At 42.4% G+C, this 51994-nt stretch overlaps 4 protein-coding genes and 1 pseudogene across 5 annotated transcripts in view; 3 read left to right on the top strand and 2 right to left on the bottom strand.

Moving 5' to 3' along the window:
• Window positions 1–4331: 4331 nt before the first annotated feature.
• LOC308410469 (olfactory receptor 6N2-like) lies at window positions 4332–5291 on the top strand (the record flags this gene model as incomplete). Its single annotated transcript, XM_080903805.1, has 1 exon — window positions 4332–5291. One exon carries the CDS (start codon window positions 4332–4334, stop codon window positions 5289–5291), a length of 960 nt encoding a protein of 319 aa, XP_080759931.1.
• An 18561-nt stretch (window positions 5292–23852) lies between these two features.
• On the bottom strand, window positions 23853–24803 carry LOC308410468 (olfactory receptor 13C2-like; the record flags this gene model as incomplete). The annotated part of the gene is made up of 1 exon (XM_080903804.1): window positions 23853–24803. The coding sequence occupies one exon, from the start codon at window positions 24801–24803 to the stop codon at window positions 23853–23855; it is 951 nt and encodes a 316-aa protein (XP_080759930.1).
• Window positions 24804–39492: 14689 nt separating this feature from the next.
• On the top strand, window positions 39493–40392 carry LOC308409690 (olfactory receptor 6N2-like; the record flags this gene model as incomplete). Its single annotated transcript, XM_080902613.1, has 1 exon — window positions 39493–40392. One exon carries the CDS (start codon window positions 39493–39495, stop codon window positions 40390–40392), a length of 900 nt encoding a protein of 299 aa, XP_080758739.1.
• Window positions 40393–48093: 7701 nt separating this feature from the next.
• LOC308410467 (olfactory receptor 5AN1-like) lies at window positions 48094–48624 on the bottom strand (annotated as a pseudogene). The gene has a single exon. The product of its transcript is annotated as an olfactory receptor 5AN1-like (transcript).
• A 3268-nt stretch (window positions 48625–51892) lies between these two features.
• LOC308410466 (olfactory receptor 13C2-like) overlaps window positions 51893–51994 on the top strand; it is a gene marked incomplete at both ends in the record, with an annotated part of 933 nt that continues 831 nt past the window's right edge. Inside the window, one exon of the mRNA XM_080903803.1 lies at window positions 51893–51994. This exon is cut by the window's right edge and continues 831 nt beyond it. Coding sequence (XP_080759929.1) covers window positions 51893–51994 — 102 coding nt within the window.

Genomic DNA, 51994 nt, shown 5'->3' with positions numbered 1-51994 from the left:
ACCTGGTAAAGCAGCAATGCTGATCGAAAGAATTTAGACAGTTTTTAACTGTCAGTGATGCTGCAGTGATCGTTTAACTTTGGGACCTGAAAGGACGGGGTTTAGAACCCCGATTACACCCAGATTAACGAGCACCTTAGTCCGACAAATACGGCAATAACGATGCATGTTCTACAAAAAAATTTACTTTTCTGTGTATCTGACGGACAAACACCACACAAGTGAAGTTGCATCATTTTTAAAAAATAGTTCTGGTTCATCCGTTTCACTCAAAAATCCACTTTCCCCCTTCTCATTCTCCGTTGCCTCTTTTGGCTTTTTCGGCCATGTGCATATGAAAACTAAGGGACTGCGCATGCGCGTTTTTGTCATGGCTGGGTCTGTGACCCAGCATTTTGAGTTCATTATATATTGTGTATTGTCATTTATTATTTGGGTTAAGCTCATCCACCTCTCTTAAACCCCTAAGTTGTTCAGCCTTAGTTCTGTTTAGTGGATCTCCTCATTTCCCCTTCCCCTGGATCTTAGTCTCATTTGCCCTTTGTGTTCCACGTCTCGTGTTGTCAAGCCCATGTTGTCTGGTCTGTCTCATCATGTTTCCTGTTTTATTTTGAAAGAGTCCTCTGTTCTTTGTTCATTGCATTTAGTTTTCACTTCCCCTGTCCTGTCATTAGGTTATGTGTGTCAGCTGTGTCCTCATATGTCTCCACTTCCTCTGATCACCTCATTTAGTCCTCAGTCTTGCTGTGTTCAGTGTCGCGTCGTCTGTGTTATCTCCCCTACCCCTTGTCACAGTTTCCCAACGATAGTAAGTCATAGATTTTATGTTGTTTAGTCATAGTCTAAATCTCAGTAGAGTCATAGTTTCCCAGTTTATGTTCAGGTTTTCCCTCAGTTACTTTGTTGTTGTTGTTTTTTCCATGAGTTTTCGGCCCTAAATAAAGGCTCGCTTTTTGTTAAGTCCAGTTTTGTGTCCTCGCCTCTGTCTCCTCTTGGGTCCTCTACTCACTCCACATGGTCTACCCCGGCAGTCCGTGAAAGTTTTACCCATATCCTATCGCGATATTTCATTTTCTTATTGTTGCCTAACATTGTATCGGTATTACTGTGAACGGTATAATATGGCCTAGCCCTAAGTACAAGCTAAGTACAGGCTATGAACAGGATATAAATATGAAAAAACTATACACAAATATGAAATTTAAAAAAAAACTATACAGAAATATGAGATATACAGCTATACAGAAATGTGAACTGTGCAAGTTATAAGCAGTTGTAGAATTAAAAATTATCGTATTATACAGAATGATTATTTATACAGAATTATACAGTAGTGCAGTTAAGATGAGTGAGATATGTGGATAATTTCTACAAAGGCTATATAAAGTGCTAGTGGTTGAGAGTGGTGGTTCAGTCCATGTTATTATTGTGTGTATGAGGGTACAGTTGTCCATTGTGTGTGTAGGTGGTTGTGGGTGTGTGTATGTCCAGTCCATGTGTTTAATGTGGGCCTGATGTCAGGAGGCAGAGTTCAGGAGTCTGACAGCTGTGGGGAAGAAGCTGTTTCGGTACCTGGTGGTCTTAGTCCGGAGGCTCCTGTAGCGCCTCCCAGAGGGCAGGAGGGTGAAGAGTCCTTGTGATGGGTGACTGGGGTCTCTGATGATTTTCCCAGCCCTTTTCAGACACCACTTCCTGTAGATGTCCTTTATGGCAGGAAGTGGTGCTCTGGCGATGCGCTGGGCAGTTTTCACTACCCTCTCCAACGCCTTCCGGTCCGAGGCAGAGCAGTTCCTGTACCAGACTGTTATACAGTTGGTCAGGATGCTTTCGATGGTGCAGCGATAGAAGTTCTCCAGGATGTCTGAGGACAGGTGGTTCTTCCTCAGAGTCCTCAAGAAGAAGAGGCGCTGGTGAGCCTTCTTGACCAGCTTGGAGCAGTTAGTCGTCCAGATGAGATCCTCGGTGATGTGGACTCCCAGGAACTTGAAGCTGCTCACACGCTCCACAGCCATCCCCTTAATGTAGATGGGTGGATGTGGGTCAGCATTCCTCCTGTAGTCCACGATGAGCTCCTTGGTCTTCTCAGTGTTAAGCAGCAGGTTGCTTGTGTCGCATCATTCAGCCAGATGATCCACCTCCTCCCTGTAGGCGGCTTCATCGTTGTCACTGATGAGGCCAATCACCGTGGTGTCATCTGCAAACTTAATGATGGTGTTAGAACCATCGGCAGGTCTCCAGTCATGGGTGAAGAGGGAGTAGAGGAAAAGGCTCATCACACAGCCTTGTGGTACACCGGTGTTCATTGTGATTGTAGATGAGCAGTGGTTATCCAGCTGGACATGTTGGGGGTGGTTGGTCAGGAAGTCCAGTAACCATTTGCACATGAGGAAACTGATGCCCATATATGTTAACAATAACATATATTCCTATATGACAACATGCATAAATTAACTGCCAACATTAATTCATTGTAAACATACCTTCTGACTGGGACTCCCCTGCTGCCAGAAACCCCATGACCACAAAGAACTTCCATCTCATCCCGATCCTGCTGCAGACCCGCTCCTCTTCTTCTTCTCCATCCTCTTCTACTTGGAGTATGTGTCCCTGAGGCTCTTCCACTTTCTCCTGCAGATGTCCTCTGAATAAGTACATAATCTCGTTAGCAGAAAGGTATTTGTACATCAGTAGGAAAATAGCAGGACAGTAGGCGGCTTGCTAGCTTTTGTGCGGCTTCCACGGGTCAGTTAAAAATTTCAAAAGAGAAATGAATGAACTTACCAGGTTGCCCGATCTCTTCACACATCTTCCTCCAAGCTAGGCCTTTTTTATTCCTGTCTCGGTAGAGAAAACAGCTGGTGTCGTACAGCTCCGGGTGGTTTGCTACGGCGTTGATGAGCCTTTCCTCCATATTGAATGAAGAATAAATGGCTTTGGCTGGACCTGCCCCTTTGAACTACGGTCAGAGCATCATGTCACCAGGCTCCTAATTGGTTGTCGTGGCACGGCTTGAAGCTGGATACGCGCAAATGCACAAAATGCAGCACACAAACTGCCGCATGTATTTTTATTCGTGCTTCAAACGTGTCAGTCACGCTACTCGCGCGACTCATGCGTTTTCACGATGCAAATCTGCTTCTGAATTTTCGCGGGACCCCCAGTCACGCTTCATGGCGTTCCTCCATTGACTTTACATGTAAACCTGATGCTCTGGTCGCGTCTATTGCGTTCGGTGTGAACACACCGTAAGAGAAATATGCACTCTATTTCTAGTCCATGTCAGTACTCAGATTGGATAAGTGTAGTCGGATTATAACAACAGGAGGGAAGGTAGTCAGAACTGAGGGGATCGAACTACCAAAAGCCAACATTGCAAGCATCAAGGACAGCCACAAGTACCTGGGGATCACGCAAACAAATGGGAACCACAAAGAGGTCACTCGGAAAGCTGCAACCACTAAGTACCTGCAGAGGTTCAGGCACATCCTGAGAAGTCATATGAATGATAAGAACAAGATCTGGGCTATAAACACCTACACCCTGCCTGTGATCAGGTATCCTGCTGGCATAAAAGGCTGGCAAAAGCCAGTGACATCAAGACAAGAAGGCTCCTGACCATGCATTATCATAGTCCAGGATGAGACAACATACATTCACGAATACATCAGGGAAATGCCCCGACAGACTGTGTGCTTAGTGAATACCTCAGGCAGCAGAAACCCAAGTGTTAGAATGAAGTTACCTGAAGTGCCTAAATTCTATGCTTTATATTAACTAAAGTGTTATATAGTCATATAACTTGATAAAATGTAGAGGGTCACGGCAACAGTGGTTTCTATGTTAATCGGGGCACTCGGGGAAATGATCTGATACCAATACAACATCCGAGATCTCTGTCCGGAAACCCAGAGAGATATGTCCATTCACATATGGAAAACAGAAAAAGAAAATGTTTCCTTTTCAAGAGGTTTCTTTAGCCTTTTTTCATACACTCGAACTTTTTGCGTATATAGTAAGCCTATACTAGTTCAATGATTTAAAAACAATGCATGGGCAAATTCAATGAATTGCACAGTGATATAAACATCAGATCAGATGTTTATAGGTCAGATTTCCTGAAGTTGTTTACATGTTAGTGGAGAACCTAATGAGTCCCATAGAGGATGGAAGATTTCTAATAAAACAAAGCCATATAGTCAGTCACTTACCTTCTTAGTGTAGTGCTGAAAATATATTATTCCAATACAGTAACAGTTGCATTTTCATTTGTTATTCTTGAATACCATTTATGTAATATAGTTCCATACTCAGTAACGTTTTTGTTTTTGTCAATGGATGTTGAATTAAATCTAACATTGGTAACTTTTGGTGGGTTTGCAGAATTGCACAAATACAGGTATCTTTATTTTGTAGTTATATCCACGTTATATATTCTGATTCTCTGCTTTAATTCCACTATAGTGTGCCTTATTTGGACTCACAAAAACCTTCACGAGCCAATGTACATTTTTATTGCAGCTTTGTTAATCAACTCTGTTCTTTACAGCATGATTATCTATCCAAAGCTCTTATCTGATGTTTTGTCTGAAAAACAGATGATATCATATCCACTCTGTCTTTTCCAAGGATTTTTATATTACACCTCAGCTGGGTCAGAGTTTTTACTGTTGGCAGCAATGGCATATGACAGGTATGTGTCTATATGTAAACCCCTGCAATATCCAGTTATTATGAATAGAATAACTATTTATGTATGTCTGATTTTAGCTTGGCTTATACCTGCTTTTGAAACCTCAGTGCTGGGTGTGTTGTATTCGAATGTCAAACTCTGTAGCTTTACCCTGACAGGAATTTTTTGTAACAATTCACTTTACAAGCTTCAGTGTGTGCCCTCGGTCGCAATATCTATATATGGTATGGTCACGTTGATAAACATTGCCCTTCTACCTTTGCTTTTCATACTTTTTACATACATCAGGATTATTAGAATATCATATCATTGTTGTAGAGAAGTGAGGAAAAAAGCTGTAAAGACATGTTTACCCCACCTGCTGGTGTTAATCAACTTTTCCTGTTTTATTTTCCTTGATATAATTATAGTTCGACTGGATTCTGATCTATCAAAAACTCTTCGTTTGACATTGACGTTTCAGTCAATTTTATTCCATCCTCTTTTAAATCCAATCATATATGGACTCAAAATGAATGAAATTTTCAAACATATCAAAATATTGTTGTCAAGTTTAATAACACTGGTATTACTGCCCTATTATCAAATGTATGGCATATAATTTTAAATTGTAATGCAAACTAGATAATGGAGTACCTTTTCTCTGATTTTACATACTAGACAGAGGAAAAGAGATCAAATTTATAGAAATGTCATGACATTTATGTAAATGTTCATTTCTGTTCTTCTATTAATGACAACAAAATGGTCATAAAAAACAAGACGAACAATTTCTTAAACTGTTTCTGGTAATGTTTAAATTCTAAACATCTCATATGCCTGCATTTCACATTTTCCCTTCTTTATTGTCATAGATTAGTATTTACTATTGTATATTCACATAAAAATAATTTAGTAGAATGAATCAATTAGTAGAAGTCTCTCTTTGATGCTGACAAGCATATGAATATTCATCACAGTGTCTTCTGTTTTAATAATAATAATAATGGATTGGATTTATATAGCGCTTTTCAAGGCACCCAAAGCGTATTACAATTCCACTATTCATTCACTCTCACATTCACACACTGGTGGAGGCAGCTACAGTTGTAGCCACAGCTGCCCTGGGGCAGACTGACAGAAGCGAGGCTGCCATATCGCGCCACCGGCCCCTCTGGCCAACACCAGTAGGGTAAAGTGTCTTGCCCAAGGACACAACGACCAGGACAGAGAGCCCAGGGATCGAACCGGCAACCTATCCTTACAGTTGCGCTTCCCAACCCCCTGAGCCACGGTCACCCTTAAATATTTTTTACTGTTTTCTCAGTTATATATATTTAAGGGCGACCATATATATATATATACACTCAACAAAAATATAAACGCAACACCTTTGTTACTGCTCCCATTCCCCATGGGATGGACGTAGAGACCTAAAATTCATTCCAGATACACAATATAACCATCCCTCCCAAACAGTGGTCACAAATCAGTCCAAATGTGTGGTAGTGGGCACATCTGCTATATTGAGATAATCCATCCCACCTCACAGGTGTGCCACATCAGGATGCTGATCTGACATCATGAGTAGTGCACAGGTGTACCTCAGACTGCCCACAACAAAAGGCCACCCTGGAATGTGCAGTTTTGTCTCACAGCAAAATGCCACAGATGCCACAAGCAATGAGGGAGCGTGCAATTGGCATGCTGACAGCAGGAATGTCAACCAGATCTGTCGCCCGTGCATTGAATGTTCATTTCTCAACCATAAGCCGTCTCCACAGGCGTTTCAGAGAATATGGCAGCACATCCAACCGGCCTCACAACCGCAGACCTCGTGTAACCACACCAGCCCAGGACCTCCACATCCAGCAGGTTCACCTCCAAGATCGTCTGAGACCAGCCACCCAGACAGCTGCTGGAACAATTGGTTTGCACAACCAAACAATTTCTGCACAAACTGTCAGAAACCGTCTCAGGGACGCTCAACCGCATGCCCGTCGTCCTCATATATATAACTGTTTTCTCAGTTATATATATTTATGCAGCTAAATAAGGTAATTAAAATTAGCATGACCAATTGTAAAATCACCTCCATCAACTACATGAAGTTTACAATACTTAAAAAAAATAGGTTTTTTTAAATGAAAATTCTTTTGAACTTTCCATAACTCATTATTTATAAACGTAATATAGTTAAAAACCTTAACAAAGCATAAATGGACTAGTACTTTTATAGCACCCTTCTATGCAGTCAAAGCACTTTCCACAAGAAGTCTTATTCACAAAATAACATATTGTGAATATATAACATATTCATACAGCACTTTTACCATGACGAAGTGCTTTTTAAAAAATTTCTTATGGTTAAAATCTATTGTCAACAAGCATGTTACTGCTAGGAATTTTTTACCCATACCTTAAAAAAATTTCACTTGATGACTGCAAATCTGCAAAACCATTTTCATCTGAGCATGTCCTGTTTTTTGATTGTGATGTTCAAATTATTGGACAAGTATGACTGGACAGAAATTGTCATGCATTTTCAGCAATTAAGAAATTAAGTTTGTGACGTGACCCTTCGCCAGCATAGTTTCTAGCTCTGCTCACATAGTCACAGTTTTTCACGCATCCTGTCATACAAGTTAGTTATTTTGAGGCCTATCCTACTATGGACACTTCATTAACCAGAGACTCATGGAAAAAGGAGATTGTTCATTCTCCCTTAAAGAAGTTTAAAGAATCCTCCGTTACTAAGGATGACCTCAACAAGGTTATTGCTAATGGCTTAAAGCTAGCACTTCAATAACAACAAAAGTCCCTCAATGCAATAGTTGCCTCGGCAGTCAGAGAAGCTATGGACTCTGTCTCAGTCCCTGCTTTACACGACTTATGCACAGAGCTTCAAAAGACCAATGAAGTGGTAAATGATGTTAGCGGCAAACTCGAGAGAGTGGCTACAGTGGCTAAGTGTACTCAAGACCGAGTGGATTCAGTGCAAGCAGCTGCACGAGAGGACAGACGATTGACTATCAATCTAAAGAAACAACTTGACCAACTCGCTACAAAGCTCACAGATCTGGAGCACAGGGGTCGCAGGAATAACGTCGGACTTGTTGGCTTACCAGAAATGACAGAGGGCTGTTGGCTACATCAAGGCTAATCTCCCTAAAGCTGGGCATACACTGTGCGATTTTTGGCTCATTTTGAGACGATTTTTCAGTCGTGCAACCATTTTGGTGATCGGCCCGAGTTTCGCCTTCATCATGTGTTGTGCATCGTATAGTATACGTGGGGTAACGAGAAGCGATTAACACCTCACGACCAGCTCCCGATCATCAGTCGTTTGGTCGTAAGAAAATCAAACCTGTTTGAAATCCTGTTGGCCGTTGTGAGGGTGTCAACGCAGCCTCTCACACTGCGCACGTGCAAACACAGTAATGAAAGTGAAAAGATGGGGCAGCACAGCAGTGCAGCGTGTGATCTGGACACAAGTGATGGAGGCACAACTTGTAGAACTTTGGCAAGCTCATCCGAGCCTTTTCAGTGTGGCCTCACAATATCATCATGACCACAACAACCGTGAATATAGTTGGATGGACATTGCTACTCAATCACAGCTGCCTGATCAACGTTTTTCATTAGCAATTTAGCAAAGTTGATGGTGGTGGTGTGCGTGTCTATTGAGTGAAAGACAGAGAGGGAGGGACAGCACAAGAGCCAAAACAGTTCAGGGGGCCGGCCGTGCGGACAGCAACGTCGGCGACGGGCAAACAGTTCTTGGGGCCGACCGTGCACACGGCAATGGGGGCGGCGCAGACAAAACAAATCAGGAAGCCGGCCACGCGGAAGGCAGTGGTGGAAACAGAGCAGGTCTGGAGGTCAGCTGCGATGCCAGCGGCGGCAACGAACTGTCTCAGGAGGCTGGCCACGATACCAGTGACGGCAACAAACTGTCTCAGGAGGCTGGCCTCGACGGCCATGATGCTCAGCTAGAGACCGGGAAAGCGGCCGGCAGAGGTGAAGCGGAACAGGACGAGCTGGAACTGATGACGGTGTGGCATCCGCAGGACCAGACGAGGCAGGACCAGACGCTGAAGCTGGATCAGGCAAAGGCGAGGCTGTAGCTGGACCAGGCAAAGGTGAGGCTGAAGCTGGACCAGGCGAAGGCGAGGCTGAAGCTGGACCAGGAAAGGCGAGGCTGGATGAAGACACAGAGGCTGGACCTGACGGCAGCGGGACGGCTGCGGAACCTGACGGCAGCGGGATGGCTGCGGAATCTGACGATGGTGATGCTGCAGACGGTGATGCTGCACTTGACGGTAATGTTGCAGTTGACGGTGATGCTGCAGTTGACGGTGATGCTGCAGGCGGAGATGTGGATGCTGCCGGTGACGGTGTAGAAGTCGCAGGGGATGATTCAGCAGGTGACGGCTGAACAAACTTCCCCGGACCCTCCAGCTGACGCGAGGATGTGCTTGCTGGGTCCTCCAGGACCCCCAGCAGACAAGGCATGAGGCTGGACGGGCTTCTCGGGTCCTCCAGCAGACGTGGCATGAGGCTAGACAGACTCCTCGGGCCCTCCAGCAGACGACACTTGAGGCTGGACGGGCTCCTCTGGCCCCCCAGCAGACAAGGCATGAAGCTGGACGGGCTTCTCGGGCCCCCCAGCAGACGTGGCATGAGGCTGGACGGGCTCCTCGGGCCCTCCAGCAGACGACACTTGAGGCTGGAAGGGCTTCTCAGGCCCTCCAGTGGAGACAGACACTGAAGCAGCAGGTACGGAAACCTCTGGCAGTGCGGACACTGGCTGGGACTGAGCAGCACAGTGGTTAGACTCAGGCAGCAACAGTGGGTTGCAGTCCTTGAAGAGCTGAAAGTGTTCCCCAACATACTCAGCAGAGGACGGAGGCGGATGGGTGAACTCACTTGAATTCTCAGGGGTGCTGAGAGCCGAGACTATTTAGGTGAGTTGTCCGGTGGAGCTGCTGGCACTGGCGTCTTGACCTCTAGGGGTCCAGAGTTGGCTGGTGACTGACACCCAGCCTCTGGTGAGACCCTAGAGGGAGTAACTGTCTCTGTAAAAGAAACTGTAAAAGAACCAGCAGATGTAATGATGAAGTGTGTTCCCTGCTCGTAATGAGATGGTGAGGATGGTGACTGGATGAACGAGTGGGTGGGCTGCTGAACTAGTGGCAACTGAACTACAGGTAGCGAAGATGATGGTAGCGGAGGTGTAACAGGTGATGGAGTGGCTGACTGAACTGAGGGCAGCTGGGCTGCTGACTGAACTGAGGGTAGCTGGGCTGCTGACTGAACTGAGGGCAGCTGGGCTGCATACTGAACTGAGGGCAGCTGGGCTGCTGACTGAACTAATAACTGTACTGCTAACTGTGTTACAGACCCCACATTGAATTGTGGTGAAGGTGTGGATGGGGGGATATGGTCAGGAAAAACTGTTTCAGGGAAGTTTATTGCTTTACCGTAAGGAACCGATGCAGACGAAAAGGCTCCCCTAACATAGTCATTCCCTAAACTCGTAGTGCTAAACTCAGTAACTCCAGGTTTAGAAACAATAGCGTGAACACAGTCATTAACCCTGAATGCGGGCTCAGCAAAGGCAGTCTTTGGAACAGTGGCGATGGGTGCGACGGAAAAATCATTGTTATCTTCAGAAGACACACAAAAAATAGCTCCAGAAAACACAGTCACAGAACCTGACGCAGCAAAAAAAGTGTCCCTTTCACTCACCACAGCCGGCTGCTTATATGTCCCATGTAACGCGGTTAAAGGACCAGGGCACCTGACTGCAGCTTCATAGACAATGAGCTATCAGAATTAGTTTCGACTATGGAGCCTGAGTGTGTGAATAAAGCACAGGAAACCAAAGTAGAGCTCAAAATATATATATTTTTGAGAAATGTATAGACAGATGTACAAAAAGCTAAAAAAATATGCATATATATCACAAACAAAAATAATGTTGACAATACAAAACAGCTTATTAGGTTCCAAAAGGAGGTGGGATGAGGTGTGATCCAGTATGAGATTTAGTTTAGTTCCATGGACCTGTGATAGGTCATGTGTCAACAGTTTAATTCAGTCCATAGGTTTACGATTCCTACTGCAACGTAGCGGTGGTCGGGTGGCTCGCCATCCCGCGCTGATCAGGGCTGATCGCGGGAGAAAAAAAAAACCTGACCTAAACAAGGTCAAAAACATAAATTATCACAGAAGAAAATGAAACAGCATTCTACTGCCGTGACAAAATACATAAATCCATAAATAACAAAGACAAGTAATTAATGCCATGTTTCATACAACAATCAATAAACAATCATCTCTTATAATGAATTTCATTCAAAATACTATTATAGAAAAACATTCTCATGGGTCCCATCAAAGTATATCAGCAATAAAGCTAATAAACATTATCCAAAGTTAATCAAATATATTTACAAAACTCATTTAATCACAGGTGTTGCGCAACAGATTCAATAATCTCAGTGGAATTTAACTCAATGCAAAATCTCATAGGCCGTTTTGGCATTTCATCAGAAAAGTAACAAAAAACATCCAAAACGGACAAAACTACAAAATTCAAATCACTCGTTCAACTCTAGATACGTTAAGTCAACATTCGGCCATAATGGAATAAACAAAAGCAACAATATTCAATAAATAAAACTAGTAATTGCACATCCTTTTCAACACACGTGGAAATCGGCTACTCGACCACTGTTACACCTCTTTCCGGGATGCGTACAAAGCCCTCCCCCGCGCCCCATTCGGCCAATCAGATCACTGCTCCATCCTGCTCCTGCCCGCCTACAGGCAGAAGCTGAAACAGGAAGCTCCAACCCGGAGGGCGGTGCACTGTTGGACGGACCAATCGGAGTCTGCGCTGCGGGACTGTTTTGATCACGCGGACTGGGAAATGTTTCACGTGGCCGCCAGAGACATTGATGAATACACAGACTCAGTCTGTGGATTTATCAGGAAATGCGTGGAAGATGTCGTCCCATCCAGAACAGTCAAATCCTTCCCAAATCAAAAACCCTGGATTAACGGAGATGTTCGCGCGGCACGGAACACCGCCTTTGCCTCCGCGAACACATCGGACTACAAACACGCACATTACCAACTCCGGAAGACGATCAAAGCAGCCAAACGTGAGTACAGGGACAGGGTGGAGCAACAGTTTGACAACCCTCGGAGTATGTGGCAGGGACTAAACACGATCACAGACTTTAGAGGGAAAACCAGCACACCGCAGACCACGGCCTCTCTATGTGAGGATCTAAACGTATTCTACGCTAGATTCGACACAGCGAACACCATGAGACCGGACAGTGTGCGCACCGCGGATGACGTCAGTGCGCACACTGTGTCTGAGGAGGATGTGTGGAAGTGCTTCAGGAAGGTGAACGCACGCAAAGCTACTGGTCCGGACGGGATTCCCGGCCGCGTCCTCAGGTCATGCGCGGCTCAGCTGGCTGGAGTGTTCACACACATCTTCAACCTTTCCCTCTCTCTGTCTGTAGTCCCAGCCTGCTTCAAAATGGCCACCATCGTCCCTGTACCCAAATCCTCCACCATCTCCTCATTGAACGACTGGCGACCTGTAGCCCTGACCCCCATCGTAAGCAAATGCTTCGAGAAGCTGGTCAGGGACTTCATCTGCTCTGCACTACCCGACTCACTGGACCCTCTACAGTTTGCATACCGCCACAACAGGTCCACTGATGATGCCATAGCCCTGACACTACACACTGCCCTGTCACACCTGGAGAAGAGAGACACGTATGTGAGGATGCTGTTTGTAGATTACAGCTCAGCATTCAATACCATCGTTCCCTCGAAGCTGGACAGGAAACTGCAGGATCTAGGACTGAGCAGCTCCCTCTGCAGCTGGATCCTTAGCTTCCTGTCTGACAGACGCCAAGTGGTCAGACTGGGCAGCATCACCTCATCCCCCATCACACTGAACACTGGTGCTCCACAGGGGTGTGTACTGAGCCCTCTCCTGTACTCACTCTACACCTACGACTGCACAGCCACTAACAGCTCCAACATCATTGTGAAGTTTGCGGACGACACTACAGTGGTGGGTCTTATCACCAACAGTGATGAGACAGCTTACAGGGAGGAGGTCAGCGCCCTGACCCACTGGTGTCAAGACAACCATCTCACCCTCAACGTCGCAAAGACAAAGGAGTTGATAGTGGACTTCCGGAGGTGCAGAGAAGTACACACCCCCATCACCATCAACGGCGCTGCTGTGGAGAGAGTGAGCAGCTTCCGGTTCCTTGGAGTACATCTGGCTGAGGATCTTACGTGGTCAGTACACACAAACAAAACAGTGAAGAAGGCGCAGCAGCGCCTCTTCTTTCTCAGGAGACTGAAAAGATTCGGCATGAGCCCCCGCATCCTCAGGACCTTCTATCACTGTGCCATTGAGAGCATCCTCACTGGATGCATCACCACCTGGTATGGCAACAGCACCGCCTACAACCGCAAAGCTCTCCAGCGAGTAGTGCGGTGCTCTGAACGGATAATTGGAGGTGAGCTTCCCTCCCTCCAAGACATCTACAGGAAGCGCTGCCTGAGGAAAGCGGGGAGGATCATCAAGGACTCCAGTCACCCCAGCCATAAACTGTTCAGACTACTTCCATCAGGAAGGAGGTTCTGCAGCATCCGGTCCCGTACCAGCAGACTGAGAGACAGCTTTTTCCATCAGGCCATCAGACTGCTGAACACGTCATAGACACCTCAGCTTCACTACTGGAACTTTAACATTATGCACTCCACACTGTATATAAATGCCACTTGTTTTGCACATATTCAACTCTGTATATTTTATATATTTTATTATTATTATTATTATTATTATTATTATTATTATTATTATTATTATTTATTTATTTTTTAAATTTTTTTTTTAACTATTTAATTTGTAAAAATGTGCATACACACACACACCACACACACACACACACACGTAGGAAAATATTTAGTATACACATCCAGAAATGCATACACTATTATATATTGTACATATATTTATTAGTTTCAGGTTGGCCATTCTTGTATTTTGCTCGTTTGTGTTGTTGTGTTTGCACATCTCTGTTGCTTGTGGGGCTCGCACACAAGAATTTCACTCGCATGTGCTGTGCCAGTGTGCCTGCACATGTGATGTGACAATAAAAGTGATTTGATTTGATTTGATTTGATTTACTGTCGCTAGCCTAGCATTAGCTTACCGGCGTTTTAGGATGTGCGATCGCGGCTCTGCATTTTCATTAATTGTGACAAAGCAAAACAAACAAATAACTCACCGTTGAGTCGATTGTGAGGTAGTGTAAAGATGAATGAATCGGCCGGGTTATTGCACGCTGTCAACTGGTCTGTAGTGTAAAATTTGTCGATATCTGACAAGTACGCCAACCACAGGGACAACAGCAGCTAGAAGAGCAGGGAACATGCAGCTGATTTACCCGGAACTTATACAGGGTTTATTCCCGCCACAATAAAGGGACTGGCAGAAGTGGGGTCAGAAGTTACCGTGGTTACACTCTCCCCCCCCTAATCTCATGGACGTCCTCGTACATGGACTAGGCTGGCAGCGAATGACTGGTTGCTGAGGTGTGAAGGCATCGTCTCCTCTTCTTCATCGTCTTGAAGAGCGAGGAGAAGACAGAACTTAACCCATGCAGAAAGGTCTGAACGCTCTTTAACAGAGGCTTACCAGGCTTGATGTACTGCAGCCGATCAGGAGGATTCCTGGGGCGGGTTGAATGCCTCAAGGGTGGTTCTGCCTCAGGAATCAGAGGCTCTGATTCAGTAGGTGAGTGTTGTGACAAGTTATTTCTGGATGCTTCTGAATCAGAAGACAGACTTTCTTCATCATGAGAAGTTTCTGCAAGATCAACTGGCTCAAAGCCAGCTTCCAAAGTTCCGTTAGCAATAACTTGTTCCTCTTCAACAGGTACAGGTTCCTCTGAGAGAATAGCGTTCTCTACCTCTGTAGCCAATACTACAGGGACATCGGGCTGGTTGATAAGTGGAACAGGTTGCAGAGTATTGGGTAAGTCAATGGTTGTTGTGAAGGTGACAGGTTCAGCAGAGAAAGGAACAGGTAGGTATGAGATGAGTTCCTCTTCGTCATTGCCATTAGCATCAGCACGTACAGGAGACAGGGGTAAGACAGGCATTTTTCTCTTCTGCTTAGTAACCATTTCCTTTTCAGAAGGTGGTAAATACCCACAGGGCAGTAGGAGGTCTCGATGTAAAGTTCTCAGGGGCTTGTCTTGGCCTTCGGGTCGAACTGTATACACAGGAAGAGTGCCGGCTTTCTTCACTACAATGTACACAGATGACTCCCATTTATCTGCAAGCTTGTGTTTGCCTCTTAGCCGCACTTTCCTCACAAGAACTCTGTCTCCAACATTCAGCTGTGACGCAGTGACATTTTTATCAAATCTGTTTTTGTTACGTTTCATCACCTTTTCTGAGTTTTCGATGGCCAGCTTGTAACTTTCTTCTAGGTGGGACTTTAGTTTTTCCGCATATTGTGTGTGGGATGTTGATCCTTCTTTGGCAAGGGGTAGTCCAAAGGCCAAGTCCACCGGTAAGCGAGGTTGGCGGCCAAACATAAGCTCATATGGTGAGAAACCTGTAACATCATTTCTTGTGCAATTGCATGCATGCACCAGGGGTTTTACGAAATCTTTCCAATGAGATTTCTGTTGAGCTGTGAGTGTTCCTATCATATCCAGTAATGTTCGGTTAAACCGTTCAACAGGATTGCTTCTTGGATGGTATGGAGTGGTTCTTATTTTGTGGATCCCAGCCATTTCACAAAGCTCTCGGATGATTCTGGATTCAAAGTCAGGGCCTTGGTCACTGTGCAAGCGTTCTGGGATACCATAATGCACAAGAAAGTTGTCCCATAAACATTTGGCAACAGTCCTGGCTTTCTGGTTTGGTGTTGGCACAGCAATGGCATATTTTGTGAAATGTTCAGTTATGACAAGTATGTCTTTGACTCCACGATCTGGTTCCACAGAGAGAAAATCCATACACACCAGTTCCATGGGTTGAGAGGTTCTGATATTGACCAGAGGTGCGGCTCGTTCAGATGGAGATTTGCGTCTCACGCATCTTTCGCAGTGTCTTATTTTATTGACCACATCACTCGTCATCTTAGGCCAATAAAACCGGGAACGGACCAAGTCTAGTGTTCTGTCAATTCCCATGTGACCCATTTGATCATGTAGGTGGTGTAGTACAACTGGTCGATATTCCTCGGGTAGCACTAGCTGGTATGTGAAGTCACTTCCCACTTGTCTATTCCTGACGAGAAGGGTGTTATAGAGCTCCAGTTTATTTACTTCTCGCAGTAATAGAGGTAAATCAGGAAGTTCTTCCCTCAGGAATGGCGGTGGTGACTCTCCTCGCTCAACCTGAGCTATGACATGCCGAATGACAGGGTTGAGGCGTTGTTTGGCTGCAAGGTCAGCTGTTGAGATTCGGGGGAGTACCATGGAGGTGAACTGGATGTCGTCCGTGAAACTGTCAGGCAGACTGTTGACATTGACAGACATGGATAACACCAGAGCAAGATCAGGATCAGTGCTTGAACTGTACACCAGATGACGGTCACAAACTGCTTTGACGGTATGGTGGTCAATAGAGACATAATCTGGTTGATTGAGATGTTGCCATGCAAATCTCCAGATTCGCTCACGTTCTTTCTGTGACAGAGGATCATCAGACAGTTCACCATGAGGTCGGCGAGACAAACCATCAGCATCCGAGTTCTGCTTTCCTGCTCTGTAGATTAATTTGAAGGTGAAAGTGGACAAAGCTGAAAGCCACCTGTAACCGGTAGCGTCAAGTTTTGCTGATGATAAGAGGTATGTTAATGGGTTGCTGTCTGTCACAACTGTAAACTGAGCACCATAAAGATAGTCATGGAATTTTTCAGTCACCGCCCATTTCAAAGCAAGAAACTCCAATTTGTGGGCGGGATACTTTGACTCACTCCGGGAAAGACCTCTGCTGGCATATGCTACAACTCTGTTTTTTCCATCCTGCTCTTGATACAGCACCGCACCAAGACCTGTGGCACTGGCATCAGTGTGGAGTGTGTATGGTTTTCTGGGATCAGCAAATGCCAGAACTGGGGCAGAAGTAAGTTTGTCAATAATGGACTCAAAAGCTTGTTGACACATTTGCGTCCATTGTCTTCCAAATGGCTCTTTGGGGTTGAGGTAATTCTCTGGCTTTACAGTTCGTCTCAGTTTCCTCTGGGAAGGTGAATAACCAGCAGTGAGATCATGCAACGGCTTGACAATGGCTGAATATCCCTGGACAAAACGTCTGTAGTACCCAGCAAAACCATCTGGCTGTGGAGTGCCGCGCCGGCGGCGCAAACGTCGCTTCCTCCTTGGAGACGGCTCCGACGGGCCGGGAAACTCCTTGTCCGGCGAGTCGGACGGCACGTCCTCCATCGAAGCGAGTGGGCGAGCGGTAGCGGCGGGAGGGTGAAGGTGAAGCTTGTGAAGAACAAAATTCTGTACGAGCGGGTGCAGTGAGCCCAATAACCAGGGGTAACCGGAAATAAGTTGTTGCAGCTTGTCTTCCACAGCATAGAGAAACGCTCCTTCCTCATGCTCTACCCACAGATTGATTAACCTTGAAGCGGAGTCGATAACGGCCTCCTGAAGCTCGCTGGGTGGGTTGAATGCCGCTGGATCCATATCTGGCTGGTCCGTACTGTCACGGCGAGTTGAGTGAGCCGTGTGGAAGAAAGAAAAGGAGGATCCAAACGCAGGCACTAAAGGTGTGAAGGTGGTTTATTAAACACAAAATAAAAATGGGCAAACGGCAAAAGGAACAGAAGGCTATCTAAACTGAGAACAACTAAACTAGTGAACACAAACCAGGACATGATCATGAAGGAGGATGATCAGTGGAGAATGACGACGGATGACAGCAGGGAGAACACACAGATGAAGCATGGTGGATACACAAACGGACCAGCAACTATTTTTTTAACAACACAGAATTACAACAGGTTTTAACAGATCTTCAAAAATAAAAAATTCCCCCAAAGTAGCAAAAAAATAGAATAAAATAAAATTGTGCACAAGTAAAGAATTAGTCTTTTTTAAGTCCAAATGGTAACGGTGGGGCCCATGACAAACGGGTGTATTGCAATAGAGTCCGTCCGATGAGGAGTGTGTGTGTGTGATTGTTTGTCCTACCGTACTACTTGTACAGTAGAGGATTGTAGTCGATCAATGTGCAAATGATTGTGCGTGTGTATGTATATCGTCTCCTAGGATCTTGGGTTGTCTCGCCGTCCAGTGAACACCGGAACACTCTGGGTTCTGGAATCGCTGACCTGGTCTTTGGATTTGTCCCATATAAAAACCTGACCTATAAACAATGGTCCAATATATGTCACGAACAATTTAGGAATAACTCTCACAAATTAAACTACAGTAGTGTCACACTGCAGTAACTACTATTCCGATCAGCTATCATCAATTCAATCATTATCAGTTCAGTCATGTTGAACAACATTAAGATATCAAGTTTCAAAGTTGAAAGTATCAGTCTTCAAAATTTAGTTGTAACCTGCAGCAATGTTAAAGATTATCTACAAGGCTTCAAACATTCAGGAATTATAGTCACCATATAATTCACTTTTCATGGTAAACATTCATTAGATCCATCAGATATAAAGTCATTGTTGGAGCAATACACAAACGCTTATCAGAAACCGAACAAAGTGCAAATAATTTCAATAACATGTAAACACAAGGACTCAGTCCACGAATAGGAGTATTAGAATAGATGTGCTTAATCCCGCTTGTATCATAGGCCTACTAGTACAAGTGGAAATACACTAAAAATTACCTCCAAGTATTCAATACTGAGTACAGTTGAACCCCGACTTACGAAATTAGTCAAAGCACCCATCGCGCTTTTTGAGTGAACGATAGGCTATAGGCTAATTGCTAATTGCTAACTGCTAACTGCAACAACAATACGTCGTTCAAGTGGAACAGCGAAGCGCAAGTACGAAAGCCAAGGGGGTTGTCACATGATTTGGAAGGCATTGTGGGCATTGTAGGCATTCTAGGATCAGCCAATCAGAGCCAGCGGTTTTCGTTACACGGGCATTTTGCTGTTAAGTGCCGTCGTAACTTGAATTTTCCGTTAAATGGGGTATTCGTAAGTCCAGGTTCCACTGTATTGTAAAACAACTGATTGACATCAAAAAATTAAGCAGGAAGCAGCATAAAGTCTGATGGTATTTTAACTCGTTAGAGATTAATTTCTTCAGCTTACCGATAACAAAGTTTTAGCCCACCTGCTCTGTTCGGCTGTAGAAGCAAGAGACCGTGAGTCCGCACCTTGACCACCTGGTCAGCTTGACTGGGACAAAAAATCGGTCCGGGCATTTTGACTAGAGAGTGGCCACAAGGTATTATAGGAAAAACCATAAAGCCTTTGGATGAAAACAAACGCTTTTGTGACAGTGATGTACACTGTCTTGTTGGTATATATGTATGAGTTCTAAACAGTTTACATCAGATGACCACTTAAGGACATCTCTTGATTTCACCTTCGTGTTTCCCTCTCACCAGATATCCAAACCCATATCATGACAAGCAGCTTTTACAGCTGTGGCTCCAGTAAACATCAGCTGATACTAGAAAGTAATATTAAATTAATTCTAACAACAGCTGCTTAAATGTGCTGCTGTTGTTTAGCGCGACATCCGCTGGTTTCCTCTTTCTGGTGCAAAGTGGGCGATAAACAAACAAAAGAAAAAAGCTGATCAGCTGATCATTGACTAGTTTCATGATTGAAGTAGCAACAGGAGTAGGAGGGGGGAGAATGAAAGAAGAAGAGGCAGCTGTGCAGCGTAAAGACACAGAATAACTCCAGCTTTTCTGTTTTTCATTCTAGCAGAAGTACAGGACAAATTGCGTTTGTATGCCCGATTCCAGTCCAGCTTTGGGGTCAGCTGGTGGGTAGCAGGCATCTCCGAAAAAGTTAGAGCACTCTGGCAAATATGTGATGTCTTGATAAACTGAGCAGATATTTGAAGTTTATACGGCAACATCAGTTTATTTCATGATCCAGAAAGACTAATATTTTAAACTCCGCCATTCTGCATTCCTCTGCCACTGCCTCATTTGAGTTTTGGACAAAATGCTGTTATTGTGTGTAATGACAATCGCAAACACTAAAATATATTTCTTGTACACAGAAATGAATTTTGTTTGGCAAAATAATTTTCTCCTCAACATGCAACATTTGCGCTTGCAATTTTTTTTTAGGTGCGCTCAGAATAGAGGCACTAAAATAATGCCATAGAAATATTGAGATGAAATCAAAAGTAGTGAAAAGTGGCCAATTATACCCTGGACCCCAGAGGGTTAATGTCATGGTCCTGGGTCTTTTGATCCAGTTTTTTTTAGTTTTCATATATTTTTGATCATTCTGTATTATTTGGTTCCTAGGTTATTCTGTTCACTATGGTTTTGTCATGGTCCTGTGTCCTTTTGACCCAGCGTTCTTAGTTTTTTTGTGTTTTTGTATTCTGTTCTTTATTTATTCTGTGATTCCTAGGTTGTTCAGTTTTGTTTATGAGATTTCCCCTCGTGACCTTACTCCATGTGTGTCCACGCATCTGTGAGTCCCGATGCCTTGTTTCTCCTCCTTATGTTTTATCCCATGTTTTCCCCAGCCCGTTATGTCTGTGCTCTCTCCGTGTTCTCTCCTGCCCCCCTGTCTGCACCCCTGTGTACTTCCTGTTTTACTTTGACAGTCTCCCGTCAGCATGAGTCAGTGTTGTGTTACTCCTGCCATGTCTTGCTATGATTATCAGTGTCAGCTGTGTTCCCCATGTGCTACTACTTTCCTCGTTGACCCTCTGTGTATTTATGTCCGCGTCTCCCTCAGTTCTGTGTTGCGTTCTCCCTCATAGCTGTGTGATTCTCCCTGTATCTCTTGGTGCACATTATAATTAGTTTTTCCCAGTTTAGTTTAGTTTTGTATTGTTGGTATGATCTGTTTTCCCAGCAATAAAGCTGTGCTTTTGAGTTTAAGTTCTGTCCCCCTGAGTTTGCGTTTGGGTCCATTCCTGCCTGCCACACAGCCGAATCATGACAGGTTTATTAGATTTCCCCTTGTGTCTTTGCCCTCTGTCTCCCCTTGTGCATCTGTGTTTATTTAGTTGTGTGAGTCCTTGTGCCTTGTTTCCCATCCTTGTGTTTTAATCCATCATGTTTCCAGAGCCCGCCATGTCTGTGCTCTCCCTCGTTTTCCCGTGCTCCATCTAGCCTGCTTCTCCTCCACTTACACATCATGTTTCCTTTTTTATTGTAAAGGTCCCATGTTTTCATGTTCATTCCGTTTAGTCTAGCTTCCCCTGTCTCGTTATGGTTATTCGTATTGGCAGTGCGTGTCCTCACGTCCCTGTCATCCCTCTGTGTATTTAGGTCAACGTCTCTCTCAGTTTGGTCCTCCCTCATGGCTGCGTGTCTCTCCCCGTGTTTCCCTGAGTAATTAGATTAGATTAGCATTAGAATTTCCCAGTTTAGTTTAGCATTGTCTTGTATCGCCTTTTCCCCCATTCAGTAATAAAGCTGTATTTTGAGTTAAGTCCCGTTTTCCATGAGTTTGTGTTTGGGTCCTCTCCTGCCAGCACACAGACGTTTCATGACAGTCAAATGAGAAGCTTGGCTCCTAGTGGTCTGCAACACTGCAAAGTAAATACAGGTTCAGCATTACTGATACTGAGTACTGATTTTGATACTTTTAACTTATATGGCAGAGAGCCGTGTGTCTTGATTTATCAAATAAATCATCATCAATTTGAAAATTCTGAGCACATTTTAATGACAACTAAATCACTTCCACAAGAAATAGTTAACACAATAAAACAGACAAGTCAGCTTGCCATATATTTAGGAACTGGGTTTCTTTAAGACTTGGAATGTAAATGTAAGTGTTCTTTTTTCTTTTGGTCAACTTCTGTTAATTATTGTGCTATATAAATAAAGTAAACTTGACAGTCAACACAAAAAGGTTATTATATTCAGATATTCTTCAGCAGGACCCCTCGGAGCCAAGATGCTGGTGGTGGAGATTGCTTGAATGGAAAAGTGGGAGTGATAAAACTTAGATTTAGCTGGCAGCACCTGGGAATGCACAGATATGAATATTCACCTATATCTTGTCGTGGAAGTTTTTTAAAAATAAAATACAAACACTTGATGAGTGTCTTTGAAGTGAGTTTTATTCACTTTGCAGCAAGAGAGAGAGTCCAGTCAGCCAAAGTCAAGCCAGCGTCTCTAAAGCGGAAGCAGAGCTGGGCTTCCCTTATACAGTCAGGTACACAGACACACAACTCTCATAACTTGTAGCACAACTTATCATTTCCATATAAAGTGTTGATGGTTTATACCTCGGTTCTTCCTTGGAACATGTCACGGCGGGGCGCGCCGGTGTGAAGAATGAGGTAGACCCAAGAGCAGACACGGTGGAGACAGAACTAGGTTTCCAAAATAAGGCAAGCCTTTATTGTGGCTGAAGGCATAACAAAAACACTAGGGAACACTGAAACTGGGAAAACTAAGAAGACAGAGAACACTGTGTAAACTAAAAAGGCTAAGACACTCTGTGAAGGAACTATGGAAAAAACTATAAACACAGAGTAACTAAGCAGGCTATGAAACACAGTGTCACAATAAGGGAAACTACGAAAATACGAGGTGAGGATAACAGACGATCTGACACTGACACAAAGACACACTGGGCTTAAATACACTGAGGCAGTCATCAAGGAATTAGAGACAGAAGGGGAACACAGCTGGGAGGAATAAGACCTAATGAGACAGGAGGAACAAAGCTAGAAACACTGACATAAGACGGGAACATGAACCTTCAGAGTAAAACAGGAAACAAAACACCACTAAACAAACACGCAGACACGACACAGAGAGACAGACTAGACACTGAACTAAACCTGCAATAAACATGAGAACACAAAAACCTACGAACTAATCCCTAAACAAGAATAACCGAAACATAGAGTCATAATCATCATTATCATCATAATAAGAAAAGAATCCAAAATGCAAAAACACACCAAAAACATAACAACTCAAAATACTGGGTCAAACTGACCCAGAACCGTGACAGAACATACACAGCATCTACTCCTTGAAAGCAGTAAAGCAATAACAGTCATACCCAAAGAGGGATATGTTTTGCAGATTATTATGTTCTAGGGTGGTCTTGCTGTGATGAGTGTCTGTCCCACTATGGTTCAAATAAGCCTGTTATATATGTGTTATTGTCAGAACAGGTGATCAATACACTAAGGAAAAATAAATTTTCATTATCTCTCTCTACACATTAAAATATCATATGAATCTCTAAGATAATTACGGTAAGGTAATCGGTCTGATAAAATAACAGCTATGATGACTAATTGGGTTGTTATAATACTACAATTTCAAACTTGATACATATTAACCAGGGAAATTCTTGATACCATATTTGATATTATGGGGAAGATTCTGAACCCACCCATGTTCCACTAGCATATCGTAAATAAGAATTAGCAATAATGTAAAAATGAAGAAATATAAAAGTTTAAAGACATTAATTTGAAAATTGATTTAATTACCTATCATTTTACCTATGGCAGAATGAATATGTTTATGTTAAAACAACTGCATACATTTTTCATTAATGGCTTCTCCAAAGCACCTAGGTTGTAACCAAAACTCTGTAGCTCTGAAACTGTCGATATTACATCCTGGTTAGATGAGCATTGTACGGAGCACTGAAACATACAACTTAAAAAAATAAATGTGTGAAATGAATTAAAACTAATGTCATTTATTTTGCTTAAATATGTTTTCTTTAAAAAGATTGATTACTCTGTTAGACTTGTAATTATAAGAAACTAAAGAAAAACTTGTTGAGGAAGTTTGTCCTATTATCAATATGAACTATACCTGCGAAAAAGAATAGCAATAATTTATGAATAATTAAATGAGTAAAAATGACATTTTTATGTTTTACTTTTTGATTATGTTGAATGAAAAACGTTTTGAGTAACTTCAGCAAACTGATTACATAACAATTAAGGCACATTAGCATTAATACACGTAATGATTGTGGCATGACAAAATAATCTTTTTAACTGTTTAGAAATTTCCTTCATTTTGAGCCCATAAATGAATGGATTAAACAATGGATGATAGAGCAATAATTGTAATGTCATTAGTAATCGAGCAACTTTTGGAAAATCTGATTCCACTCGAGCTATGCCTACATCATAGATACTTAAACAGGAAATACTGATTAAAACTAACAGATGGGGTAAACAGGTCTCTGCAGCTTTCTTCCTAATTTCTTTACAACTTTGATAAGAAACAATAAATATTGTTGTGTATGTGAAAACTATGAAGATCATAGGAAGTATTACAAGATCTAGTAATGCAACCACACCAAAGACGGTAATTAATCTTGATCTTTGACAGTGAAGAGTGTAAACTGCATTGTTACAAAATATTCCCTTTAAATTAAAGTTACACAATGTTGCTTCAGCACTCGCTATTGCTTGGATTGCAATATGAACAGCAGGTATAAGCCAAGATACGACCAGGAAAATGATCACAGTGGTTTTGTTCATGATAGTTGGATATTCAAGAGGTTTACAAATAGCCACATATCTGTCATAAGCCATGGCTGCCAAGAGAAAGAACTCTGAACTGCCTAAAGTGTAAAACATAAAAAACTGAAAGAGACAGGCTGAATATGTTACGACTTGTTTTTCAGATAAAAAGTCAATCAGAAGTTTTGGATAAATATTTGTGCTGTAAAGGAGACAGTTAAGTAGCAAAGCTGCAATGAAAATGTACATAGGCTCATGAAGGTTTTTATGAATCCAGATCACATACACGATGGTAGAATTACTGCATATTATTATAATGTATAATGTAAAGATAATACAAAAATAAACATATCTGTACTTGTTAACCTCAATGTATCCATCTAGAGTTACATATGTGGTATTTAACTCCTCATCCATGAATTAAAAAAATAAAAATACTACAAAACAAATATAGCAGCATAACCAGTTTATATGACGACATAAAATCAAAATTGCACTAAAATGCAACCTGTGTTAGGTATTATTCTTTTAAAGATATCAGAACTTCAAATACAAGTACACTCATCAATCAAATGCTTATAGTGAATCATATGTATGTGGACTGAAGAAGAGTTTTTTTGGTTTGCTTCAACCTTGAGGGAGCTGAACTGTGAAAGTCGGTTACATCATTTTTCAGCCTCTTTTACTTGAGGATTTAGTAGTTACAGCTAATGGATCATAAGTTGCAGCTAACAATGACAATGATCAGCCAACTTCTATTAATCTAGCATAGAATTTTAATAATGTAGCAAGATTTTATTGTTAAATGTATCCTGGCTTTTTTGCACTCGGGTTCATATCTTATTTCATCAGGAGTTTTTATTTGGTTTCCATTTTAGGTGGTGTGGTCTTATGCATTGTGTACATTTTCAGTGTAAAATAAAACTTGGATAACTACCATACTAAATAACAATAATAATCATCATAAAATAATAATAATTAAAAAAACTTTAAAAAAACAAGGACAAGCTTATGCATTACAAATGCATTACAAATGTCCAACTTTTCATACATTGTTTTATTTATAGCCTATAAATAAAGCATATATATATATATATATATATATATATATATATATATATATATATATATATATATATATATACACACACTGTTACCTTCACCCTCCACATCTTCTCCAGCTCTACTCTGAGCCCTTAGTAATTCTCAAGTTCCTTGTGTTCCTTCTTCATGATGTTGCCGTCATTTGGAACTGCTACATCGATCACTACGGCCATTTTCTTCTACTTGTCTACCACTGATAGGTTTGTAGCATAAACCTATTTGCTGGAATGTTCAGATGATTCTACTACACGGTAAAGCAAGACACAAGCAGGCAAAGTCCTTTATGTTTCTCGTATACGAGGAAGACCAACTGGACAAACGCTGTTCCTTCGCTTGACCCCAGTTGCTCTTTTCTGCTCCCTCGTAACACTGCTCTTTTATTAAGGTTACGTGAATATGCATAGGCTCATTAACATAGGTTCACATGTGAACAAAGAGTACCGTCTGTGTGTGTGTGTGTGTGTAGGTATGTATGTGTGTGTGCGTGGGGGGGGGCAGAATGTGACCCCATAAACGACTTCCCTAAACTTGCTGGTCTATAAGTCCAGCAGTCCAGCTAAACAAAAGACACTTATACTAAAACAGATATAAATGAGTTTGCTATACCATATATCAGCAAGAGAAGAGACGACCTCTTCCCATGACCCTAAGATGTGAGTGTGCATGCCAGAACACTCTGTAGTCTTTGCAGACTACTAAGGATCACACATCCTATCACTACACAATCCCCTCACCTCTAAGCATATATGGTTAAATATTTCTAAGCATAAATGACAATCAACAATATAAACCTGACAACTACCACTATGTCCGGCTGGTTAGCCACCACCATTTTGTCCGTCTGTATGTTGAAGTCCCACAGGAACTTAGCTCGGTCGTTCTCCACCACCCCAGGGGGCATCTCCCATTTTGACCTTGGGACTTCAAGGCCATATTCGGCACAGATGTTTCTGTATACCATGCCAACCACTTGGTTATGGTGTTCCACGTATGCCCTGCCTGCTAGCATCGTACACATTGCTGTTATGTGCTGGATTGCTTAGGGGCATCTTTACACAGCCTGCACCTGGGGTCTTTCCCGGTGTGATAGACCCCAGCCTCTATCAGTCTTGTGCTCAGAGCTTGTTCCTGTGCTGCTATGATTAGTGCCTCTGTGCTGTCTTTTAGTCCAGCTTTGTCCAGCCACTGGTTGGATTTCTGGATGTCAGCCACTTCCTCTATCCTATTGTCCCTCTATGATGGTGCCTCCTCTTTCTCAGGTTTCTGCTGCCCGAGGTATTCACTGAGCATGTGGTTGGTTGGGGCCATCTTCCTGATGTATTCTTCAATGTTTGCTGCCTCATCCTGGACTGTTGTGCTGACACACCAGTCCCCAACCTCCTTCCTTTCGCTTAGCATACAGCCTCAGGGTGCTGGATTTGGGGTGAAACCCTCCATGCATGGTCAGAGTCTCCTGGTCATGATGTCACTGGCTTCTATCTCCACCTTTGGCCAACTTATTATGCCAGCAGGGTACCTGATCAAGGGCAGGGCGTACGTATTGATAGCCCAGATCTTGTTCTTACCATTCGACTGACTCCTCAGGACTTGCCTGACCCTCTGCATGTACTTGGTGGTTGCAGCTTTTCTAGCAGCCTCTTCATGGTTCCCATTTGCCTGTGGGATCTCCAGGTACTTGTAGCTGTCTTCAGTGTTTGCAATGTTGCCTTCTGGTAGTTCCATCCCCTCAGTTCTGACTACGTTCCCTCGCTTCATTATCATCCAACTACACTTATCCAGTCCGAACAAAATTCCGATGTCATTGCTGTATATCCTTGTGGTGACAACTGAAGGCTGGAAGAATGTATTTTGGACTGAGTAATCAAAATTTTAAATCTTCTGTTCATTATGCAAAGTCTTTGTATGCCATTGGGTCAGTGAAAGGATGGTTCCAGAGTGTGTACCATCAACTGCCAAACATAGAGGAGGAAGTGTGATGATTTGGAGCTGTTTTGTTCGTGGTTGGTGACTTATAGAGAGTGAAAGGCACCCTGAACCAAAACGGCTACCACAGCATTCTGCAGCACAATGCAATCCCCTCTGGTATGCACCAAGTTGGTCAGGGATTCATCCTATAGCAAGATAATGACCCGAAACAGTCCAAGTCCAAGCTATGCCAGAACTACCTCAGAAAAAAAAAGCACAAGAGTGTAAGCTTGAAAACATGGAGTGTGTTACGACGAAAAGGCCAGGCTTTGTGTGTGAACTCAAGTGCAGACACAGACGGAGGAAAGATTGACGTGGATACATTTATTTACAGTGACTAATTTGATAACAATGAATAGTAATTTTGCAAGAAATTCTGAAGGCTATGAACTATGAACTGTGAGGTTGAGAACTATGAACTATGAGACAAAACTATGAAACGTGAAACCTAAACTATGAACTTTGGCTAGATTCAAAAAGTCCATGAACGGATCCTGGGTGGAAATCCAGTGAATCACGGCCAGTTGGTTAAACGATGTTGTAATGGCTTACGAGTTGCAGGTGAAGACGTTATGGGAGGAGGGAGTCCAAGGGGTCTGGGTGAGCAGTGATCCAGAGAGAGTCCAGAATGTACGTGATCCAACAGGCTGGCAGGGAGGCAGACAGGTGGAGCGCCACAATGAAGGGAGTCTGACCTGATAGCAGAAAACCAGCGTCCAAACAGAGGTGAGTATTGTTCAGTATTGCTGTGAGTATAGCTGTAAAGCATGATGACCAAGTGGGTAACTACGGCAGAGAGAAAATACTATGAAATCAAAAATCAAATTCAAATTTTATTTGTCACATAAAAAGTACAACATGTAGTAAAATATTTGTGTCTGAGCTGCAGACGTAGCCGTGCCATTCCAGGGCTTGGATTTAGCATGGGAGGTCTAGCCAGGACCCTTATACTGGGTGGAAATCGAACATGCGATTCCCTTTCCGAAGGTGTGTAATCTTACCACTACACTATCCAACTGCATGAGCAAAACCACAAAACATTAAAGGATTTAACGAGAGCTTGACGGCCTAGCACTAAAATGAGTTAGGTATAGATCTGGCAGAGGTCTGTTGTGAATGCTGGACTTAAATACCGGTGACTTGATTGCAGTCAGGTGTGAAGGCTGATTGGAGTCTCTGCCGAAGGGGGATCCCAGCATTGTGTAAAAACCCAGCACTCACCTGGACCATGATAATTTGTTTTTTAATAGACCAGTAACTAAATTAATCTAGAATGCATGATGAAAATGTTCACAAATGGGTAAAAATGTCCTCTCTTTCACAGTGAAAACATCTATCCTAGCTGCATCCTGAGTTGGACATTTCAGACAATGCAGGATGGTTCCTCAATTGAACCTAGAGGTGAAACCAAACTGAAGTTAGCTGCTTCAGGTTTGGCTAATACTTCACTGTCTAAGTCTGGCCTGTTGCAGTGGTATGCTTCTAACTAACAAACAGTATGGTCCTGACAAGATGCTAACTTGTTGAAATTCTGCTCGGCAGCACAGTGTTTTAGACGCTTGATTATCTATGCATTCCTGGCTTGGCCACCCAGCCAATGTCCACTTTGTTCAAGACAGTCCAATGAAATCTAAAAACCATTGCATTCTTCAGTTATAAATATTGATTTATATCTCTTTGTACTTAACAATTTTACTTTTACTTATTTAGTTAACAATCTCTCACTTTGTGTGAGAATCAACATTTTATTGATGTGATGAACTCCTCTTTTATAAATTGGTGAGGACTTCTACACTAACAGTCACATTTATAGCTACATGTTGACAGACTTTTCAAAATCATCTGCAATAGAAAAAAGTAAAGACAAAAAGAAAATGAAGGCAGCTCTTCAAGTGGGCACTGATAGGAAAAGAAACATAGCTGTTGATAATAATGCAGATTTGGGTCCTGCTGTTAAATGAAACCTTCCCCTTGTATATGTAAGTATTCTTTTGCCATGTTATCAGACTGTAGAGTGACAAATTAGTCAAACATAATAAAAAATATAAGAGTAGCACATGCAGCTGGCTGCCGGCGGAGCTCACGGGCACGTCACTGCAATCCCCCCTGGCCTCTGCTCCGCGGATACTGAGTGACCCTCATCCGGGACTCTCCTCAGCTCTTTCTGGGACAGTGGCGCGGCTGCCCCTCTGTTGGTCTTCCTTGGTCTCTTGTGTTCTGGGGGCCTCTGGATGTCTGGAGTCTTGATCTCCTCCATACCTGCTTCATGCCCTGGAGGATGGGGCTGTGGCTCCCCACACCCTCTAGCAGATCATTACATGAAGGAACCTTTTAAAAACAACCGCGCTCATGCTCACAAGTGTACACACGGGTGATCACACATACAAACTACACCCTTTTTGGCTCCTACTTCAAAGCACACTGTGCGCTGTCGATCTTACGTGCTGCACAATAATGTTTAATATTTAGTATTTACTGTTACATTCCCATAGATCATCGTGATGTTGTTTATTATGTTGCTCTTTTTTTTTTCTTCTGCTTATTTTCTCTTTTTTCTTTCTCAACAGGTGATCCAGGTGATTGATCTATGTATTTTTTGTCTGCTTATTTTATTGTTTTTTGCCCTTTATCCCCGTCCCTCTTCCCTGCTGTTTTTCTTTCCCTCTTTCATTGTCCCTTTTCTTTTCCCCGGTCAAGTCTGTCCCATACTTAACAAGTAAAATAAAATAAAATAAACAATAAAAGGTGAATCAAATGGACCATTACGGCAAGGCTGGGATGGTCCATTTGGTAAAGTAAATCCGTTGGGCATCTTTCTTTGCCTTTAGACAATAATTCTGATGGCAAAAGAACCAAACGGGACAGGAAAAAAAAAAGAAAAAAAAAGAGAAAGAAAAAAAGAAACATAGCTGTTGATAATAATGCAGATTTGGATCCTGCTGTTAAATGAAACCTTCCCCTTGTATATGTAAGCATTCTTTTGCCATGTTATCAGACTGTAGAGTGACAAATTAATAAAACATAAGAGTAGCACATGGGTGTAGAATTTCTAGCTAACAACATGCTTGTAATACAGTGTGTTTTCACCATTGTTTTTTCCTGAAATTGGCTTTATTTTGGTATTAATACAGTTTCTTTCTAGAAGTACTTTAGTGTTACCTTAAAACTTCACACATCACCTACAGCAAAGTGCAAAAGCAACCCAAGACTTTTTTGTGGCAAAGGAATGGTGTTTATGTTAAGATGTGCTGCTGGTGAGATTGTTGAACCTTTGTAATGTTGGGATTCAGAGATTCTTTTATTGCTACCATATAATCTGCCTTATGAAGAATGTATTAATAACATGTTTCACAGTATCATTTATCAGTAATATTTCCTACAGGGTTTATATTGCATTGAATATGTCTGTCTTCACATTGACCTTTCTATTTTTTATAGGTTGAGTTCATTTTATACACAATGCATAAATGTGCTTGGTTAGAGTTGATGTTCCATTCTAGAAGGTTTTAAGCTTCACTGGTGAGAGTGTCCAGATGATACATGCTGAGGGGAGATGAGAACATAGCAGGTTAATTGCATGCATGCTTACAATACACATATTAATCTAGTAGCAGGTTTGAGTGAAGGCCTAAGCGTCTTCTACTTCAGTTTGAGACTGGCTGCTAAAGTACTCTACTTAGTAATTAATGACGAGGGTCCATTATTAGCTCTCAGAGATGCTAAGACCTGAAGTTATTACCTTAAAAGGCAAGTAATGTAGAAAGGAGAAGTTATATGTCGGTGTAAGGTTATATGTACGTGATGTACCCTTGTCTGCACGAATTGAACTTTTGCCCGTCTGTCACCATGTATTTTTGAACTGTATTGACGTAGGTGTGATATTTTGTCCTATAAAACCAGAACCCAATGTATTCTTGTCAGAGCAAAACAATCCATATGCTGACGGTTGGTTGTTCTCCTGTGATAATAAAACTCATCGTTTGATTGCACTTTTCCGGAGCCTCCGTAGTTTGTTGTCTGGTCTAAAGTTGATCGATCTCGCAACAGTATCCTTAAAAGAAATATATTCAGAGCACTGGAAAATGACAACAAATGAAGTTTGTTGTGGTTTTTTCTTTTCTTTTTTGTGTGTGTGTTTTTTCCCCCATCATCTGGTCCTCTTCATGGCAGCCAGTATATCATTGTATCTGAGGGTTTGTAAACAACAGACAACTATACCTACATTATTAGTAGTTAAGTTAACCGAAGTCAAAGTTCTCTGGTGTCTAATATATTTACTAATATAAGCTTGAGGAGCTTAAGGGTCCTGTGCAGCATCCTTGCTGTTATTTGGACTGCACTTTTCTGGACAGAGATCTGGGATGTCCTTCACTACCCCAAGTCCTAAAATTACTATGTGAAACACTGTTTCTTTCACCCTCCACATCTTCTCACGTTCCTCTCTCAGCCCTTGGTACTTCTAAAGCTTCTCATGTTCCTTCTTCCTGGAGTTGCTATCACTTGGTAACACCACAGTACATCTATCACTACAGCTAATAGACCCCATTCCAACAGTACTGCTCAGAGAGGTCCTACCTTAAAGTATACCTCAGTCTTAAATATGGGCTACATACCACAGGCCTTTAAAGTGGACACGAAACACTTCATTTATAGAGGCTAATTTACATGATGGAGCCCAGCTCTCACAAACTGACACAGTGTGTGTTGCTGGATTTAGGAAAATAGTGCTTAAAACGCTAAAGAAGCTAACTAGAGTCCATGATCGTCTGGCAGCACATGAGGTCACCACCATGAGGGAGAGGTCGCCACACCACATGACCCTGCTAAGATGAACAGACATATGGCTCAATACACAGAAGGGAATAAGCAGGAATTCCAGAGAAACAACACACCAGCTACTGGTACAAGGTACCCAATACTACAAGACCAGGCTCAGCAACTTATGCATCACCTGGATTGACAAGAAAGCCTATGACTCGATGCCCCACACACAGATCTTGGAACGCATAGATTTGTACAAGATAAAAAGGACACTAAGAGCCTGAATCAGAAATTTGATGGGGATGTGGCGAACTTCAAGCCTATAGCACAAGTCGCCATCAAGTGCGGGATTTACCAAGGAGATGCGCTGTCCCCACTCGTGTTCTACATATGCCTGAAACCCCTGAGTCATTGACAGTAATAACATCGGAATGTAATTTGTACTGGAAAAATGTAGTTGGATGTACCTGGGAATCCCACGAACAAATAACCATGAAGAAACTGCTAGGAAAGCCAGTCTCCAGCAGTGTTGACTGCCTGTTGCCTCTGGTCCTCTGGGATTCACCCTTTGGCAGTGGGCAACCCATCTGGGCCTTCCTGATAAAAAATATCTAATATAGTAGAATAGAATAGAATAGAATAGAATAAACCTTTATTATCCCATGGATAACAGATTTTTTACATAGATTGTTACATAACTGTACATACAGTAGCTTTTTCACATTTTAGTTCAAAAACCAGAACCTCAGAGATACATACTTCATCAATCTTAAAAAGTGAACATTTGATAAATGCCACAGCCAAAACTTCACCCTGGCCACTTTCTCTGGGCCAATTAAAACAATCATAAAGGGAGGGCATAGTTCACCAACTAGGCAGTCCTCTCGAGAGTTTATTCATTTAAATAATTTAAAAATAAGTTATATTATCAAGTGGTCTAACATTAAAAAGACTAAACTTAGCAAGGTGAATGGAGGTGGCAAAGAAATTGTAGGTTGTAGATGAGGGGTGTCCAAACTTGGCCCGCGGTTGTCCAGGAAAAGGCTACAATAGCCAGCTATGAGGTCACCCAACCCATCGCAAGACATGGCAAGCCTTTTTCAGATGGAGACCTCATAAAACACGGCCTCGTTAAAGTCACGGAAATAATGTGCCCGGAAAAAGTGCAGGACTTCAACAACGTCAGCATGTCCAGAAATCCAGTTGTGCGACGGATTGAAGACTCGTTAGCCAACATATAACTGCAACTGTCTGATAAAGCTGTGCTTTTGATTTTTACTCCATCGCATGCGATGAGAGCACCGATGCCACAGACACCGCAGAGTATAACAATAGGCTCTCATCAGAGCTCATCAACCCTCGGAGAAACTTAACCCTTGTTTAACCAGAACAAATATATAAATTTGTGTCCCTTTTTTTGTTGTTTAAATAAATATATTGATCTTGTTTCACTTTCATTAAACAACAGTAAGAACAGAAACAATGAACATAAAATATTTTACTTTTTCTTCTTTTTTGTTTGAGATGATTTTAAGAACTGGTCTAATTCAAAAAACGTCTCAGACAATGTGATGTGTTAGGTTTAAAAAACAAACATTACAAATTAACAGCTTCGAGCTGGGGCTCGGTCGGGCCACTTCGGGGGTGGGGTGCCCCCAGCCTCTCGGCCTGGGGCTCGGTCACTCAGGCACAGCTGGCTGCCGGCGGAGCTCACGGGCGCGTCACTGCAACCCCCCCTGGCTTCTGCTCCGCGGCTGCTGAGTGACCCCTCATCTGGGACTCTCCTCAGCTCTCTCTGGGACAGTGGCGCAGCTGCCCCTCTGTTGGTCTTCCTTGGTCTCTTGTGTTCTGGGGGCCTCTGGATGTCTGGAGTTTTGATCTCCTCCATACCTGCTTCATGCCCTGGAGGACGGGGCTGTGGCCCCCCCACACCCTCTAGCAGATCATTACATGAAGGAACCTTTAAAAAAAAAAAAAACAAGCGCGTCCATGCTCACAGGTGTACACACGGGTGATCACACCCACAAACTACACCCTTTTTGGCTCCTACCTCAAAGCACACTGTGTTCTGTTGATCTTATGTGCTGCACAATAATGTTTAATATTTAGTATTTACTGTCATATTCCCATATATCATTGTGATGCTGTTTATTCTATTACTCTTGTTCTCTTCTGCTTGTTTTCTTTTTTCTTTCTCAACAGGTGATCCAGGTGATCGATATATGCATTTTCTTTTTTTTTCTTTTTCTGCCCGTTCTGTTGGTTTATGTTTTTTGCCCTTCTCCCCCGTCCCTCTTCTCAGCTGTTTCTCTTTCCCTCTTTCTTTCTCCCCTTCTTTCCCCCAGTCAAGTCTGTCCCGTATTCAGCAAGTGAAAATAAAATAAACAATAAAAGGTGAATCAAATGGACCATTACGGCAAGGCTGGTATGGTCAATTTGGTAAAGTAAATCCGTTGGGCATCTTTCTTTGCCTTTAGACAAGAATTCTGATGGCAAAAGAGCCAAACGGGACAGGCAAAAAACCAACAAAAAAACAAAAAACAAATTAACAGCTTCATCCTGTGCAACAAATAAACCCAAGGATGTTTGTATCTTGCTGAAGAGGAAATTCAACTTCCCCATCAGGTATAGCACAAATAATAAAAATGGCTGGCTGGCCCTTATCACTGGCAGTATTGTAAATCACAAACTAGCATTTGTATCTGTATACTTTCCAAATGAGCCAGACAGAGACTTTTTATCTATATTGCCAAGACACTATTAGACATAGCTGGACTGGCCATCAGCCCGCCGATAGTGATTTTTCATTTTTATGGGCAGAGGCCAATTTTTTTTTTTTTTTTGGTAACGGTATGAACAATTAAAGGTGGTGGATTGGCCAGATGCTGGCCGATGTGTAAAAATAACTCAGTTGTTTGATGGTGGCTATGGCGGAGCTTCCATAAAGGCCAGCAGGTGGATGAGGGAAAGGGGAGGCAGGAGGAGAGACCCAAGGCAGCCGCTGGTCCGACTGTCAGGTGAACTGAACTTCAGGTAAGAAGTTATGACCTGCATTCTATCTGGGTCAGATATAAACCAAGTTTAGGTGTAGTTTATTTTCATTGTGCTGACTTTTTACCGTCAGTTACTATAACTCATACTCAGTGTTGGGGAGTAACGGAATACATGTACTGCCGTTACGTATTTAAAATACAAAATATGAGTAACTGTATTCCGTTACAGTTACCATTTAAAAAGGTGGTATTCAGAATACAGTTACTTTGTTGAAATAAATGGATTACACGGCGGTATTTTCCTGTTTCATATTGTCGCGGGTCAGGACTGTTTGGGTTTTGTTTGACAGCTACGTTCTGTTGTTCCAGGCGGCAGCGTTATGGTTGCCATGGTTACAGGGCGACGCTCTCTCTCTCTCACTACGACTGTGTGTTTCCTGGGTGAGAGAGCGCCTTTTCGTTGTTGTTGTTGTTGTGCTAAGTTAACAGGCAGAATGCTACAAGCATAGCTCTAAAGAATGTAGCATCATGGGCAGTGTAGTCCGTGTTGCAGGGAGAATGGACTGCCATACACGTTATGGGTCTGTGAGCGCGAGGAGGGAGAAAAAGGGGAGTGGAAAGGTACGAGTTGTCATCGAGGAAAAACGGGAGCTGGAAGCATGTAAATATAATAATAACCACTGCAGCCAAGAAGAGTGCCTGACGTGCCCAGTTGTAAGTAAGCTATTAAGACTCGACTGTACACCGTGTTCGTGTTTTCCTCCGAAACAATAAGTTCCGTTGGAGCAGCCTTTCAACACCTCTCTCTGTCTCTCGCAAGAAAAGTTGACCCACACAACAAAGTAAAGCTAGTTTTCGGCTATGAACCGACAGGGACCCCGCCGTATTAGTCAGAGGTCCCTTTACTACAGTTCGGAGTCGCGGACCTTCAGTAATAGTAATAAATCACACAGCAATAGTACATTCACGTTGTTGTAAAAAGCATGATAATATATTAAGTAATCCAAAGTATTCAGAATACGTTACTGTCATTGAGTAACGTAACGGAATACATTACAGAATACATTTTGGGGCATGTATTCTGTATTCTGTAATGGAATGCATTTTAAAAGTAACCTTCCCAACACTGCTCATACTGCATACTAGCTAGCATGACGGAGTTTCTATACAGCTGGGTGGGTGCTATGATGTTAATGATAGTGAACTTTATTTTATTCATAAGGTTTGTTAGTAGAGTTGCCAACCGTCCCGTAAAAAACGGAATTGTCCCGTATTCAGAGAAAATATTACGTTTTTCGTATTGAGCTGAAAAGGAACACAGTTTGTCCCGTACTTCAGCTAGAATGGAAAAAAGACACAACGTTGGAGTTATTCTGTGTCTTTACGCTGTCAGCTGCCTCTTCTTCTCTCTTGTTTGTTTATCGCCCACTTTGCTCCAGAAAGAGGAAACCAGCGGATGTTGCGCTAAACAACAGCAGCACATTTAAGCGTGATAAGCTGTTGTTAGAAATTATTTAATATTAATTTCTAGTAACAGTTGATGTTTGCTACTGCCACAGTTGTAAAAGCTGCTGGTCATGATATATGGTGAGAGGGAAACATGAAGATAAAACCAGGAGATGTCTTTACTGAATCATCAGAGCTGAACATGTGATGGAGAAACAGGTTTATCTTTTAGGTGACATGGATGAGTTGAAGGGAAGTTATGAACAAATAACACCATAAATAATTATCTGAATCTTACAACCAAAGTTTTTAGTATGACGTAAAATGTATAGAAATCATACATATACCAAAAAGACAGTGTACATCACTGTCACAACAGCGTTTCTTTTCATCCAAAGGCTTTATAGTTTTTCCTATAATACGTGGTGGGCCGGTCTCTAGTCAAAATACCCAGGCCGATTTTTTGTCCCAGTACAGCCCTGTTATTAGAACACAATGATCATTCTTACTGTTGGGAGGTGACTGCAATGCCGCCATCAACCCTGTTATTGATAAATCTAATCCAGATGCAGCATCTAATCTCTCATCGTCTCTAGAGCTGGGCGATATAAGATTTTTTCATATCACGATATGTTTTTTTCATTTCAGGCGATAACGATATATATCACGATATAAGCCAAATAACTATATTTGTAAGATTTAAATGTGCCGTTGCTCACAAGTAAAATGTGAAATAATCAGCAGCTTGTTTTTATTTAAATATTTATTTCCCATAATAAGTTCAACAGGGTAGATGTACTTAAGGAACATGAGACTTTTTCAGATAAATAAAGGCAAATATTGCAAACTACACACAAGGCAGCCGCTAAAGCATTTAAGTTTCAAAATAGAACAAACGAAACAGACTACTAAATTGTCAATTCCACTTAGAAACAAAATATTAATTCTAAAAATAAATCTTAGTTTGTTTTACAGAAGAACAGACAAAACTGACTAACTTTTGTCAATATCAAATAAACTGAGAACTAAAAGGAAATTCTCAATCTCTCCTTGTTGTATAGCTTAGCTTTTCAAACAGTTTTAACAGTTACTTTAGTCTGACAAAAGCCGAATGACGAATTAGCGCTTCCAGTCAGAGACTGAGGCTACGTCCACACGTACACGGGTATTTTTGAAAACGGAGATTTTCCGTTTTCGTTTTAAAAAATAATCCCGTCCACACATAAAGGCAGAAATGAAGGAAAACGCTGCTATGAACATGCCAAAGCAGCAGGTGGAGCTAGAGTCCTAACCGTGCAGAAATGTTGGCCAATCAGAAGTCTAGAAGCCTCGGTGGGAAAAAGTAAACAAAGCTGGGGCATAGAAGCAGAACCGAGTCGTAAGTGTGGAGGGACAGTAACTGTGTGTATATGTAAGCATTTAAACACTGCAGAGAGTAGAATTAACAGTAACAGTATTGTAGAAATTCATTTCACCGAAACAATAACGTGGCGCACAGTGTGACGCATGCACCAGTTTATTGTATTTCCAGACTTGCTTTCGGCACAATTTACAGTGAACGCTACTCTGTTTTTTGTCAGACTTGAAATAGCCGAAATACCTTCACACTACGGAACTTCTATGGCTCTTCCGTTCGACAATCTCTCCGGCATTGGAACCATCATCTGTTTTCTCTTCGGTAACCTTCGGTCACGCTCGGTTGATTTTTCTAGTCGGCACACTCATTTCCTCCATTACCCGGGAGGTACGGTGGCTGGCTGCTTCCCAAACAAATACACATGTGCGGCTTGGCACTTGTGCTGTACGTAACAAGTCACGCGACGTGACGCTGCGGCTGTGATTGGTTCGGCTCTGCGCTACTTAATTTGGATTGGCTGACCTCTATTCAGCCAATCTTGACATCTGCTCACTCAGCTATATTATGCAGCGTTGACCTGCCTAACACTAAGACTATGGCCTCAGCACAGTCAAAATGAACATACTGTTATGTCTTAATTTCCTTTTATTCATGTTGCCACTCCTCCCTCCTCTGACTTACTTTAAGGATATACACTCTGTGGTGTCTAAATTTATTTTGAATGGGAAAAGGCCTAGGATACGTTTGTCAACATTGCAGCAGGCCAAATTACTTGGTGGTTTGGCAGTACTTCGAGTTTTACTACTGGTCATTCAAAATCAGGGTGCTTAGGGGGTTGTTCACGAGGCTTCTACTGCATGGAAAATGATTGAATCCGCTAAGGCAGTACCACAATATACACACCAAAAAGCTCAGCAACGACAACAAATTTGGGCCTATTATTGCAAACTCTATAAAGGCTGTAGTTTCTTTGTGGCAGAATAGACTGACAAAACCAAAGTGTTCCATTATTTAGAGCCCACACTTTTTTACTACCTTTTCCAAGTGTTTTGCTCTCTATAATAAATTCCTATAAGCAATAGAATTTTCTTAAAATACATTTACTTATGAGAATCGCATGGTTTGTTGTGTTTAGTGCACCTAACGCTGAATTTTTTTTTTCAAAGTGCAAAGTGTGGTTCGGAAGATAAAAAAAGAATGTGCACCCATGTAGGTAAGGTCTAACAGCTAACACTCTCTTAAAGTGGTCAACATAGTAGCAAGTCCATGTGGACGGTTTAATGAGATCCATAGAGACTGAAGTTTCATTATATATTTGATGTAACTTGAGTTGTTCACTTTTAAAAAATGAACACACACCAAGTTTAGGTAGCTATCAATAAGACAATCTACATAAAACAAATATTTTATATACACTGTTTGTTACTCGTTCTACCTGTTTTACATTTTAGTTCAGTTTCTGATCTTCACAAATGCTGAAATGAATATAACATATATAACTTTTGGTGGTCATGTGGAAGTGGAGAAATACAGATATATTTATTTTGTAATTATGTTTATGGTATACGGTCTAATAATTTGCAGCAATTCCACTATTGTGTGGCTTATCGTAGTTCAAAAAAGCCTTCATGAGCCTATGTATATTTTCATTGCTGCTTTGTTAGTGAATTCTGTTGTTTTGAGCACTGTCATCTATCCAAAGCTTTTGATTGACTTCTTATCTGAAAAACAGATTATTTTGTATCAAGCCTGTCTGTTTCAAGTATTCCTGTTTTATGCCTTAAGTTGCTCAGAATTCTTACTGCTGTCAGCTATGGCTTATGACAGATATGTGTCTATATGTAAACCTTTGCAATATCCTTCTATAATGAGAAGAACAAGAGTCAATCTTTTCCTGCTTTTGTGCTGGTTTTTACCTGCTATTCAGGTTGCAGTGCCAATAGCAGGAAATGCAAATACACCACTCTGTAACTTTACTCTGAAAGGTATTTTTTGTAACAATTCGGCCAACTATCTTTATTGTGTCAATTCAAGAGAATTATCTATATATGGTATGGTTGTTCTATTTAATGTTGCAATTTCTCCTATGTTTTTTATACTTTTTACATACATAAAGATAATTATAGTTGCCTATCAGAGTTGTGGAAATGTCAGAAAAAAAGCTGCACAAACCTGTTTGCCTCATGTGCTAGTTCTAATGAACTATTCTTGTTTGCTTACGTATGATATGGTTATAGTTAGACTGGAATCAGAGTTTCCTAAAACTGCACGTTTTATAATGACATTACAGTTTGTAACATATAACCCTCTTTGTAATCCAATAATATATGGACTAAAGATGAAAGAAATTTCTAAACACCTCAAAATACTGTTCAGTTAATTGCAAGCAAACCAATTTATTAATTTATAGTCTTTTTTTATTACTCATTTTTTATGAATTTTATGAAAACTGGCTTAATGTTTTCCTCCTACAACTGAGAATTGATCAATATTTAAAAACCAAAATGAAACGTAAACAAATATTAAAATGAATGTTTGATATCACTCTCCTCATTAATAATACATTTGTTAATAGTTTCATCTAATGTGATTGCCCCTATTGATTTTCACAATGAAATTAAACGTGAATATCCTTCTTAATGGATACTAACACAACATCAAGAGAAATGAAAAAGGGATGAAGTAGAGTAACATAAGGTCGAGTACTTAAAAAATGAGACAGTTATCATGCCAGTCACTTTTTATCTTGTGGCTCTGTGTAAATGAAATTCCATTACAATCTTGTGTTACATACAGTTCAGACACCTCAAAATACGTTTTATTTTACAGTTGAAAACTATATATCTGGATTTTCTTTCCAGTTTGTTTTCTTTTGGAGTGCAAGAAAATGTAGTTTAGCTAGTAGTTCACTTTCATTTTCTGGAAAGGATCCTTTATTTGGTCAGTTTTACTATTTTTGTTCTGTAAGGCATGGGTGTAACCTGAAGTCTCTGTTGAGATGATTTCAATCTATAGAGGCCTTCAGGACCAGCCAGGCTTCTACGCAGAGTATTAACCAATTGAAGAAATAGTACAGGCCCTTCACTGACACAGAATGCAGTATCAAAACACAAAACAAAAACAAACAAACAAACAAAAACCTCAGGCATGAACAACCATACCTGTTGATTATAATAGACTGATATACAATACAGCTGGACTTGAACCCTCAAGTGACGTTTTTGGTATTTTGGCCTTAATAACTAATAGGACAGTTTTTGCAAGGCGTAGGGAATCTCTTGTCTCATCCAGTTTTTTAAATGTTGTTCATCTACAACCTACAGTTTCTTTGCTACCTCCATTCACCTTGCTAAGTTTAGTCTTTTTAATGTTAGAGCCCTTGATAGTTTTATATTTTTAACAGAAATGTGAATAAACTCTGGAGAGGACTGCCTAGTTGGTGAACTATGCCCTCCCTTTATGATTGTTTTAATTGTCCCAGAGAAAGTGGCCAGGGTGAAGTTTTGGCTGTGGCATTTATCAAATGTTCACTTTTTAAGATTGATGAAGTATGTATCTCTGAGGTTCTGGTTTTTGAACTAAAATGTGAAAAAGCTACTGTGTGTACAGTTGTGTAACAATCTATGTCAAAATCTGTTATCCATGGGATAATAAAGGTTTATTCTATTCTATTCTATTCTACTATATTAGATATTTTTTATCAGGAAGGCCCAGATGGGTTGCCCACTGCCAAAGGGTGAGTCCCAGAGGACCAGAGACAACAGGCAATCAACACTACTGGAGACTGGCTTTCCTAGCAGTTTCTTCATGGTTATTTGTTTGTGGGATTCCCAGGTACATCCAACTACATTTTTCCAGTACAAATTACATTCCGATGTTGTTACAGTCAATGACTCAGGGGTTTCAGGCATATGTAGAACACGAGTGGGGACAGCGCATCTCCTTGATAAATCCCGCACTTGATGGCGACTTGTGCTATAGGCTTGAAGTTCGCCACATCCCCATCAAATTTCTGATTCAGGCTCTTAGTGTCCTTTTTATCTTGTACAAATCTATGCGTTCCAAGATCTGTGTGTGGGGCATCGAGTCATAGGCTTTCTTGCCAATCCAGGTGATGCATAAGTTGCTGAGCCTGGTCTTGCAGTATTGGGTACCTTGTACCAGTAGCTGGTGTGTTGTTTCTCTGGAATTCCTGCTTATTCCCTTCTGTGTATTGAGCCATATGTCTGTTCATCTTAGCAGGATCATGTGGTGTGGCGACCTCTCCCTCATGGTGGTGACCTGTTCATTTGTGCTGCCAGACGATCATGGACTCTAGTTAGCTTCTTTAGCGTTTTAAGCACTATTTTCCTAAATCCAGCAACACACACTGTGTCAGTTTGTGAGAGCTGGGCTCCATCATGTAAATTAGCCTCTATAAATGAAGTGTTTCATGTCCACTTTAAAGGCCTGTGGTATGCCCATATTTAAGACTGAGGTATACTTTAAGGTAGGACCTCTCTGAGCAGTACTGTTGGAATGGGGTCTATTAGCTGTAGTGATAGATGTACTGTGGTGTTACCAAGTGATAGCAACACTAGGAAGAAGGAACATGAGAAGCTTTAGAAGTACCAAGGGCTGAGAGAGGAACGTGAGAAGATGTGGAGGGTGAAAGAAACAGTGTTTCACATAGTAATTTTAGGACTTGGGGTAGTGAAGGACATCCCAGATCTCTGTCCAGAAAAGTGCAGTCCAAATAACAGCAAGGATGCTGCACAGGACCCTTAAGCTCCTCAAGCTTTTATTAGTAAATATATTCGACACCAGAAAACTTTTCTGGTCTTTTAAGGACACAAAGGTTCAACCATCTCTCCAAGAGCTTAAAATATCTTAACATTAACATAATTTCTTTGCCATAAGGAACTCTTGGGTTGCTTTTGCACTTTGCTGTAGGTGATGTGTGAAGTTTTAAGGTAACACTAATTACTTCTAGAACAAATTGATTTAATACCAAAATAAAGCCAATTTCAGGAAAAAACAATGGTGAAAACACACTGTATTACAAGCTTGTTGTTAGCTAGCAATTCTACACCCATGTGCTACTCTTATTATGTTTGACTAATTTGTCACTCTACAGTCTGATAACATGGCAAAAGAATACTTACATATACAAGGGGAAGGTTTCATTTAACAGCAGGACCCAAATCTGCATTATTATCAACAGCTATGTTTCTTTTCCTATCAGTGCCCACTTGAAGAGCTGCTTTCTTAATTAATTTTCTTTTTGTCTTTACTTTTTTCTATTGCAGATGATTTTGAAAAGTCTGTCAACATGTAGCTATAAATGTGACTGTTAGTGTAGAAGTCCTCACCAATTTGTAACAGAAGAGTTCATCACATGAACAAAATGTTGATTCTCACACAAAGTGAGAGATTGTTAAATAAATAGATAAAAGAAAAATTGTTAAGTACAAAGAGAGATAAATCAATATTTATATAGGAGATATATCAATATAAAGAATATCTGATGAAATAAACAATAAATCTGTTTCAGGGATCAAAATCAAACATCTCACTATACTTTTTTCTTAGCAGAACAATCTCTTTAGGTGTTTAGAAATGTATTTCATTTTTAGTCCATATATGATTGGATTAAACAGTGGATGATATAAAACCACTTGCAAAGTCATTATTAAACGTACAGTCTGTGAAATATCAGATTCCAGTCGAAGTATAATAACTTCACATGTACAGAAGAATGAATAGTTGAATAAAACCAGCAGGTGAGGTAAGCAGGTCTGTGTAGCTTTTTTCCTGACTTCTCTACAGCTTTGATAAGATATTATAAGTATCTTTGTGTAAGTGAAAACTATGTAGAGCATGGGAAAAAATACAATATTGAGCAAAACATTCACACCATAAATAGCCAAAACTCTTGAACTCACACAATGAAGTTTGTAAACTGACTTATTACAAAATATCCCTTGCAGAGTAAAGTTACACACTTTTCTAGTAGCACTTAGTGATGTTGTTGTCACGGTTCTGGGTCCGTTGGACCCAGTATTTCGAGTTTATTATGTTTTGGTTCACTTTTGCATCATGGATTATTCTTTGTTTCTCTGGTACTTTGTGTTTCAGTTATCTTGGTGTTTTGGATTGTTTCTCATTCTCTTGTTGTGATGTTTATTATTATTATTATTATTAGAGTTTCATGTTTCTATTATCCATGTTTTAGGAATGGTGGTTTCATGTATAGTTCAGTTCCATGTTTCATTTTCTGTCTCTGTGTTGAGTCCATGTCTCTGAGTTGTGATTCATGTTTCCTGTTTTATTGTGAAAGTCTTTGTCTTATGTTAGTGTGTGCAGCTTTGTTCCCCATGTCTCGTTAGCCCTGATCTCTCCCAGCTGTGTCTCCCTTCTGTGGCCCATTTCCTCATTACTACCCTGTGTATTTAAGCCCTGTGTTTTCCCATGCCCAGTGTCGCGTCGTACCCTCAGATTATGCCTGTGTGTCCTTGGTCTCAGTGTTCCATCCTCACTTCATGTTTGTTTTCCTGCCAGCAATAAAGCTGAGGTTTTGTGAGTTACAATTCTGTGTTTGAGTCCTGCATTTGCATCCTCATCTCTGCCTGCTCGCACACAGAGCCCTGACAGAACGACGCGACCAGTATGGATCTAGCAGACTCCGTATGGTATCGGCGACCCGCAGTCTCCACCTTCCTCAAGGAGAGGGAGAGGCAGGGGGCTAGGTGTGCCTGGGAGCACGAGTCACCATTCGATGGGTCTCGTTTGGCTCTGGGTGGGCCCCGCAGCTTCCAAACTGCGATGGCTACCGCCGTTCCATCAGCTGTTCCGTCAGGGATGCGAGGGGCCAAGCGCTCTCCCTCGACGGCAGTAGCTCCTCCGTTTTCTGGTGTCACTCCACCGCTGCTCTCCGAATTCAGGCCCTGCAGGAGGGGCAAGCAGCGACGAAAGAAGGATTATGTGGTGGAAGACACTGGGCTTACTCCACTGCAATCCTTTGCTTTGTTTTTGGGACTTCCACGTTCGGAGCTACACAAACTTCCCGCCTCTTCGTCCCAGCCCGGCCCACCGAAAGACTTTCGGCCCGGTCTGCAGGAGGATTCGCAGTCTGGCTTACCTCCCTCTTCCCAGAGTGAGCGACGCTCACGCAGCCGTCGCTCCGCTTCCTCTGGACAGTCAGCAGTGGTGAGCAACAAAGACTGTCTTTCTCATGCTCCTCCTGAACTCTTGAACATAACAAACAATAAATCTACCCCTAAGATTCTGAAGACTACCTGCCATTCAAGTGAATCTAAATCTACTAACTTAAAGGTAGTTGAGTCTGTGTTTGTTAACCCTGTGAACCCCTGCTCTGAGGATTTAAGAACCTGTTTTCATTCTGCCCAATCTGAACCTAGTGTTAAAATGAATAAGACTACGCCACTTAAATCTGGGGGGAGAAATGTTCGAACTGCTGTGAAATTTCTGGAGGCTTCAAGTTCTGTTTTCAAGTCAGCTGAAAGGGAGGTGGTTAATGTTTCTAAGCCAGCCTTTCAGCCATGTACTTTTCAGCAAGGGCGCAGGCAGTTGGTAGGGACAGAAATTTCAGGCTGTAACTCAGGCTCTCTGAAGGAAGGGGCTGTCTGTTCCCCAAGGACATTTAAGGACTCTAGTTGCACCTCTCTACAATCTATTAAGACCGTGGCTCTTCCCAGGGACTGTTCTGTGTCCCAGTTGAATGTTTCTGAGGTTGCCCACTCTGCTAAGACTATATGCTCAGACCCAGTTGGCAATATTGGGCATTTTGAGACCATTCCTGAGCTTCTCTCTCCTCCTGTTTCTGCTCCTAGGGTAGCTCGGGCCCAGCGTTCCCCTCCACCCGTTTCAGTTCCTCGGGTGGAAGGGTTTGGTGTTCAGCTGGTGCCGGCACCCGTTCCTGTGTCAGCTGGAGGCTCAGGTGAGCCCTTCCAGCAGTTTTTGTCGTGTTCAGAAGGCTCAGGAGGATTAGCTCAGTCACCATCACAACCACCATCACTACAACCTTTATGGCAGTTCCCAGCTCAGTTTTCTGATCAGCAGCCACCTTCAGTTCAGTCAGCTGATCAGCAGCCACCTTCAGCTCAGTTTACAGTGTCCCCTGATCAGCAGCCACCTTCAGCTCAGTTTACAGTGTCCCCTGATCAGCAGCCACCTGTAGCCCTGTCACCTACTCCACTACCGCTTTCATCTCAAATTACGTCACCCGTAGCTCAGTCTTCACCCCCGTTATTCATAGCTCAGTCGCAACCACAATCAGATTTGTTGCAAGCTTTGTTGCAATCCATAACCCAGTCAGTAGTTCAGTTAGTGAAGGAATCATTGGCGTTGTCATCTGCTAAATCAGCCTCTCATCTTCGCCCTCAGTCAGGGGTCCCTATTGCCTCTGGCCCTGCATCTGCTCCAGCTGGAGGGCCCGAGGAGCCCAGCCAGCCTCATGTTTCGTCCGCTGGGGGTTCGGGAGAACCCAGCCGGCCTCATGTTTCGTCCGCTGGGGGTTCGGGAGAACCCAGCCGGCCTCATGTTTCGTCCGCTGGAGGGCCCGAGTCGCCTGTCCAGCCTCAAGCCACGTCCGCTGGAGGGCCCGAGTCGCCCGTCCAGCCTCAAGCCACGTTAGCTGAGGGTCCTGGGGGACCCAGCCAGCACATCCTCACACCTGCTGATGGTCCGGGGAAATTGGTTCAGCCATCACCTGCTGAATCGTCCCCCGCGACTTTTACATCATCATCCGCAGCCGTCCCGCTGCCGTCAGGTTCCGCAGCCGTCCCGCTGCCGTCAGGTTCCGCAGCCGTCCCGCTGCCGTCAGGTTCCGCAGCCGTCCCTTCATCCACGCCTGGTCCGGCCTCCGTGTCTTCATCCACGCCTGGTCCGGCCTCCGTGTCTTCATCCACGCCTGGTCCGGCCTCCGTGTCTTCATCCACGCCTGGTCCGGCCTCCGTGTCTTCATCCACGCCTGGTCCGGCCTCGGCTCCGCCTTCGTCTTCGTCTGGTCCTGCGGTTGCCATACCGCCGTCAGAGCCAGCTCGACCCGTTCCTCCTCGCCTCTGCCGGCCGTTTTCCGGGCCTATTAGGTGGCATCATGGCCTTCGAGGACGGCCTCCGGAAAGGGTTTGTCGCCGCCGCTGGCATCGCGGCCGCCCTCCGGACCTGCTCAGTGGCCGCCACTGCCTTCCAAGTGGTCGTCCTCCGGAACTGTTCGCCCGTCGCCGCCCGTTGCCGTGTGCACGGTCGGCCTCCGGAACTGTTCGCCCGTCGCCGCCCGTTGCCGTGTGCACGGTCGGCCTCCGGAACTGTTCGCCCGTCGCCGCCGTTGCCGTGTGCACGGTCGGCCCCCTGAACTCTTCGTGGACTCTAGAGCTCCTTGTTTTTTGTTTGGTCTCTGTCCCTCCGTCCTGGACCCCCTCCGCCCGCCCTGGCCTGGTGCTTTATGCTTTTTTTTGTTTGGGGCTGTCGGGAGCCAGCCCTTTGAGGGGGGGTACTGTCACGGTTCTGGGTCCGTTGGACCCAGTATTTCGAGTTTATTATGTTTTGGTTCACTTTTGCATCATGGATTATTCTTTGTTTCTCTGGTACTTTGTGTGTCAGTTATCTTGGTGTTTTGGATTGATTCTCATTCTCTTGTTGTGATGTTTATTATTATTATTATTATTATTATTATTATTAGAGTTTCATGTTTATATTATCCATGTTTTAGGAATGGTGGTTTCATGTATAGTTCAGTTCCATGTTTCATTTTCTGTCTCTGTGTTGAGTCCATGTCTCTGAGTTGTGATTCATGTTTCCTGTTTTATTGTGAAAGTCTTTGTCTTATGTTAGTGTGTGCAGCTTTGTTCCCCATGTCTCGTTAGCCCTGATCTCTCCCTTCTGTGGCCCATTTCCTCATTACTACCCTGTGTATTTAAGCCCTGTTTTCCCATGCCCAGTGTCGCGTCGTACCCTCAGATTATGCCTGTGTGTCCTTGGTCTCAGTGTTCCATCCTCACTTCATGTTTGTTTTCCTGCCAGCAATAAAGCTGAGGTTTTGTGAGTTACAATTCTGTGTTCGAGTCCTGCATTTGGATCCTCATCTCTGCCTGCCCGCACACAGAGCCCTGACAGTTGTTCCTGCAACCTGACAAGCAGGCACAAGCCACACTAAGACCAAGAAAACAGAGATGGTAGTTTTTTTTCATGATTACGGAATATTGCAAAGGTTTGCATATAGACACATATCTGTCATAGACCATGGCTGCCAACACTAAAAATTCTGAAGCTCCTGAAGTGTAAAGTACAAAATACTGAAAGTGACACGTGTGTGTGTGTGTGTGTGTGTGTGTGTGTGTGATATAATCTGTTTTTCAGATAAAACATCAAGCAAAAACTTTGGGTAGATGGTTGTGCAAAAAAAAGTAGAGTTAATCAGCAAAACTGCAATAAAAATATACATGGGCTCATGAAGGCTTTGATGAAACACAATAAGACGAATAATGGTGGAATTAGAGAAAATTACTGCAGCATATATTGTAAAAATAATCAGAAAATAGACATATCTGTACTTTTCCACCTCTACATACCCATTAAGTGTTATGTAAGTTAAATTTAGTTTATTGTCCATTGAGTTACCTGGCTGGGAATTGTATTTACAAGATCCTATCCACAGTTCTAATGCGTCCTGCTCTGACCATGCAGTATGTTTTTAATCACTCTACTTCACCCTCCACGGATTTCAGCAAACCCTCCACCACAACATGCATTCATGTGACCTTTTTTAAACTGTGAAGAGTTGTTTTGACTTTAAGGCAGCTTTGCAGTCCAGAAGTTCAGTGTCTAATAAACAGTGGCAAAGATACCCCAAGTCAGCATGCAAGTAGTGTGGCTAAATTGTAATTCTGTTTCTGCACATTAAGTAATAGAATCAAAATTTACTTCAAAGCTCGAAATTATTATACCATCTACTTAAGGTGCTTTGACAATTGATCTCTTAGGGTAGTAATCAGAATCAGAAGATTTTATTCATCCCCCAGGGGCAATTAACAGACAACCGAGCAGCATAACGTTGAAGATAAGGACAGTAAGAACAGGGTATAACAGTGAGATAATAAATGCACAGAATATACAGTATATACAGTTTTAAAATTAAAGTGACTGAAAAAACTTTTCAGCTGACTGGCCGGTGGACCGCACGAGTAGCGACCCGGAACCAGTATCCAGAAAAAGAAAAGAAAGTAAAGAAAAAAGAACAACCAAAACTTGATTAACCTATTCAGTCTTTCATGAGAAAAAACTAGGAGGCTTAGGTCCACTAAAGTGAAACTCAGTCTACTCAGATAAAAGTTATTAAAGTTCTGTAGTATCACATCAACGTTCAGTGAGAGACTGAAATTACCAAAAACCACTGAACGACGCAGGAAATCATTCCTGCCTGTGGCCATCTCCCTGTAGAACTCCTCCGTCTAATACACTGTAAACACTGCAAAAGTTACATCCTTTTGCACACACTCTTTTCTTACTCTGTAATGTTGCCGTCTATTTTCTTGATATTTATTTGCAATCACATCTGGATATTTATTATTTGGTGATTTGTATATATTGTGCTATTCCTTAGATCTTAAGATATTCTATTGTTAATAGTCTAGTCTGTTTTTGTTTTTGTTATTGTTTTTTCTAATGTCACTGTACTGGAGCAACCCGTAACCCACATAATTTCACAAGGGATTAATAAAGTATGCTGATTCTGATACTGATTTAAAGGGAGCGTCTTTGTTAAAGTCTTCTCATGGATTTTCCAACACAGAGCTCCTGGGTGGTAATACTATATCAGTCCCAGAACTGGATTCAGTTGGGCAGCGTGGGGTGAGAACTGAATAACTGAAGAATGCAATGGTTTTTAGATTTCATTGGACTGTCTTGAACAAAGTGGATGATAACAAAGAGAGGGAAGGTAGTCAGAACTGAGGGGATGGAACTACCAGAAGGCAACATTGCAAACATTGAAGACAGCTACAAGTACCTGGAGATCTCACAGGCAAATGGGAACCATGAAGAGGCTGCTAGGAGAGCTGCAACCACCAAGTACCTGCAGAGGATCAGGCAAGTCCTGAGGAGTCAGCTGAATGGTAAGAACAAGATCTGGGCTATCAACACCTACGCCTTGCCCTTGATCAGGTACCCTGCTGGCATAATAAGTTGGCCAAAGGTGGAGATAGAAGCCAGTGACATCATGATCAGGAGACTCTGACCATGCATGGAGGGTTTCACCCCAAATCCAGCACCCTGAGGCTGTATGCTAAGCAAAAGCAAGGACTGGTGTGTCAGCACCACAGTCCAGGATGAGGCAGCAAACATCCATGAATACATCAGGAAGATGGCCCTAACCAACCACATGCTCAGGGAATACCTCAGGCAGCAGAAACCCGAGAAAGAGGAGGCACCATCATAGAGGGACAATAGGATAGAGGAAGTGGCTGACATCCAGAAATCCTACCAGTTGCTGGACAAAGCTGGACTAAAAGACAGCACAGAGGCACTAATCATGGCAGCACAGGAACAAGCTCTGAGCACAAGACTGATAGAGGCTGGGGTCTATCACACCAGGCAAGACCCCATGTGCAGGCTGTGTAAAGATGCTCCAGAGACAATCCATCACATAACAGCAGGATGCAAGATGCTAGCACGCAGGGTATACATGGAACACCATAACCAAGTGGTTGGCATGGTATACACAAACATCTGTGCCAAATATGGCGTTAAAGTCCTGAGGTCAAAATGGGAGACGCCCACAAGGGTGGTGGAGAATGACCGAGCTAAGTTCCTGTGGGACTTAGATGCAGATGCAGACGGACAAAATGGTGGTGGCTAACCAACCGGACATAGTGGTGGTAGACAAACAGAAGGAGACGGCCATAGTGATAATTCCTAATTTCCTTCGGGATTAATAAAGTATTCTGATTCTGATTCTGATAGAGGTAGCGGTTCCCAATGACAGCAACATCAGAAAGAAGGAACACGAGAAGCTGGAGAAATACCAAGGGCTCAGAGAAGAGCTTGAGAAAATGTGAAGGGTGAAGGTAACAGTGGTCCCAGTGGTAATCGGAGCACTAGGTGCGGTGACTCCCAAACTAGGCGAGTGGGTCCACCAGATCCCAGGAACAACATTGGAGATCTCTGTCCAGAAGAGCGCAGTCCTAGGAACAGCTAAGATACTGTGCAGGACCCTCAAACTCCAAAGCCTCTGGTAGAGGACCGGAGCTTGAAGGATAGACCGCCCGCAGGGGTCAGCGGGGGAATTTTTTCCATGTATGCTATATATAGGCTTTATTTATAGGCTATAAATAAAATAATGTATGAAAAGACATTCGTAATGCACAAGCTTGATGTCCTTGTTTTTGTTAAAGTTTTTTTTAATTATTATTTTTATTATTATTATTATTTAGTATGGTAGTTATCCAAGTTTTTTTTTCACTGAAAATGTACACAAGGCATAAAACCACACCACCTAAACTGGAAACCAAATAAAAACTCCTTATGAAATAAGATATGGACCCGAGTGCAAAAAAGCCAGGATACACTCAACAATAAAATCTTGCTACATTATTAAAATTCTATACTAGATTAATAGAAGTTGGCTGATCATTGTCATTGTTAGCTGCAACTTATGATCCATTAGCTCTAACTACTAAAGCCTCAAGTAAAAGAGGCTGAACAATGATGTAACTGACTTTCACAGTTCAGCTCCCTCAAGGTTGAAGCAAACCAATAAAACTCTTCTTCAGTCCACATACATATGATTCACTATAAGCATTTGATTGATGAGTGTACTTGTATTTGAAGTTCTGATATCTTTATGCTGCTATATATTTATTTTGTAGCATTTTTTTTAATTCATGGATGAGGAGTTAAATACCACATATGTAACTCTAGATGGATACATTGAGGTTAACAAGTACAGATATGTTTATTTTTGTATTATCTTTACATTATACATT

The sequence above is a fragment of the Rhamphochromis sp. 'chilingali' genome (genome assembly GCF_963969265.1).
Source record: "Rhamphochromis sp. 'chilingali' genome assembly, chromosome: 14".
NCBI classification, from domain to species: domain Eukaryota; kingdom Metazoa; phylum Chordata; class Actinopteri; order Cichliformes; family Cichlidae; genus Rhamphochromis; species Rhamphochromis sp. 'chilingali'.
Note: the sequence above shows the minus strand (reverse complement) of the source record. Positions and strands in the feature narration are given on the sequence as shown.